Here is a 59,552-nt window from a genome sequence, read left to right on the forward strand (position 1 = left end):
GAATAATGTAATATCCCATTTTGATTGCATTATACTACTAAAATAAAATATTTTATTATGAATATCTATAAAATAGATAATTCAATGTATATGGTATATTAATATAGTCATATTAAAAGGTACTACAATAATATTACACACATATATTTTAAAGCTATTATACTATGTTTCTATCACCAAACTGTACCTAAGAGATTTTAACATCGTTCAACTACCCAAACCGAAGGTGATTCAACCATAAGAGGTATCACTACACATGTATCTTCATCTGCTACTAATAAGGTGATCATTGTAAACAAGAATAAATAACACAGAGAAAAGAACACAAAAGAGGGATAAACTAACTGATAAATTATACAAAATCACTTTAAAACATTTCATATTCACTTCTAAACTCAATATTATAAACCAAACTTTCTAGACTCAATATTATCCGAATATGTGCACTTATGTCAGACTAGTGAAGCCATGCATAACCTGCTCTATCGAGCTACCACACATGGTTAATCCCTTTCACGATCATAAGAATAATGGAACCATCCTTATGACAGGACTTCCTGCTACTTTTACCACCTAACCATTCTTCTTTACATGAGTATGAATAGCTAGTAGAGTTTAGGATAACTTCATAAAAGATGGAACAATAGTGACCGTCAAGGCACACTCTAATGGAACACATCACCAATGAAATTTCCTTCCCGAGAAATACCTTACAACAGTTCACCACATACCTTTTTTTATATTATAAACCAATCATATACATCCTTAATCACATTTTCATATTCACATATAAATAATTCCATCTTAATCAATTACAATGTCAAACATATACATATATAAAGTACATCAAAACAGTGAAAATCATTTATGTAACCACATATTTAAAAACAAAGATCCCACTAGTCAAAATAAAGATTCACGTGTCTAGGATCAGCTGTTGAAATTTCAGCTCAATCCAACGATTAACGAAGCAGTAATCTTCATTTTACCAAGAGAACGTAGCCAAAACATAGATTGGCGCCCGACGTTGGAAAAATGGCGCCCAACCCATAGAAATCACTGAATTATGGTGCCCGATAATCCAAAAGTGGCACCCAACGACACCTAGTTAGTGACTTGGCACCCAACGACATCGTAATGGCGTTCGTCGCTATATCAAAAATAACAATTTGCCCTTTTTTTGGTTTTTTAAGTGATCTGGACCTGTTTTCACAGTTCAAATTTATACTCTTGTTTAAGGTTGATACTAAACCGTTTTTATAGTATAGTAATTGTTACCAATGTGACCTATGACTCATATTCCAAGTTCTCTTAATTACCACAATATTCATCAACAACATACAACAAAAAATACAAATTTGAATTTAAACAAGATCAACTAACAAGAATCATACTAATTCGGACTTTATCAATCTAAGCAATTACACAAATAAAAAACACTCATTTAGACACATGTTTAAGGTTAGCTTCCCATAACCATCCCAAAGCTCTAAGATAACAACCACACCTCCAACTTATATAATGCTCTATTTACATATAGAAACATCATAAGAATAATCAGAACATGCATTTATGATCACTGATCAACAGAGAAACATATTGATGACTCAAACGACACATGCAACTAAAAGAAAGACTATATGCAAGCCAAAACAAAGAAGACCCATAGGAAAACAAGCAGAAGTTCAACTTACACAGTTAAATAAACTAATTAGACAAAAAGAAAAAATTCACTAAAAGAATCATCCTAGCGATTGGTTTTCGATCTTCAAACAGACGAACATATAAAAATAACTTAGAGAGAAGTCAAAAAATTAGAAAATTGATTTTTAAAAAAATAATGTGTTTTAAAATAATAAAATTTATTTATAAAAATTCTATTTATATTAAACTCTTTTAATATTAAAATAATCAAGTCTCACATTTTTAAATTCCTGACACTTTTAAAAACACAAATTTTTTAAGTTTTACACATCATCCATTAAATGAGTAATTAGAACATTTACATCTAACCTACTTTATATAAAAAGAAAGTTGGTATCTTGTATAAACCTATATTTATAGCGGATTTACTCCAACATAATCATGCAGTTTTTTTCTTCTGTATTTTCAATTAAAATAAAAGTTTAATTTGGATTATTCACATGATCTTCTAATACAAAATTTTATGCTAATTATAAAATCAAATTAAAAATTCTAATTGAATAATAACATTTTAAAATTTATAATATCAATGCTAACAATATATCATGCCACTAATCTATCCTCCTAAAACTTTTGTTACACACATAAACCGCTAACAAGAATCATAATAACGTACATAAAAGTAATAGTTTTCCGATTTCTAAAAAAGAATAAAAATATTTGATGAAAGAAAATATAAACTCACAGTTTAGCCATGCTAGAAACATGTTTTTAATCTAAAAAAAAACAATTTCGTAACTATAAATGATTGACAGAACTATATTTTTTTGGACTAAATATTTTTATGGTTTTTAAATTTGAGCATGAAATTAAAATATATATTTATTTCAACTTTCGATATATTTTAATCTCAAATTATAAAAATAATAATTATAATTTTTTTAATCAGATTTATTTTACTTAATAAATGACATTTCAATCTATTATTTAAAATGTAACATGACAAATTATATAAATAATGAAACTACATTAAAATAAATATATTTATTTATTTTTAAATTTTAAGAACCAAAATTAATAAAAAAAAGTTTAATTTTGAGTAAAGATATTAAAATGTCTAACATTGGAAGTGAAAAAGAAAAAGATAAACCCAGACCGTCAATTCCCCCTTGGTAAACGCACTTCGCCTCTTCCCTCTTCCATCTTCTTTCTACGGTATTAAGAACCCATGCTCCGTTCTCACCTCTAACCATTCAACACTCTCTCTCTCTCTCTCTCTCTCTCTCTCTCTCTCTCTCTCTCTCTCTCTCTCTCTCTCTCTCTCTCTCTCCTTACCCGTTTCCTCAACTTATCAATTCTTCTCCCTCTCTCGTTCCTTCTCTCTGGGTATGTCTTTTCATCTTACACTTTTTCTCCATGTGTGTGCGCTTTCACAATTTCTTCGATCTGTTTTCTGTTTTTCTTGTTTATATCGATCGATGGATCGATCGCAAGAACAGTTCCCCTCGTTCGCCACCTTCACTTCCTCACTCTTGCTTCATTATTGGGGTTTTGATTCTTGATTTATGAATGCTGGTGCGCTGTGAAAAACTTTATGTTTCCCCTGATTGTGTGTGGATGAAATGATATAAATAAATATCATCTTTTTTATACCCCTTTTACTCTCTTCTCCTTTCTCTGGATGACTCTGCTTTGTATTTCAGTTCTGTATCGGGTAATTTAGGATCTGGTTTTATTTATGTCCTTTATGGATGATTAATTGCGTTTGATTTCTGACCGATACTCAATACTTTAAGTGATATGGTTCTCTCTGTTTTTTCTCTTCTGGTGTTTTTTTTTTTCTTTCTCATGCTTTTTAAGGCAATATGCATATGCTGAGGTCTCAAATTGTTTCTACTTTAATTTAATTTCCTCCTGTTTGCTCTTAACTGCTGATTAACGTCTACCTATTGTGAAATGGATTGGGGCGATTAAAGAGGCAACAAAATCGAAAGGTAGTAAGTAATGTGATACAAACAAAGAGAGGAATGAAAAGAAAGTAAGGTGGCTGGAAGTGAGTTAGAAAAAAGAGAGTAGATCAGGGAACAATTTTTTTTTTTTTTTTTATCTAGTGTGGTTCTTTTATGTTTCAAATCACGAATCTTGTTATGCGTAACGGTATAACCACAAATTTGAAAAATACTTGAACCAAAAACATTAAAATAAGACGAAATAAGGAGTTAATATATGTTGTTAATGTGTAAAATCCAATGATCACAATATCATGTTATGATTTTCACCATTGTAAAAGAGTAACTTCAAACTTATCACGATCCTGTTATGACATTTCTTTAATTTTGTGTATTAAATCGGTTTGGTGATGGATTGATCTCTTGTGCACTCAGATCAGGGCTAGATAAGGACTGGCAACCAAAGTTCGGAGAAGGGTTCTTTAATGGCCTTTGAGCACTGCGTTTCGCAGCAATGGAAAAGCATCCCAAGCTCCGTGACTGTGACAGAAAATTTTGATGGGTGTTTTGATTGCAACATCTGCTTAGATTTTGCGCATGAACCAATTGTTACCCTTTGTGGGCACCTATACTGCTGGCCTTGCATCTACAAATGGCTCCATGTCCAAAGTGCTTCTCTTGCACCCGATGAGCACCCACAATGCCCTGTTTGCAAGGAAGATATATGCCACACCACAATGGTTCCTCTCTATGGCCGTGGCCAGGCCATAGCTCATAGTGACCGTGATGTGAAGGCTTCCTATAGAGGTGTTTTCATTCCACCAAGACCACCTGCTTTGGGTACTCAATCTCTCATGCCAACATCCTCTCAAAGTGGCCAGCAACTTCCATATCGCAATCCCTATCAGACTCAGCATTTCAACCCTCCTTTATACCAAGAAGAAGATGAATCATCATCGCAAATGCTTCTCAGTCCTGGTGCCATGGCACCAGGGTTCCCCCACCTTGTGGTTGGGATGTTTGGAGAGATGTTTTATACCCGAGTCTTTGGGAATTCAGAAAATGTATACACTTACCCAAATTCTTATCACCTGGCAGGAAGTAACAGCCCCAGGTTGAGAAGGCAAGAGATGCAGGCAGACAAATCACTGAACAGAATTTCAATTTTTCTCTTCTGTTGCTTCCTTCTGTGTCTCATCGTCTTCTAAGCAAGTAATTGGGTTGTTCTGTATTTCTCCGTTGTATAATTTGTAAAGAAGAACGGGTTCAGACTCAAGAACGAGATAGATTGAGTAATTGTATTTTAGGTTAAAAGAACTGATGTTCTTCAATATTTACTACAATATATTAGAGCTCCATTTTAAGGAAAGTCATTCTGTATGACTGTTGAGAAGTATTATTGTACTCAATTCTATTTCATACTGCAGTTTTAAAGTTGAAATTTCACATGTCTAGTTCAAAGTTTTGAGCAATTATTGGTTAAAGAGAACATATCAATCCGACCAATACGATTGAACATAGACCGAGACATGTGGTTTGTCTAGTTTGTAGAAATTAAAGGTCTCATGCTGGTTGAATTATTGTCTTTGTTTTGTTGATATGCTGGTTGTATTACTGTCATAATAGCAGTTACAAACAGATTTTTTCAGACCTTGATCTCAGATGGAATGAGATAGCTATTTCCTGTCTGAAGATATCAGGGGCTGAGAAGAGGAGGAACGATTTTTCAACTCTGACAAAATCAAGAATGTAAGAGGTTTCACAAGATTTAATTAACCTGTTTGAATAATTTACCTAATAATATTTCAATACATTTTTAAATAATCGAAACAGTTAAAATGATAAAATTACTTATTTTTAAAATAAAGACATTATTAGTTAGACAAACATATAAAAAACAAAAATGTCCTTATTTTAATTGAATAATCACTCTTCTTTTAAAAAATTTATACGCAAGTCAAAATACTGTAACAGGTTGATCCAATAAACCTAAGAAATGAATATAAAAAATTCTTCTGACAACATTGATAATTGTAATGGATAAGATTTGTGTGGTGAAGCAATGAGTTGTCCAGGATCCGCCATTATCAACCAACAAACGTCCAAAATTCATGTGAAACTTGAGATGTCTGAGTTCTGTTTTCTGGGAAAAACTACAAAACGACGAATCTAGTTTCCGAAGAAAAGAACGTTTAAGTCCAGCTTTATTTTCTCTGATGATGCTGGTGGTCCTTTTGGGCTCCACATGTTTAAGTTTCAATATGTTAGTAAAATTAGAAAGTGGTAAAATTAGTAAAATCTGAAAATTTAGATTAAATAGAAAGTGGTAACATAGTAAATAAGGACATAATCAATTGTTGAATCACATTATAATATTTGATAATTATGTATTTTCAATAGTTATAAAATTATTTTTAATTTCTTTTAATTTTTGTATAATCTGAATTCTTTAATAACAATAAATTTTAAGTAATATTTGTGTAAATATTCATTATTATTCAAAATAATTATCATTTTTCAATATAAAAGTAAAATAATTGAATAATTAACAAGTATAACACTGAACCAATAAAAAAAGAGAGTAAAAATTAACTTAAAAATGCATAAAACACAGTTATATGCATATTCAAATATTACGGTTTCCTTTTACTATTTTAAGAGATAAAATAGGAAAAATATAAGATTCATTTACATAAATTATTTTAATACGTATGTCAGGCTAAAAGTTATTAGAATAAAGTTAACTTATTAAACACATAAAAAAAATCTTAACTACAATAGGTAAAAAATTTCGCTAAATTAATTAAAAAATAATTCATACCAACATTGACAAAAAAAAAACTTTATCAACATTACATTCAAAAAAAAAAAATTAACAATAGCGATCAAATTAATAATATTTTAATTGAATATAAGTAAATACAAAAAAATTAAATTTCCTGTATATAGTGTGATATTATTATATTTATAATATTGTGTTACACAAAAATATTATAAATTAAATACAAGTTTTTTATTACAAAATTGTTAAAAACTGTTCTTTGAAAAGAATCTTAAGACATTAAATCAAGTTGGGATATTTCAAAACATAACATAAACCTATCTTAAAAAAATGCATAAAGTATAATTTCAAAACCTAAATTGATCTAGATCAACTTTATACTGAGTTGAGTAAGTGGATGATGTTATAAAGGCAATATAAGCCCATTATTGATATTAGTTTCTTTTGGGCCTTTTCTAATGTTGTATTTTCTACCTACACCCCTACTATTAGTAATTGGACCCCATACTAAAAAAAAGATTAATATACCTTCTTTCATTGCACTACGCGACCACTGTTTCCGTCATCATTATAACTGTACTTCCGTTCTTGACTGCACTCTAAGAGGAAGAAGAAGAGAGAAAGCTTGTTTTAGAAAAAAAAACAAAACTCATTTTTGAAGCTATTATATATATTTTGGAAAGCTTGTTCCAAAAGTTATGCTTTGGAAAGCTCATTTTAAAACATATTTCATGTATTCATAAAAGTTTATTTTTGAAAATTCATTTCAGAAAACGCATTCTCATTTTGAAAGTATCATATACGTTTCAAAAAGTTTGTTCAAAAAATTTTCTTCCAAAAAACTCGATCCATAATGTATTTCAAGTATTTTGAAAAGCATGTTCCAGAAATCATGTTATAAAAATCCTATTGCAAAGTTCATGTTCAAAAAAAATTTAAAAATTTCTTAAACAAATAATTTGAAAAACACTTTTATAAAAGGTAATGTTTCGGGTATAAGGACCTAGTATCTATTTATAACACTAAATTCACTTTTTGTTTTCTTCTCGTGGTAGTTTCTCTCGTGCGGTCTCCCTTCTTTTCTCTCCCATTCAGTTATCTAGACGATCAGGGTATTTGTCGATAAAGTTCCGATGCTTAAGTAAGTTCAAGTCCGTTCGGGTGAATGCAGTTAATGTTATGATAAATGTGAAGTAAAAGTTTTTACCAACTTACGTTGGGTTCCTATTTATAATGTTTGACATGGGCCCATAATTAGGATTTTTTTAATCACGATCCAATTGCTTTTTAAACTTGATTACTAACTTGTTTTACTTTAATTTGCAATTATTTGATTCTAATGCGCCCGTCTGACCAATGGATCCGTGTGTGCTGTCAAAGGCCACATATTTATGTTATTGCGACAAAGTTCCACTGTCATGGATGGACCATGATCGCTCGGGTTGTGAGTTTCCTAAAAAGTACTTCAGAAAAATTGACACATCAACAACCCACGGGATTATCCGCATGTAGCAGGAGACCTTCGACTACTTTTCTTTGGATCATTTGACCGAGGGGTTGATAGGTCATAAATATTATCAGTCATATTATGGGATGTAGAAAGAGAGAAGCTCTACTATGTTTTCCCATCCCAGAGATAACATTTTCTTCCTGCAACCCCATGATTTATTGGTGTATCCCATATTTTACCTTTTATAAAAGTAACTACCAAGTTACTTGTTCTGGAAATTTTTCGAAACAGGCTTTCCACAATTTCTTCAAAAGAATTTTCAAGACAAGATTTTCATAACACAATTTTCGTAAATCGTTAAATGCATTTCATAATAAAATTTTTGGTCATATATTATATCTTTCAAAAAAAGTTTTATAGAATAAACGTTTTAAAACAAAATTTTCAAAACACATAAAATATGTTACTGAGTTTTTTCTTGCAATCCATTTTCTTCTTTTAGTTTTCTCTATGTCTTTTCTTTTTCTTCTTCTACAAGGATCGTAGCAATGATGACATAATGCACGAAGAGGATATTTTAATATTTCTCTCTAGAATGGTCTTTCAATTTTGACTAATAGTTAGCTAAAAAAAATTAATCACCGTCTCTTTTTAATACATCACCAACCTGCACCCTTCACACTAAAACTAATAAAACAGTAAAAATTAATAATTAACTTAAAAGTAATTGTAAATAAAACATGTTTAAGGAAGTAACGAATTTCGAAATTCTGTTTAGGTACCAAATTCTGAAATCCGATTAAGGAAATTACTAAATATCAAGATCGGGTTAAAGAAATTATCATTGAAATCCGGTTCAAATACTCACAGGCCAACATGCCAACCCTCAACGCAAATATTTGATTTGTAAAAATTGGCGTTTAGCGTCAGCATGCCAACGCTCAAAGCCATGAAGATAAAATACTCTCAGGCCTGCAATGGTCATTGGCGCTCAACGCTACCTAGCCCACACTCAACTAATCTGCTTGTAAAAATTGACGCTCAGCGGCACTATTATGGGACTCAATGCTATATAAAAAAATCAGAAATTTTGAGTTTTGATTAAGGGAAATTTGATCTATTCAGTTGATCAATTTGGTACTCCTCTTTTAGTACTTTGAGTCAAAACAATTTTACATAAGATATAGCTTGTACCAAATTGCTCTATTGTTTGATAAGTGTCAAAAATAAGTAAATTTTTCATATGAAATTGACATTTATCATGTATCAAATGGTGCTATTTGTATATAGAACAAATCTCCTTAAGCTTAAGATACAAAATGAGGTATTAAGGAACAAAGTTTTATGATATGTAATGATATTTTGTTGTTTTGCAATAAATATAAAAGAAAATATAAGTATGCAGCTGAGCCACAGTACTTGAGTTGAGTCATGAAAGTAAAAAAGATAGGACAACATATTCTGACTTTTTGGCTGAGCACAACAAATGGAGTTGGGTCTTATGAGGAAACCTTATTTGCAAGGAAACCTGGAGCACAAATCCATGAGGCTAAGCAGCCAAGAAAAGCCTCCCAAGAGGGAAAGGTCACGTGCTAAGCACCAAGACAAGATGCTGAGTTGAGAAGGAAACCCACCTGTGAAGGAACCCTTATGGCTGAGCACCAAAAGTTAGGTTGAGCACCGTCCAAAAATTCCTATAAATAAAGACCTCATGTCTTCATTCTAAGCATTGAGTGGAGGCTCCAAAATGTAGCAGTATGATAGAATAGGGTCTGTAAGGCACGAGGAATATGCTCTTAGTGTAGATCTTATGTGTAGATGCTGCTGGAATTACATTTTAATATTTTACAAGTAATTGAACTCCCACGTGTCCAGGTTTGATATAATCAATTATGATTCTATTCATTTCTACTTCTTGGGTATTTATCTTTGCTTTCATTCAATTGTTTGTGGTTTGATTTATGCTTGATGAGAACTTTGTCAGTCAACTATTTAATTGGTTTGGATTGAGTTTGGAAGCCAGTCTCAAACTGTGGTCCAATCAAATCATCATAATGGTACTGATACCTATTTAAGTAGCCAAAGGGATGTTGGATTAAAGGGTCCTGCACATGGTACAAATTCATTCAATGAGTCTTTCACATTAAAGTAAGGATTCATTCTACTAGGAGTTGAGGAATCACACTAAGTTTGAAGTCCTTAGGTTCTAGTGTATCAGTGATGAATCTAGATCTACATAGAAAGAGTGCTCCTAGGATATTAAATAATTTGCATAGTACGTAAGCAAGATGATAATGGTGTAGTGATGAGATGAAATCAATTCATAGCCCCTACTCCACTCAATCTATCTAATTAATACTATCTAATTTTACTTGTACTCTTTATCACAAACCAAAAACTAAAAAATCAAACTACTAATATACTTACTAAATCTTTATGGATATGACATTTGTTGATATTGGGAAACGGTTGTTGAGAAATAATCATCATTGCTCAAATTTCATATTATCTCACTCACACACCAAAACAATCACAAAAACACTCAATATTCAATTATCATCCAAACTATACAATATCACAATAACCATACATACCAAATCATATTCATCAAAACCATCCACATTTTATCCCTTAAACGTAAAAGAGCAACAACATGCAAAACATCAATTTGATAAAACTCACACAATACAAGTCGAGACTAACTTCTCTTACATGGTGAAAAAGCTCAAATGGCTATAACAACACCAAAACTCTCATAAGCTACAAAGTACTCTATCTACACACAAATACCACATAGATGGTTAGATCATGTCTTCATGATCATTAATCAACAAATAACCAAATATAAAACTGAAAGGATACATGCAACCTTAATGAGAGACACATGTAAGAATAGAAAAAAGAAATAGACGAAAGGAAGAGTTGGAAACCAACTTACTCAAATGAAGAAATCAATTAATTAGACCTGAAGATCTCGCCGGGATGATCACACAAGCGATTTTCGATTTTCAAACAGATGATTAAGAAATAAGATAATTTAGAGAGAGAAGAGAGCTCTTAGAATTTTTTTTAAAGAGATTAAATATTTTTAAGTAATGGAATCTCATTATTTTAAAACACTACGGTATTGAAATACTAGTTTCTACATCTTCACAAGATTAATTATAAATAGTACTTATTTGTTTTACCTACCTACTAGAAAGTCAAAATGCCATTTTAATTTTTTTTTTTTAAATTTGAGGTACCAAGAAAAGCTTGGAAGTGGAGGAAGAAATCTAAACATGTTTTGGACATCTTATTATGACCTATATTGGACCTAGTGAACTTCTACTTATGTTTTAATATACAAATGTACTTTCACTAGTGCAGGAAGGCCTTTTGGCAGCGGTTATTTTTCATATTCTGCACCGGTTCCCGGACCGAGGCATATTGGGACGAGGCCAAAAGAGGATAGCCTTTGGCCTCGGTTGTAAACTGAAGCCATAGAGTCCCTCTTCTGCCTCGGTTGTTAGGTCTAACCGAAGCCATATGTGCTCACGTTTTTACATTTTTAAAAAATTCGCTCATGTTTTGGCCTCGGTTTTAGTATGACCCGAGGCCATATGTCCCTTTTTGGCTTCGGTTTACGTAGTACCCGAGGCCATATGTCACCATTCTCAACCGCATTCCATGGCACCCACAAATCTGCATCCCTCCCCAAAGCCCTATCCCAATCCCCCACCACCACGGTTCCCAAATTCGCTTCCCACGCCTTCCTCAACATCTCCGAAAAATCCGAATCATCTGAAACCAAAAACAGCCAATCAATCCCTCTACTCATCGAATGCACCATCTGCCTCTTCAACGCCCAATCCGCCGCCTGCGACTTATCTTGCACTATCTTAACAAACACCCCTGCCCGCCGCAGCTCCGCCGCCAGCCTGTACCCCACCTTCGGAACCAGCAGCGTCGTCGCCGCGGGACCTCCTCCTCCGGAACAGATGGTGAGAGGACCTCCAGCTCCGCCTCGCCCTGGTATGCCTGCGCCTCCTCCACCTCGCCCCGGCATGCCGCCACCACCTGGCAGCGGTGTTCCGGTGTTTGGTCCTCCTCGACCTGGCATGCCACCTCCCCCAAACCCTCCAAACCAGCAACAACAGTAACGAGAGAATGGATTGGTAGGTTGTATCTGAGGGTGTGACCACACCCTTCCGTTCGAGGATGTCGAGGTTCCTGCGTTCCCGGCGCTCTTCTAGGACCCACTGGGGGAGGTGGACGAAGGCGTGGCGGTTGGCGTTGGCGGAGAAGTCAGTCACCTCGCCGAAGTGGGAGGCAAGGGTTTTTAGCGAAACAGCGGCGTCGTATGGAGGCCCGCATGGGGAGAAAAAGTGAATATTTGCAGAGAGAAATGGAGGATAGCAGCGCGCGCGAGGAAGAAATGGGGTTCAGTTTTGAGCCCTAATTAAACTATATGGCCTCGGTTCAATTTAGAACCGAGGCATATAACCCCTTTTGGCCCCGGTTCCCTAACACCCGAGGCCTAACATCCCTTTTGGCACCGGCTTTTTCCCAACCGAAGCCTATAAGTCAAAACGAGAATGACATTTTTGAAATTTTTGGCAACCTTTTTGGCTTCGGGCCTTCTTAACCGAGGCCTAACACCCCTTTTGGCACCGGGTTTTTTGTAACCGAAGCCTATAACTGCTTTTGGCTTCGGGTTTTAGGTGAACCGAGGCATAAAAGTTGCTTCTAATTGCAAAATTGCCACCGCACCATTATAGGCTTCGGTTTCTTGCCAACCGAGGTCTATAAGGCGAGGTAAAAATACAATTTTGCACTAGTGTTTATTGATAATCTTTATTAATTTTTTAATCTTTTCTCATATTCACATTCTTGTATTATGCAAAAGATATAATTAAAATTTAGGCAGTTTAATAATTCTTCAATTTTATCTCTCATACAATTATTAATTATATACTTTCATATTACAAATGTAATTGAAAATTTTACCTCTACCACATAATAGCCACTTCAATTTTACAAATTCCTATAAATAGTCTTTATTTCACACAACACTTTAAATTGAAGTACCACTATAAAGTTACGATATTCTTTTAGTGTAATATATGTATATAGAATTGTATTTTTAAACTTTTTTGTAATAAAAAAACAATTAGTTGTTAAAAGTTGGTCTGATTCCATTTAATTTAAAAACATTAGTAAAATGCATACAAATCCATCTTGAAAGCAATAACAATTTTTATTTTAAAATAATGATAAATAATAAAAGTATTTTAATTAAATAAAAAAATTAAACAAGATAATTAAAAAGACACTAAGAAAAGTTAAAGTGATATATGTTTATATAATGATATATTATAAAAAGTTATATTGTAAAAAGGAGTGTGCGAAATAAAAATAGTTATATCATAAAAATTGTTTGTACAAGTATACATATATGCTCGATGTGTCGACATTTGTGAAATAATAATAAAGTTATATGAAGAATGTACAAAAAATAAAAAGAGTATTTTTAGAACAGAAAGATAGATTATTTGGCAAAAGAAGAATTTGTATTGAAAGTAAATTGTAAGAAAATTCATTGCTTAACTTGCAAGTTTATTTTTTATGGTAAGGTCAAAGAAAGAAGAGAAACACCGAGGAACGTTTGGCATAACATTTCATAGCATAGCGTAGCTGTTTGTGGCATCGCTCTCCCGCGCCATTCCCATTACGGTTTGATCTGCAGGTGCAACAAGAGCGGAGCAAGATCCGCGTGAAGATAAAAATTGCGAGTATGTTCGGTTCATCGTCTTCCACTCCGTTCAAGATGAGAGTCACCAACACGCCCTCCACCGACCTCGCTCTCACCAACCTCGCCTACTGTTCCCCCTCCGATCTTCGCAACTTCGCCGTCCCCGGCCACAAAAACCTCTACCTCGCCACCGTCGCCGATTCCTTCGTCCTGTCTCTCGCATATCCTTTTTCTGCAATCTATTGCACTTTATTTTTTTCTCTTTAATTTAATTTAATTGTTGTGTTCCACGGTTGCGTTGAGTTGAATTGGTTACTTGTTAATTTTCTGTTATTAATTATGCCAATGGCGAATGGTGGATGTTATTTCGTGGATTAACTGGATTGATGATTCTTTTGTGGCCTTAACCGAGAGATACTGCTCATGACAACATAGGCAGCGACCAGATTGGGTTGAACTCCATTCAACGGCGGTGTGCCAAAGTTTCTTCTGGTGATTCCGTACAATTGACCCGGTTAGTTTGCTTTAATTTGTGTTTTTCAGATTGGTGTTTAAGTATTGACGATTATTGACTTTCCTTTTCTATTAGTTTCTTCTGATTTGATTTTTTTCGCCGTTGCTTAAGATTTGTGCCTCCCGAGGACTTCAACCTCGCACTGCTTACCATTGATTTGGAATTTGTTAAAAAGGCGAATAAGAGTGAGCAGGTATGTTGATTTTAAAAAGTGCTCGTTTTGTTGTCATCAATTTGTTGCTGATTAGGGTGGTGTGGTATTGAAATGGTTGCTGTTTCTTTGTCTTGTAGATTGATGCTGTTCTTCTGGCTAAGCAACTTCGGAAGAGATTTTTAAACCAGGTAGGGTCTTTGCATGGTTATCTGCGCCTTTAATTTGGTTAATAATGTTGGTGTTTTAGTTATCATTGATTTGTTACTTTTTTATGTTAGCATGCTTGATATCTTTTCTGATTATGGCATTTGAACACGCACGTTATGGTTGCTAGATGCTAACGATACTAATTGCAGAGTTTTATTTAAAAAAATTATTGTCTAGATCGATTACTGTTGGACAGCGGAAAGGGAAGTGTTTTCTGGTTGTTGAATGGCTTTTTTCTTGTTATTATTTACATAAATAAGTGTTTATCATTTCCCAGAAAATTAAAGTATATAATACTTAGTTGTATTATCTTGCATAGCTACCAGTATCCTATTTTTATTTGATTTTTGCAATGACTTTGAAATTCAACTTCTTCACTATAACGAAGCCTTTCCTTTATTAGTAATGGTGGATCTTGCTTTTGTTTATTGTTTTTTTTTTTAATGGGGAAATAGTTTTCTACTAATGAAGGTAGGGGCAGGGGAGAGGTATTAGGGAAAGGAGGGTGTTCTGTCGTTGTAATTTCCTATGCATATACTTTAGAATATAATCAGCTGTTACAAAATTCTAAGAAATCAACCGTTACATAATCTCAAAAATTAATATGATTGATTCCTAATGATTAGGTGTCTTTATTGTAATTGATTTTGTTCAATAGTATACATACAATATTGTGTGGTCTGCATTAGACACACAATACATTCAGAACATATAAATTCTATATATACTTATAGTGTATAGTTGGCTGAAAATTGACACTTTTTCTAAAGCCCATCAGCTTGCCCATATCTTTTTGTTTGATATCTCGTGCATGTTATTCTGGTTGTAAGCTTTCTCGTATCTCAAACTATTTCCACAGCTTATTAAATTGTTTTCTAATTCTTAGGAAGCTTGGGAACATTCTTTATCCTGGGTCTCTATATTCTCTCTTTCTTGAACATTCCTTTTGTTTGATGTTCTATACTCTGGTTTAATTTGTTAATCTGCATTATTTTGTACAGGTTATGACTGTGGGGCAAAAAGTGTTATTTGAGTACCATGGAAATAACTATAGCTTTACTGTCAGTCAAGCTGCTGTTGAAGGCCAACAAAAGTCCAATTCCCTTGAGAGAGGGATGATTTCTGAGGACACGTACATTGTTTTTGAAACATCACGTGATAGTGGAATTAAGGCAAGTTTCCCATTTTGCTTTTGACATCTATATACATTGTTTTTGTCATAATAGATTTGGTATATTTAGAGAAAATGAACAAAAATGAAATGCTTATTATTCCTAAGAAAAAGTGAAGAGTACATATTTATGGTGCCAAGACTTTGAGAAACGCCTTGAGGAAGCTATCTACAGTCCTAACTCAACACTGATGTGACTTGTAACTAAAATTGTAACAAATTGAGATGCAGTTACAGTGTAGGAAATCACCTACTACTAAGACTACAACTAATATTGAATACTCACTAATCGTATACACTTAGCTATCCTTTGATGCTTGACTGACTAGTGCTCAGGTCAGTAAAGAAGTTAGCAAACCTTTAACCTCAAATGTAAATCATAATGATGGAACAAAAATCTCATTTCAAATAAGTTTCATGTAAATTACTCAACATAGCTAATTAAGTACCTTAAATTCTAACCTCAAATAAATATCAAGATCTATGCTTCCCAAGACCAAAATGCAGTATCAGAAATGTAGTGGTGCCGTACAAAGAGATTCTGTTGAAGAACTGCCTTAATGAGATCACATCTCAAGCCTATCAAAGCTCACTCCTGTCTGTCCATTTTTTTAGATGCCTCACCATAAAAATCTGAGAACAGCGACGGATTTAGCAGCCAATCAGTTTTGACAAGACAAAGTTATCAGATTTGCTTATCTACAAGAAAATTGTAAAAGCTATGAAGATGCAAATATTTCTTCATTGTATAGTTACATAGATTTCACTGATTGGGATTTACTGAATGTTCAGCTAATCTTGATGTTAATTCTGAGTATTGACTTGATCTTTTTGTAATATCTTCTGTACGTCATTTAGAAAGCTAATCTCTTACTTCGTATTGGTTATTATTTTATATAATCTAGGTAAGATAACAGCCAATACATTGCTAAGCAAAATAATGATATTGCATGAGGACTCTTAACGTGCTCTACTGGTTGTAATTATCCTTATATTTACTGATTTTTGGTGGTGCTTTGCAGATTGTCAACCAACGGGAGGGGGCAACTAGCAACATTTTCAAGCAGAAAGAATTTAACCTTCAGTCACTGGGTATTGGTGGCTTGAGTGCAGAATTTGCAGATATATTTCGAAGAGCTTTTGCCTCTCGTGTTTTCCCTCCCCATGTGACATCTAAGTAATACTTAATATACTGTGGTTCATTAATGTGTTGTTTATGTGGTATATCAGTTGAAAGTCTTTGAAATTTCAGATTAGGAATCAAGCATGTGAAGGGCATGCTTCTTTATGGGCCTCCTGGAACTGGAAAGACACTTATGGCACGTCAAATTGGAAAAATTTTGAATGGGAAGGAACCAAAGGTTTGGAAATTACTCCTTATTCTTGTGGTGAATTTGAACAAGTACATCTGTATAAAACTATTATGTATGCAATCAGCAACAGTATATAGATCTTATAATTGTAATTTCTTTGAATTAATTAGTATTATTTAGTCTCCTAATTATTGTCAACAGTGGGCTAGAAATTGTCTAGGAATATGGTTTATTTTTTGGTTCTACTATCTTCTTTTTTCTTAAAATTATACAAAATGGTTGTTTTCATGTGTTATCATTGATAAGGAATCTGGACTTGATTTGGCAGTATTGAGTTTGAATCTCACTACTGGTTCTCTAATCTCCTCTATTCTTATGGATGTAACTTGTAACTTGTCACTTGTAACATTTTTACTGTCCTGTGATCAATTCTTTAACTAATTGACTTAATTGAATGGCTTCAAAATCTGAGTGTGATATTTTTAGGTTGATAATTATATTTTGCTGTCCTAATTTTTCTTTTCTATGACTTGTATTAGATCGTAAATGGCCCTGAAGTTTTGAGCAAATTTGTTGGGGAAACTGAAAAGAATGTGAGAGACCTTTTTGCTGATGCTGAACAGGATCAGAGGACCCGAGGTGATGGATCTATAAACCCATTGTATATTTCTTAAGTTAATTTTTCAAATAATTCACTTTAATTGTTTGCCGTTTTCCAGGGGATGAAAGTGAATTACATGTTATAATCTTTGATGAAATTGATGCTATTTGCAAGGTATAGGGTTTTTCAACTTTAGTTCAACATCAATCATCTATTACATTGCTATTGCGAGTTTATCAATTACAGTTAATTGGCAACCACTGAGTTTGTGATAACTGGTGGAATATCTTTATTCTGTACCTTAAACTAACTTGATTGTGGTCACTGAAATGTTAGCTTTATTTATATTCATTTTGTCTTGGTGTACTTAACTAGTGGAAAATGTGTGTTAATCTTGGTTTATATGACAAAGTGCACAAGTATGATTAAAGGGGAACATGATAACATTTAAACCTGGGGGTTGCATGCAGTTTCTTGAGTAATTATGCTCATGAGCATTGTATGTTGTGATTGAATTGTGTGGTACTATAATCATTCTATTTCTCTTCATGTCTTGTGCAGTCAAGGGGTTCAACTCGGGATGGTACTGGAGTTCATGACAGCATTGTAAATCAGCTTCTCACCAAGGTCAGTAAAGGTTTTGAATGCTTTTATTGATAGAAGAGACGCTGTTTCTATAGTACTCATATCAGAAAGTCTAAGTCTATCTGCTTGGTTTACAGATAGATGGTGTGGAGTCACTCAATAATGTTTTGCTTATTGGAATGACTAACAGAAAGGACATGCTTGATGAAGCTCTCTTAAGGTCTTCATATCTTCTTCCCCTATTATGATCTTTGAATTTACTTCCCAAGGAAAATATAAATGTTGACAGTCAAAACGATATATCATAGTTGTGATCCAATCAACTGCCACTCTGATTGCTTATAGAATTTGAAGAGTTTACACACGAATATAGTTATATTAGTTATGATATTAATTAGAAGAGGAATAATGTCCTAAATTAAGGGTAATCAGCAGCAGTAAACTTTGGGCCAGTATTAGCTAATATTGCTTTCTATACTTGTGATTAATACAATCACTTGATGCTAAGCTAACATTCCCCCTCAAGTTGAAGGATGTATGTCATATGTACTAAAGTCAAACTAATACCTTGTAAGATATTCAATAAGTATAACAGCTAACTAGTTGTTGGAGTTTACAAATTTAGTAATCAACTCGCCTTTTAAAAGAATAGTTTGACAAAATATAGTTGTCACGCATCAGTTTCATTACCGTAATGTTGCACAAAGTTGAGCTGTTAAAGCTATAGCTTTAACCCCAAGTTTACTGGTTTCTGCTTCCTTGTGTGATGATACTTTATATTTGTATTGACTAGCAGCTCTGTTTTATTTCTAGCTACTATCATTAATAACAAATAATACTACCTGCCTATTCATGTGCTCATTTGTAATGCTTAATCTTGACTCCTGTAATTGGTTTCTATGGTAGTTATCTGCATAAGTGGTTCTTATCTTTTAGTCATTTCTCATTTACTTGTGTCATGTAGACCAGGGAGATTGGAAGTCCAGGTTGAGATAAGCCTTCCTGATGAAAATGGTCGATTACAAATTCTTCAAATTCACACTAACAAAATGAAAGAGAATTCTTTTCTAGCTCCTGATGTGAACCTTCAAGAGCTTGGTATGTGTTCTGTGATGCCTAGTCTTGTCTTACACATGTATAAGTTTACTTTTTGGATGAAATGAAAGTAATAAAATGTGCTTATTGTGCTTGTTTGCATTAGCACATATTTTATTTATTATAGGATATTATTCATGATTTACAATAAATCCTTTTATTTGGTAGTTTTATCATATGAAACTTGAAGGGGAGTCTGGCAAATTGAAAAACTATTTCACGTCTGTTTTAGTTCCAAGCAGTTGGTTAAGTTATTTGTTTGGATTGGTTTTGAAGTCCAACTAAACATGGACAAGATGAACGCAGCACTAACACTGACCTACACATTATATTTGAGGATTGTGACAACAATGTGAGGTGTACATTTACTTTTTACATCTTTAGTCATGTGTCTAACATGAGGACGATCACTGTCTCAAAGTGTCTGTTCACAGAAATCAAAACTAGTTTTTTCAAAATTTGATTTTATACTAATTTTTACCAAATGTCAAACTTAGTTTGTTAATTTTTTTTAAATTGAAAAAAGTAAGGCAGTTTATTTTTTCAAGCATAAAGTGAAAGAGTGTGAACTGACTAATCAGTTTCTTTGTTAAAATAATTTTTTTAGTTAAATAATCAGGAGACAAGAATTGATTTTATAATATTGAATCATTATTAATCTTAAAAATACTCTAGAACCAATTCTCTTATATCTAATTAGCTATTTTGGTTTTTGGAGTATAACAAACATCTTCTCAAGAGGCAAAGAAATTTACAGAATAAAAATACATTCTTTTTTGGTTAATGGTTTCAGTTTGTAACATGATATGATTAATGATTGAAGTGTGCATAAGATATTGAGAAAGATATTTTTAGTAGTCCGTTATTTTCGTCATGCCAATGTAGAATTTGCAAATACTGATGGCAAGATTATTTTATTTTTAACAAAAATTGGAAAAATAAAATTATCTAAATCCACATGGATTGAATTCTTTGGTGGGATGCTTACTCTGAGTCTACTTTTCTTGTCTTGTGCAGCCGCTCGAACAAAAAACTACAGTGGTGCAGAACTTGAAGGTGTTGTGAAAAGTGCCGTGTCATATGCTTTAAATAGACAATTAAGTCTAGAGGATCTCACTAAGCAAGTGGAGGAAGAGAACATTAAGGTTACAATGGAAGACTTTTTGAATGCACTCCAAGAAGTTATTCCGGCATTTGGTGCTTCAACTGATGATCTTGAAAGATGCAGGTACTACTTCTACTCACGAGGATGAAAAGTTTGTTGGGCATAAGTCAAGCATTTTCATTTTATTTACTCTTAGGTCATTATCATTTTATAAATTTACATAAAATTTATGCAGTCTGGTTGAATACTTCATGCTGCATCACATAAAGAGCAAGTGATATGCTATAATAGCCTACATCCTAGAATTTCAAAGGAACTCCTATTCTGACTAACTCTGTAGGAATAATTATATATAATTCTAATTGCATGGTTACCGGAAGATCCTAGAATAGGCCTGTTAGAAGTGAGTTTCTTTAAGGCTAACTCAATCTCACAAAACCGACTTGTAAGTTGAGGATTGCACCCACTTATATATTGTGAATTGGTCTTCTCTAGTCAATGTGGGACTTCCAACACACCCCTCACGTCGAGGTATATTCATCTCGTGTGTGGGACAAGAAATTAGTGGGTGGTCCGTTAGAGACCCGATATTGGGTGGAATAGAATATCCAAGAAAGTTTGCTAGGATAGACTTTAACTTGGCTCTGATACCATTTTAGAAGTGAGCTTTAAGCCTAATTGAACCTCACAAAACTGGCTTTGGTACCTATGACTAAAAAAGCCAAGATGCAATACCTCTGAATATCTAACACTCTTGTGCAAGAGTATACCAATCACATGCATCAAGCTTACACATATATCAATTTGAGGGTCCCTCATGCACTATGTGAAGATGCCAGTCAATTGATTATTGGAATTGATAAAATTAATGATATCTTCTGATAAAATCTTCTCTTTGATGATGTGACTGTGACAATACCCCAATGTGCTTAGTCGTCTCTCAGAACACCAAATTTGAAGCAATATGTTAGGCATGACTTGATTGTTACAAATGAGCATCATTTGCATAGCCTCCCCAAACTTTGGTTCTTTGACTAATGACCAGTTGTTTAGACCCAAAAAAGGTCCATAAGTGGTTGAAGTCATAGCTTGATGCTCCACTTCTGTACAGGGCCGTGCAACAATGTTCTATTAATTATTTTCCTGGAACCATCTTATTCCCAATAAAAATATATTATCCGAAGGTGGATCATTATTAGCCAGATAGCCAATCTAATATGCTTTTGAATATTTCATAACCCAAGTTTACACTTTGTATTCGTAAATAGACCTTTTCCTAGAACTCCTTTGATATATTTTAGAAAACGTATGAATGAATGCATCCTAGTCTTCTGCACAAGGAGAGTTATGAAATTGACTTATCTCACTGATTTTAAAGAAGATATCCGGTTGGGTGACAATGAGGCAATTTGGCTTCTCAACTAGTTGCTTGTGCTTCTCTATGTCTAGAAGTGGCTCCTCTAACCTGGTAGAAGTTTGGAAGTGTGAACAGGCTTAGCATTAATCAGTCTTGTTTCCTCTAAAATTGCATCTATCTTTAGGAGATGACAATATCCCTCTTTGACTGTGTAGCTTAAGTCCCCAGGAAATAACATAATCTTCCAAGATCTTTTGTTTGAAAGTGTTGACATAGGTGTTCCATTAATTTGTGATGCCATGGTGATCTACCTGTAACAAGTTATAGCATTGCTATAAACATAATATACCACGAAGTAGATACATCCCACAATGGAATGACACTAGAAGACTGAATGGTCAGCATTCTTAGTCATGATAAATTGTTGAACCATGGTACTGAATTTACCAAACCATGCCCTGGTGGAATGCTTGAGGCCATACATAAATTTGTAAAGATGACATACTATTAATAATCGTAGAGAATCACATGAGCAATAAAGCAAAGAGGTTGCTTTATATAACTACAGTGAGATCATATTATGTCATAAATGTATATATATATATATATATATATATTATAACTTGATCATTTTTTTAGTTGATGTGAGATCTCTAATTGGTACTATAATGAATAACATCAATAGACAAAAACAACCTGAGAAAAGACATTTTTGCTAAAGGGGAAAAATGTCGATATAATCGACTCCAAATTCCTGTATATAACCTTTGGCTACTAAATGGACCTTTAGGGGGTCAATTGTTGTCATCGGTGGGCCTACATTAATAGTGAAAACCAGTCTACAGCCAACCAAGGGTCTTTTTCTAAAGGTCGGAACAAGGTCCAAGTACCACTGCTCTAGGGTGCACAAATGTCATCAGACATTGCTTGCTTCCAACTAAGGTGATTGAAAACTTCACCTATAATTCTAGGAATAGGCACAAAAGACAAAGCAAAAAGAACTATATGATGAGAAGGGTACAAACGATTATAAAAGTTTCATATAGGGTTGAAGGATTACAAGTTGAGCCGACACCATTTTGTAAAGGATTTAGAAAATTAATCTCTGATGGAAGGGCAAAGAGGTCAAGAATTGGAGCTAAAGGTGAGTCAAAAGTGTTCTAACATTAAGTGGTGTTGCCAAAGCAGGACAAGAATGCAACCAATGGTGTTACACTTGTAAGGAATATATGAGAGGTGGATCAAACATCTTTGGTGGGGTTAGGGATGACAATGGGTGCTGCGGGCATGTTTAGTAGCTATTTGGTACCTATTCCGTTTTAAAAAAATCTGTCCATTACCCGTCTGGTTTTTGTTTGAAAAATACTTGTGGATGTAATGAAGTCTATCGTTATACAATAAAATACAGGAATAATTATAGATATCCTAATTATTTGATAACTGTAGTTGTGTGTATCCTAGAATAGAAATGCCAAAGATACAATATCTAACCGTAAGCAACAAGTACACCAGACACTAACATATTCTATAGTTGATTTGGGCACTAACACTCAGTTACATGGTTATATATAACATTCATTCTTTTGCCTCCATTAATATAGCAAAAAGACTATCTATCCTCTTACCCACCTGAAATAAATTGAAGCATCAAAAAGGCTATGTCCCTTGATAAATGTAAGTATTTGGGAGAACATATGAAAATAGCTATAGATATGAGCAAAAGTTGTTTTACAGTATCTTTGGATTGACATCATAAATGTACGTTCCTTTATTTTTCTGCATCAAATCCGCTAAAAAGGTAGAAGTGGCTCTAACACAGATGCGGATCTAATTTTAGGAATCCAACATACACTTAAACTTATTTCAATAAGCTCTCCAGGATAGCTAGTGAAATCAGTTTATAACTTTAAATGAAATCACTTTAATCCTATTTGCTCTTCGACCATGAATACAACTTGTATGTGAGTGATTACACGATAAGAACTTATTTAAGCACTTAATTTAGCCATATACGTAAATTAATGCAGATTTTGTGAGGTCCCTTTTGGATAATTATTCAGAAATATTTTTCTAAATCTGCTGATTTATAATGTTTTACTTGTTTTCAAAAGTACTTATTTAGCTTTATGAAGAATGTGGCATAGTTGAAATCTAAGTGTATCGGAAGTATTGTGGAAACCAACAAATTTGCAGTGTTATTGTTAACATATTTTTATGATATTTGATTTATAGACTCCATGGCATGGTGGACTGTGGTGATCGACATAAACACATTTACCAAAGAGCAATGCTACTTGTGGAGCAAGTTAAAGTGAGTAAAGGAAGCCCACTTGTCACTTGTCTCCTGGAAGGATCCCGTGGCAGGTAAGTAATATTATCATTATTCATCTTAAGCTGATCTTTATTATACAACGTTTCTAACTTACTTGTTCTCACAGTGGTAAAACTGCACTAGCAGCTACTGTTGGTATTGACAGCGATTTCCCGTATGTCAAGATAGTAAGTTCATTTATCTTTAGATATTTCCCTCAAGAAATCGGCATTGTATTTTGACTATAATTATGGCCATCTATAATTCATCTTCTGTGATTGAGTAGGTTTCAGCTGAAACAATGATTGGTCTACAGGAGAGCACCAAATGTGCACAGATTATCAAGGTTTGTCATAACTAATACTTTTTGAGCCTTTTGAATCTACTGAGTTGATAGTGTATACAGTTTCTGTTGTCATTATCTTCCCTGCATAAACAACATTGATATAATAGTCTTTTCTGTATCTCCGTAGTTAGTTGCCTGTATCACGGAAATTCTATGGTCTAAAGTTTTTTTGTTTTATAATATTTCCTACAGGTTTTTGAGGATGCATACAGGTCACCCTTGAGTGTCATAGTTCTTGATGACATTGAGAGGTAACATTGTGATTTTATTTGATCATCCTTTCCAGGAATTCTTCCTGAATGAATAAAATTGATTGTTTCCTTGTTCATTGATCCAGATTATTAGAGTATGTAGCCATTGGTCCTCGTTTTTCAAACTTGATTTCTCAGACACTATTGGTTCTGCTCAAACGGCTTCCTCCAAAGGTTTCTGTTCATCCTTTTCTTTCAGTTTCTTTCTGAAGCATATCTATTAGGAGGGTCAAAAGAAAAACTGACAGGACTAGATCTGGATTCAGTGGATGGTTGAAGATATACTGCCGTTCTACTTTACTTGCCACTGGGCTAACCAAAATCTATCAACTCATATCCAAAATGTCACATGACAAGTTTGATAATAATATTTTACACCTTGAAGCAATATAAAGATTGACAATCTCTTTCTTGTCAAATTTCTTTCTTGCTGCCGGAAGCTAGTAATTAAGTCAAACTGTTTGTGCTAGCTAAGGACTTGATTTTCAATCTTCAACACCTTGGGTATCTGGATGTTTTAATGTTTGTAATTTTTTTTCTGCAATTGTGGCTAGATATATGTTTCGTTTAAATTCTGAGAGTTCACCTTCACATGGTCAATATGGCCAATGATAAGTTTGAAATGTTAGTAATTACTAATTAATAATTTTGATGCTGCATAAATTTTACTGTAGCTAATGTTCATTCCTACTCATTGACAGGGGAAAAAACTCATGGTTGTTGGCACAACAAGTGAACTTGGTTTCTTGGACTCAATTGGATTTTGTGATACCTTCTCTGTTACTTACCACGTTCCTACCTTGAACACAAAGGATGCAAAGAAGGTAAACATATTTCTTCTTTACATAGTGGTGTATTATCTGGCTAATGGGCTAATTGAATGCTATTGACTTGTGTCTCGTGAACGTTTCCTTTTATTTTCCATGATCTTTTGTACTCTTGAATCTTAATATCAAATAAGTTGTTTCATCTGATGAAATTTAAGTAATTGTATCACTTGATACAGTTTAATTTGTGCCTCTTGTAAATTTTGCAGTTCAACTTGAATGTTAAGCTTTTCCTTTTCATTTTTAAAACCACAGGTCCTTGAACAGTTGAATGTGTTCTCTGAGGACGATATTGATTCTGCTGCAGAGGCATTGAATGATGTACGTATAATCACTCTTTTATGTGCTTCATTTGTTTAATTGTCATATATCAATTTTGCCTAATTTGTCTAAAACAAGGGAACGGAATCAGTTTTGTTTGGAAGGAACTTCCTTTTTAGAATAGCTGTTGCTCGCATTTCTGATAATATTTTCTCCTTTTATAAACTAAGTTTTATTTATTTTATTTTTAACTTTGGGCGTCTCTTTAAAATTGAAGATATTGATGGTTATTATTAATTTAATTTATACAATATTTTTGTATTGGAATTTATTCTGATTGTTGTTTTATGTTGAATTTCCATTATCAGATGCCTATCAGGAAGCTATACATGTTGATTGAAATGGCAGCGCAAGGGGAGCAAGGTGGATCTGCGGAGGCCATCTATTCTGGCAAAGAGAAGATTAATATCTCTCATTTCTATGATTGCCTCCAGGATGTTGTTAGATTATAAGTTGTTGTCTTAAGCACTTTCTCTCCAATCTCATTTTTTTTATAATTCATTCCTACATGGCTTCTTATTGTTTATTTTCTCAGAGGTTTTTCCGATTAGTGTTGCTTGGTTGCCCTGGTGGTAATTTTGAGGCGGAGGAAGGGTTTCAGAGTCTTTCAATATTTAGGTTATAACTTGTTTGGAATTGAGTTGCACTCTAACTGTCATCATCCATTATTTGGGATTCACCATTATCTAAGTGTTATATTGAACTATCTCCTACTCCTTTCTTTGGACATAAGGTAATTATTTTTTCAGAAATCAATTATCCGAGTAAGAACATTTTCAGCCACAAATAGAAGAACACCGATATGAACAATTAAAAATTACTTAAATTTATTATTTTTATTGGATATAAAGTAGTAAACACATATCTTTTGCATATGTATATTCGCATTTTAATGATTTTAAACAATATAATTTAATAATTTTTCTAATTTTATTATGACTAATGAAATAAAAACTATAAAAATAATACAATTTAATATATATATATATATATATATATATATATATATATACTCACACGCACATTTAAAATTTTATAAAAACAATATTAAAAAAATATGTGGTAGTTATTGTTGAACAAAAGTTATTTAATTATTTAAAATAAGAAGAATCATTTATTTATATACTTTATTAAATAAATAAATGATTCTTATTTATTAGAGTATAAAATTGTAAAATTATATAGTAACACAAAAAAGTTATCAAATGATATATTTTTTAACATAATGGTATAGATGCATAATATGGTTAAAAATATTATTCGAAAAATGTTGATTACCTCTAGTGAAAAATAATTATCCGTTTTTATCTAGGAGGGTAGTGTAATTTTATTTATGTCATATGATAAATATGATAAATTCAATATGTTAATTGGTTTAAGGTAAGTATTAATAGTGCAATTAGGGGTTATCTTGGTCAAGTTGTTTGTAGTACTAGTATTTTTACAAAAGTTTTGGGTGAATATATCAGTAATTTTTTTTTTCAGTTTTTTTAGGATGCAGATTTTTATTTATGTTAAGTTGAGGTGGTCATTAATACTTTGGAACATTTGTGACTTTTGGTGGCTTTGGAGAATAATTCTATTTTAGTTTGTGATGATAAGGGATAACAAGGAATTGATATAAGTATTGCCTTCTGCTCCCGTTATGCCTGAAAAATTTGCCTTGTTACTTCTCATGTTACTCGTCCTTTCCATCATCATGTCTCCATGAAAATATATCCGTAGTTATCCATAGATTCTGAATAAAATATTAATATAAATGAATGTGGTCTTTCTAAAAAGTAAATTTAAATGAATTGCGTGAAGATATAATTTTAAAAACTTAATCTTGTACAAGATAAATTTAATTTCATAGATCTAAATAAAAAATAGAAATATTTGAAATCAATTTTTAAATGATTATTTCATAATTAATATATTTTTCATTAATAATTATTAGCGGGATATGTGCTTGTCAAATATTATGATACTTGTACACATCCCATCAACAAATGGATAATTAAATATCTAAATCTATTATCCACTAATAGCCAATTAAAGTATTCGTTTAATATTCGATACAGATTTTATTCTGTGGATATATGTAAGTACAAATTTTTTGCCATCGCTAGTCATGGTTTCCTGGATTAATGAGTGGTTTTTTAGAATCTTAAATGAAAATAACATTGATATTTGAAATTTTGTAAACATATGTAGTTTAAAGTTTTTTATGTTATTTTGTGAGGGAAATCGTTACGCAGGCAAGTTAGTTAATTTGACTTTTATTTATACAATATAAGTGATTTAATATTTTAGTAAAATTTTATGTGATGCAAATGATCGATGAATTTTGAAATGTCAGCATAGTCAAAATGTGAAATTTCATATTTGGAAGGTAATAGATTAAACGTGATTTATTTTTCTTGAAAAAATAAGTTTGCTTTTTGAATTTAAAAATTTGTTATAACTTAAGATCATGTTTCAATAATTTTTCTTTTCTTTTCGGCCACAAACACTCTTCCAAATTTAGAAGCTAATTTTTTTCATCGGCTCAAAATTAATTACCTTAAAATTTCTTTTTAACTATTTTTCTTTTGAAAGAAAAAATCATTTTCTCCATCAATTTTAAATATGAAAAGTTCTTCCAACGTGGTTTTTTATTTGTAGATTGCCAAAGAAGTTTCTGCAGTTTTAAAGAAAGACAATAAAAAGCAATCTTCACTAGAGTTAGTATTAACAAAAGAGAAAATTCTATTAAAAATGAAATAATTAATCCAAATCATGAATGGTGGTGTAAGAAACAAGGTTTTAAAGGAATCGTATATCTTTTTTCCTGAAAACCAATCTAAAGATTCATAAATACTTTAACACGATATCTAATGGAATATAGACAATAACCAAGTTCACATTTACAGTAAAAACAATCGATACTCTATGGTTTGAATGATGTGTATGAATATAAAGGAATGAACAAAAAAAAAAGAAGAAAAAAGAAAAAGGAAAGAGAGATAAATGAATATGAATGTAGTCTAAAACAATGAAAAGAAAGTATTTTTATCATACTATTATTTTATTTATTTATTTATTATCCATACATTGTTATTATTTGATTAATTTCTTTTATTTTAAATAATTGAAAATAAAAAAAATAACCACATGATTAATTATAGCATAATCTATTCTAAATTTTTTAACATGAATTTTAATGAGAGTTGCAGTGAAAAAAATAAAGCACAGTATTCCCCTTTCTTTGTTTGTCTTGCAACCCCACATTTGGGATCAAAGGAAGTGCTAATTTTCTCCAAGAATATTATTTTTCTGACAGTTATTGGGGAATACTAAACCAACAAAGAATCCATATTAAAGATGTTCACACATGAATATAACAAGAACTAGAAAGTTATACTTTTAAGCTTCATACTTAAGCTAGTACAGAAAATTCCGAATTTGAACAATAAAAATGAAAAATAACGATATTTACAATTGAAAATATTAAATTATTTTAATAATTATTAAAATAATAATGCAATTTTCAAATATAAAATAGTATTCAAATAAAAATCTCATAAGCATAATTAAAAAGATAGTGTTATATAAAGAAATGTTTTCAGTTCACACCATACATAACTCCCATAATAATAATAAGTGAACTAAAATACATTTTATGAAATTAGTTCCATCTTATTTATTTTAGTATCTCCAATTTTTTTTTGTGATATATTCTATTATCAAGAATTATTTTCCTCTAATCTTGATATTTTTTATTTATTTACTTTTCACTATTTAATTATATATATTTGAGCAACACTTCTAAAATTATACATTTTTCATTTATAATGAAACCTGGATTAAATTTACATCTGAGATTTGATATCAACTTAATTCCAAAATCTAGGATAATGAATTTATGATACTTCTTATTTGAAATTTATGATTCCTAACAAATAAATAATAAAGTTAAAAGAAATAGGGTAGAAACATTTGAAATTCAGATCAGATATGTAGCCTAAGCCTATAAATAAGAGGCACCAAAATAAGTGCTCCACACATTAACAACCATTATACAAAGCAAACATATTCGTGTTGCAGAAAATAAAAAGCTTCTGCAAATTTTAACCATGGTTCTTCCGTTAATACTTGCAGGACTTTTAGCAGCATCAAATGTTGCTGTAGGTACTGCAGGAATTGTGGGTCTTGTACAGGACCACAACAAGAAACAAAACGAGTAAGTCTTTGTATTCTTAGAAATCTACATCGACCAGAAATAAGATATAATTTAGATTATTAAGAAGTGTTATATTGTTGGAAGTTCAATATTGACTACCAATAATGTCAATTTAGATTATATAAATGAATGTAAATTTCATTTTAAAAATTAATTTTGTAGGATTGAGTTAAATTTAAAGTTCACTTCTTAACATTTACTTACGATCTTTTTACCTTATATGTGCGGTATGTTATATGTATTATACTAATATACGTAACCTTCATGTTTGCGTTTCCTATGTGCAGGAAGGAAAAGCAGAAGAAGTAATAGAGTTATATATAAAGGATTGTGTGGTAACTACAAAGCACATGGAAGTTATTGATCAATAAAACATGTATTACCTTTTGTAACTCTCCAGTGTTATTAATGAAATAATTGTCCCTGTTGAATAATCTTTTTTGCATTTCAACTTTTTTATGTATATAAATAATATAGTATAATATAATATAATACAAGTTGAAGTTGTAACACAGTATATAATGTACTGGTATTTTTTTTTCTTTTGATTAAAGAAAAAGAATGGAAGCACATAGATACATATATACGTATAGATGATAGAGATTGTTATAGAATGATATGTATTAAATTCTATAAGCAAATAAATATTGTTGGTTATGTGATGTATACAATGATTTTCATTTGTCTCTGATTTCTGAGTGTTGTTAGCATACATGTTAAATATTTGAGAAATCGTTCCAATAGTTACAATCATTTTTCAGAGTTAATGATAACCGTTTCTTATATATAGTCATCTTCGGTAAAATGCATTAATGTTGGTTGTTGATTATTAATGTTGTTTGAAATCAAAGTTTACTAAGTTTTTTCTTTTTTAATTTACAATATATATAGAGCACAATATTCTAGAATTACATATTTACTGTATTAAATATTTAATATTTTTTATTTACAAATTAAATATGTTAAGATTGAAAACAAATTGAAGACGTAAATAGAAATTGAAAAACGAAATTTAAGAAGATGAAATGGAAATTCATAAATTCAAGGTCCACACAATTTTTCTTGTTATATTTATCAAAAGATTAAATTTAAACTTTGATCAATTATCCAATTCAAATAATCAATTTAATCGAATTAATGTTATTAAACAAGAAAATACGAATTAGATCAAAATATCAGTTAATATAATTTGTATATGATTTTGAAATTAACATTCAATTGATTTTTAATTTAATTTAAAAAATTCAAATGAAAATTAAAGTCATAAAATCCAAATCTAAAATTAAAATAAAGAACAAACTCGAAAAGTTAAGGAATCAATAAAAACTTAATTAAAATTGTATGCTAGTTACCTCAGGAATTAGTTCTACAAAATTTACATTCTAGATTCTAAGGAAATTTTACGTTCCAAAATGCAAATCCTGAATTGTAAACATTTTAACCTTCTTATAGTCTTCTACCCACCGCAATTTTTTTTTTTACTTGCCCAAGTTCTTCTTATAATCTTCTTTGCTTATTTCGTTGGTCAATACTTTAGCCATGACACCACTCACATTCAAGTCTCTTTTCGCCATTGGTGAAAGGAGTGAACTCTAGAGTTATCAATTTGGTCCAGCTCATAGGATTTAGTCATGGTTTACATGATTTTAGTGGGTCAAAAAGTTCACAAGATTAAAAAGCATAAATAAGTCCTATGGATCAAAGTCAGTCCATAAGTTTCCTTTTTAAACATATAAAATATATTATTTTTAAATATATTATTGAAATTTCTATTTTTAAATATATTATTAAACTTTCGATTTAGGTTGGTATGTCTCAACAATCGACCCTGACCCATTTATCTCAACTATCGGCCTAACCCGGCCAGTCCCTACTTATACTATGGGCTCGCCCGTCTCAACCTTCAGCCCAAACTAGTCCGTCTCGACTTTCAGCTTAGGCATGCCATCTCGGCCTTTGTCGGCTTTCGACCCAAACTTGCTCATCTCAGAAGCAAGCTCGACCCGACCTATCTTGGCCATAGGCACGATTCGACCTGTCTCAACCTTGGGCACGGGTCAGATAGTCTCGTTAGTCAGCCTAAAACAAACTGCCTCGGCTGTTCGCTCGGGCAGGTTCGTCTCAATCATAGGGAAGGGCCAACCCATCTCAACTGTCGATCTAGGCCGACCCATCTCGGTCTTCGATCCGAGTCAACCTGTCCCGACTGTCAGCCCGAGCCAACCCATCGTGTTCGTCAACCCTTATTAGCCTTTGACCGTCTCGATTACCTGAGCAGGCCCATCTCAATCATGGGCTCGAGTTAGTCTTTCTCAATGTGGGCTCGATTTGACCCGACTCAACCATGGGCCTAGGCCATCCTGTCCCGTCATCAACCAGAAAGAGTTTGTCTTTGTCGCTAGTCTAATTCAACCCATCTGATCTCGCGCTGTTCCATCTCGAATTTTGGCCTGGGATCGGGCCGTCCCATATCGATCGTTGGCTCAGGTCGACCCGTCTCGGCGTCCTGGTTTGGCCCATCTTGGTCGTCATCCCTTCTTGATCGTCAGCCCGACAGGCCCGTCTCAGTCTTCTAATCGGCTAGTCTCGTCTCAATTGTCAGGCCTGTTCGGATCGTTGTGTCGCTCCGACCCATCTTGAATGTCGGGCCTGTTTGACCCTTCTAGATCATTGGCAGTCTGAGACAGGTTGACCACAATCCAAGACGGGTTGACCACAGTCTAACCCATTTCAACCATTGGGTCGACTTCGGCTCGACCTGGCCTCTCTCAGTCGTTGGCCCGACTTGTCTCGACCGTTGGCCTAGACTGGCCCGTCTCATCCGTCAGCCCGACCTGGTCTGTCTTTGCCGTCTGTCCTGACTTTTCCATCTCGTCTCGACTGTCGACCTCGGACAACCCATTTTGGCCTTTGGCCTGACCATCTAGTTTCGATCTTCGGTTTGGGACACTCTTAAACGATTCAACTCAATATTTGAATCAAACCCGAAATATTATTTTTAACAATTAATTAAAGTAGTTTAGTAGGCCAAACCCACCTTGATTCTGACCCTAATACACTTAAGAAAGTATTTTGGGTGTTGAGATTTTTTTTTTCCTCGTTTGAGACCTCAAAATCAACTTGGTTAAGAATAACCAATGAATCATTTGCCAAATTGACACCTCTAGTGAACTACTTTAGCACCACTTGCCCCTTCTTCAACAATTAAACACAACCCCATGGCTACGATACTACTCAACCCTTTTTCTACTTTCTGCATTTAATTTGACGTCTCAGGTGCCGCTAACAGAAAAGAAGGAGGTGGGAGAAAGAAATAGGGTAAAACAGTAATTCGTTATACATATGGGTGCAGTATGAAAACATGGGTGCAAGAAGCATTGACCTAATTTTTGACTGGATTAGATTTAGTCTTTAAATATGTTCTCTTCACACAAGGATCTAACTAAGTTTTAGTTAGAAAATCATAATGTTAATTATAAAATTTAATATGCGGAAAACAAGAAAAATTGATGAAAAACTTATTTTACAGCTTAAGCTTAAACGTAGACGGAATGAATTAAGTTAATTTTCAATTCATTACAAAATTAACTAAATTCAACAACCATCCAAATTGGTCAACTTACAAGTTTTGCATTGCTTAATTATATCAGTAAAAGACATTGAAGATTTCATAACCACGCCCTAATCCTTTAATATAGCGCCGCCAGAGATTTTTTTGTTTTTTTTTTTTGTGTGGCTTAAATGTAAGTGTAAACTTAATCAAGTTGTTTAACTAAAACATATGATTAATGTATTGTGAGCCCAAATAATTTAGTATTGAGTAATTTTAACAAAAATTTCTAATTAGACTTTACTTCCATCTTAATTGACTTGGATTAGTTTAACACTAAATCTAAGAAGAATTACAGATGATGTGAATGAAAAGAAAAATATAAGAGAAACATAAACAAAAGTTTTAGTGGGTACCACCAAATTGAAAAGGCATAATAAAACAATTACATCATCAAATGGAAATTAATTGGAAGAAATAGAGCACAAGTGGGAGACGAGTTTGCTATGTTCTTCCAAGTGAGTCAGATTTTGCGGCACTTCATGCCAATTTCGGTAGCTATAAACTTTTGCCACACTTTTAAAAGAAAACAATATAAAAAAAATTAATAGAAGATAGAATTAGTTTTTTACAAATTAAAATTTTAAAAATATTAAAGAAGCTTTCGAGAGATTTTCAATTAATTAACTCATATATAAATTAATTTTGATATATAAAAAATAATTTCATCTTTGTTTTAATTTTTCTCTTCCAGAAGTATTTATGGGAGGAGGATAAAGTGAAATTTTTTTGACATTTCCATTGACTTGTTTCTCAGCTTCGTAACTTTATCTTGTCTCGAAGTGAAGTATGTTACTGAGAAGTTCTTTAAATTTTTCTGCATTTCCATAGAATGTTAAAGTCCGTTTTTCAGTGTGCACAGGGTTTTTGTTTTGACTTCTAGTTTATGTAGTTTTATGTATTCAAATAGATTTGGTTTTTGAATGATGCTGTGGGTTGCACTTGTTGGGTTATATTTTTTTATAAATGAGTAATGGTTATTTGAGAGACTGTGATTTTATATGATTATATGACATTAGTCTTAAACATATATAAAACATTTGCCACCACTTTTATCTAAAAACCTTAAGGTGATGGTATTATGCGTCTTTATTCTTATGTAATGTTTAACTATTTTATTCAATGTAAAACTTTGACTTGGACTATTTCCAACAGCAGCTCCTATTATTTATTGATTTTTGTCAACGAATTCCCAATCAAAGTAATGGTTAATATGAATTTCTAAATTAATCATCTTAAAAAATCTGACAAAATTATTATTATTTTTCTAAAGGAAATAAAAAAAACAATTAATTTTCCGCTGGGATTCCAGAACTATGTTCTGAAAATATATATAAATTTAGAGAAGTTGTTGAAATGTTTTATATATGAAAGAAATTCAATAACCATTGCTTGTAACTTTTATTCAAACATGTGATATTAGCAGTGAAGCATAAAATAAAAGGAAATCCATGACAAAGAAACCAAACCGTTGAACAATATTTTGTTTTATTAGTATTGGGCGTTATGTTGGCATCACCATCACATGGGTAAAGTCAAAAAAGTTCCTCTGACTAACCCAAAAAAGTGACATCACCAACCTTCCAAGTTAACAGATAGAGAAAATGGTGACTAGAAAAAAGGTGTTGATTTGAATATTATTTGGGTCACGTGCGAGAGAAAGTAAAAGAAAAGAGGAGAAAAAGAGGGTTTTTTGTAGCTACCAAGTGGTAGGTGTAGAAGGTATAAAAAGAGGAGTGTGTAGAATATGAAGGTGTTTAGGCAACTCAAATGAATAGGTAAACATAGGTTTGTGTTGTGCAACAATGGTTGATAAGAGTGTGGTAGAACTGAACCTTGGTTTAGGTAAAAACAACGACAACGTTGTTGGTGGTGGTCATGCACATGCAGGGCAGTCACCGAGGCAAAGGTGTCCAGCGCCATTTTTGTTGAAGACTTACGATCTGTTGGAAGAAGGTGAGAGTGAAGATATCACAAAAATTGTGTCGTGGAATGAAGAAGGAACTTCCTTTGTTGTGTGGTCTCCTGCAGAATTCTCTGAGCACACCTTGCCTAGATATTTCAAGCACAACAACTTCTCTAGCTTCATTCGCCAATTGAACACTTATGTAAGTTCTTAATCTCTTTTGGAACATGTCTTCATCTCAAGATGTAAAAAAAAGTTATTAAAATTTCATTGTCTTTCTCGTAATTATAACACACTTGTGATCATATTTTTACGATGATACTTCAGTATAAATAGATTTCCATTTTGTATTTAAGTCATATATCAATTTTTATCATATTGTTTTTGTTGGAAGTTCGAAAACAACTAGAAATAAGGTCAATTTAGTATATAAATGGATACAAATCTCATTTTACAAGTCATTTTTGTAGAGTTGAATTAGACTTAAAGTTCATTTGTAATAAAACATATGCATATCAAGCATGAAACTGGATATTAACGAGTGATTAAATAACTGGAAAAAAAAAAGTTGAGTTATGGATATTGTTTAGTTTAATTTTTGTTTTTCATTCTCTAGCTTTATGTTTTCTTTGTTCAAAATTGGGACGCTAGGATCATAGTTTTCTTCTTCTTTTTTATTACGAGGAAGTATCGTAGTTAAACAAAACAATCAAACCACATGCATTCATTCAAATGAACTTGAAGTCAATGAATATATATTTATATAGAATGATGGTCAAATCAATTATTTTTAACTAAAAGTCAAAATAGTCATACCAAACATACTTTACTGCTACTACACTTGGATAATATAGCACACTTAATTTGAACATCAACAAATACGTTGCTTATTGTGAACGACTAAAAGTTATACGTTGGATTAAAGAATTTTCAGAATCTTTGACCATTACGAACATTAACCTGATTGACATGGAAATAATATTTTTATGTTCCAACGCATGCTGCTTCTACGTAACCTCGTACCACTTTACTTCAACATTCATAAGAAGAGACAAAGTTGTTGATGTATTAATTAGGTGGTTGTGTGAATTTTGAAAACAGGGATTTAAGAAAATGTCATCGAAAAGATGGGAATTCAAGCACGAGAAATTTCAGAGGGGTTGCAGGCACATGCTGGGTGAAATCACAAGAAAAAAGTGCGAGCCAAGTGTTTTTCCTGCATACCTTAAGTCTTCTTCTGAGGAAAACGCCACGAGTTCCACAGAAGAAAACAATGAGCAAGTACTTATGGAGGAGAACAAGAACCTGAAGAAGGAGAGATTAGAGCTTCAAATGCAGATTGATGAGTGCAAAGAACTTGAAATGAAGTTGTTGGCATGCCTCTCTCAGTTTATGGACACCCAACAAAGTAAAATTAGGAGACTGTGTTAGTTCATGCTTATTAATTTATAGGTGTTTCATCTTATCATGGATTACTAATATTTGTTTCGGTTTACCTCTCTCTTTTCAACAACAACATTAATTACTTTCCATTCTTTTGGGAATGCTGAGACATCTATTGAACTGTAGTGACAACTTCAAAGACAACTGATACAAAATAATACAATCAACATAAACATAGTCGACCAACACAAAATATATACGTATAAAGCTGATGACAGCATAGATGGGATAGAACATATGTGATTGATTTCGAAATACATTGACGATGAAATGATCGCATGACATTGATAATATACATCTTCTGCACGAAACTGCAAGTTACAGATATGTTACAATCATTAGTTTGAGGAAAAAGAATGACTTCATTGGAGGGTGGAATAATTGTGAATCTTCGTTGTTGTATGAACTCTTCTATTACTATTACATGTACTCTCCACTTTCTTCATCTTCTTCTTTGATTTCTTCGTCTTGGTCGCTCAAAACACGACCATAATGATTGTTGGAGTCAAGGAAAATCTTGCCACTCATGTTTGCAGTTTCAGGATTCAAACTTATGTGTGGGAGTTTTTCTTCTCTTGGTATAATGGTTGTCTTACCAAGCAACTTCTCTAAATTGATTGATGATATTTTTGTTTGATTTCCTTTTCAGTTTCTGAGAACAGGATTACACGGATAAATGCAACAATGATAATGGAGATGTCCAACAATAATGTGACATGAGTCCAATTCACACATAAAATCTTAAGACAATGTGTTTAAGGGTTTTTATCTTATATTGTTTAACTTCTTCATTTTTATTCAATAGAAGACTTGAACTAACAATTTGGGTTCTCAAGAACTAATTATTTTATAATAATTGTCTATTATTACAAGAAAAATATTTTTTTAACACCACTTTTAGAGGTATTTTGGTTAATAAAAAAAATAATTTTTGTATTTACAAAGAAAAAGAAAGATTGAAAAGTAAAATAATAAATGTATGTGTGAAAAAATTTGTTGGATGTCAACTAATAAATACTTGTTTCTTGTTCCTATCAAATTCAAAAATCATTTTTATAGGGACAACCAATAACAGAATTTAAATATACCCCTTCTAATTTTGTTCGATTTTGTCTAGTACTTCGTGAAAATAAACGAGACGTGAATACAGTAGATAATTTTCTCTTTTTTTTACTATTTAAACTAATATTCAATCAAATTAAGAAAAGAGACCTTTAAAAAAAATATATAGGTATATTACCTAGTAATGAATGCTACAAAGTAAATTATTTCTTTTATCTTAGGGAAGTTTTTAACTAATAATTTTGCTATCCGAACAAAATCTTGGTAATTTCCCAGTTGGCACGTGAGAATATTTGTCAAAGATTAGTTATGAACATTCAAAACCTTAAAGTGTAAAGTGATGATTGCATGCGTATTCAAAATCTAATTTACTACTGCAATGCAATGATGATTGAATGAATCCAGAAATGAAATGATTTGTGGTTCTTAATTGAAAAAGATAGAGGAAAATAATATTATTTGAATTGAAAGTCAAAGTATGGTAATCACTGATCCATGCCAATACAAATTTATAACTTTTTCTTTGTACATAAAGTACATACCCTAACAACATACGAATTAGTCATTGGTGGTGGATACAGGATAACGACAACTATGGCTAACATCAAACTTAACCATTCAAATGTTTCAACTTACGAAGAATGAGTTTGTGAATGTTGGAAATACATAAGGATAAATATGTGTATAATAATACGTGTGAGCAAGTATATTACAGATGAAAAAAATTTGTCATTTCAAAATTAAGGATCTGGAAAAAAATTCAAGAAAGAGCATTTTTTATTATTGTATATTTGAGTTGTGTAAATGTTAGTGTGGTTGTTGTAGTCCATGCTTAGTGAAATCCAAAAAGATTGGTGAGTGAAGGACACAAGAGAAGCCTAGTTTCTTTAAAATGAATTGCCTATAATATAGTTTACTATACTCAAAGGTTAAGGTATTACTTGCACTTTATCAGGTTCGATGAAACACCTTTATTAGATACAAAAAGATCGAACTAAAATACACAACTTTTGGAAACACAAAAAGCAAGCACACTAAATAGTTTGGCAACAATTCTAAAATTAATCATGAGTCAAGTAATCAAATAAAAGAAAAGTTGTAAACAAGAAAATCTTGAAAATACTAAAACTAAAAGTACCAAAAAGGGAAGAAAATAAAAAGAAAAGCAAAGTTTATTTCCTATGTTGTTTAAATTTTTAATTTTGATAGTCTTACTCTCTTAGATTGAGATATTTTCACCTTAAATGAATTAACTTTTAATATTTCTATAATTTTCATTCATTTGATTTATAATATTGATGAGTCTTGCAATCATTTGTTAACAGTGATCAAGCTTACACTAAAACTTTTAGGAATGATTATGATATCGTTTTAAATTGTCATCTTTCGATCTATATTTTTTTTTTAAGTTTTTAAATTGCTACATTTTTTTTATTCAATTGAGTTCATAATATTTTATATAAATTTCTTTTAAATTTGAAATGAGAGCAAATGTAATAAAAAAAACACATTAAATCATTTTACAAAACAAAAACTCAATTCAATTAAATCAGAAACAAATATAAAAATCAAAACAAATCAAAAATTAAAACTTAATTAAGTAAAAAACAAATATAAAAATCAAAATAAATCAAAGAATTAAAAACAAATTTTTAATCAAACTTTCTTTTTCAATTTAATCTCAACTAAATTTTAACTTTAAATAAACGTCAAAAATAAAGACAATTGTATATTTAACTTCTTGACTAGATCTTATGTGTTAAATAAATACTATCTTCTAATCAAATTTTGTTGTGTAGGTTACTGTCCCATAAGTGCCAAAACGACAAAATAAATTATTTCTTGCCTGTGATTTTCCAAAGTGTCCAGCTACAATTGCTAAGGATATGATTTCTTAGTTTAAATATAACAGGCAAGTAACTTACTGAGTTTGCATCTTCGCCAGCATCAAATTGAGGTTTACAACAGTTAGTATGCAATTAGAACTCCAATGGATTAAAATTTTCCACCGGAGATAAAACTAGCATTCAGAATCACTGTCAAAAGTATATAAAAGGCTTAAAATTTTCACAGGGCAGAAAACTAGCATTCATAATCACTGACGACGTATATAAAAGTAACCATCTAGATTGTTACAACGTTATCAAACACACTCCTGACACCAGGATCAAAATCGCCATGTATGATTGTCAATCACACTTGTTCTGAATACCCATACACAACCAGAATGGAATCATAATAATCCTACTCAGATAAGGTCGACTTCAGCTCCCCATTATTTTTCAGCTCCATCACAATGTCGTGACCACCAATCAGCTCACTTTTGTAGTAGAGCTGAGGATAGGTTGGCCAATTTGAGTATACCTTCAATCCCTGTCTCACATCCTCATCACTCAATATATCAAAAAACCCAAAACTCAGGCCCTCCTGTCGAAGGGCTTCAACAACTCTGGAACTAAAACCACATTTTGGTTCATCTGGGGTACCCTTTATGAAGAGCATCACAGGGGATGAGGCAATCAATTTCTTCACTCGATCTTGAATGGTCTCTGCAGGAATAATCCCTTTCTCGTGTAACGTTTTCTTAAGTTCTCCGCTTTTATGCATCTCCAACACAATGTCTGATCCCCCAATAAGCTCTCCTTTGATATACAGCTGAGGATAACTGGACCAGTTTGAATAAATCTTAAGCCCTTGACGAACTTCCTCATCAGTAAGAATGTCAAAACTGTCAAAGGGTACGCTCTCTTGCCGGAGAATTTCAACTACCTTCCTGCTGAAACCACACTTTGGCTCATCTGGTTGTCCTTTCATAAACAGCATAACTGCATTAGAATTTATCAGACTTTCCAGTCTAGATGATAAGCCAGCACTCAAATTAGTAGATTTAGATATCCCGCCTTTGGCATCTCCTGATTCTTTTTCTTTACCAATGGTATCAATTCCGTGATCTTTAAAAGCTTCTCGCAATTCCCCATTCTCATGCATAGCAACTGCTATGTCACACCCACCAAGAAGCTCCCCTTTACAGTACAGCTGAGGAAATGTTGGCCAATTTGAAAACTTCTTCAAGCCTTCACGAAGCTCTGAATCCGACATGACATCAAAACTTCCAAACTTGACTTTTTCTTCCTTCAACACTTCAATAACTTTCCTGCTAAATTTACACTTTGGCTCTTCAGGGGTTCCTTTCATGAAAAGGAAAACAGGATGAGAGTCAACAAGTTGCTGCAATCGCTTCTTAAGAGGACCACTAAGCCCTGGTTCAACTACAGTTTTCTCCTTTAATGCATCTTCTTTAGCTAAATCTTTCACGGCTTCAAGAACGGCAGATCCAGCAGCCATCCCAAGACTGGCAGGAGAAGCAGCTTCTCCAGGGTTAATTGAGCCTGCAAGTTTAGCAACCTTATTGGCTAAGCTTGACGGATCAGCACCCTCCAATGTATCAAAGGTCTTGCCATCCTGACAAAAAAGAACTTCCAAGCAACTATTAAAATCAAGCAAAGAAGGTAAGAATGATTTCAAATCCCAAAAAACAGATTGAATATTAAAATTGAAATAAAACAAAGGTACTCATTACATTTGTCCACATGGTGACATATTCAAACTGGATCTTAATAACAAACCTGAAAAGAACTATATACAACACAGATCTCTAATAAGTTATAAATTGAATTTTAGTTTAGCATTTAAATGCAATCATCTAAACTGTACAGAGTTTCGTTAAGATATATTAGTAAACCAGAAACTAAATGTAAAAACTCCATCATGTCAGAGTATCCATACTCTGGTTATTTAAATCACAAAACAATTAGCTTAAGGAAAAACTTATTTCATCTTTCCCTATGACATCAAACTTCACCCTTTAGATACTAAATGCACCTTACCACAAAAAAACAGCATCATAATCTATCAATTCAAATAGCATAATTTCCATCAAGCCACGTTTATCGAGAATCAATACCAACTAAGCCCAAAGAATTTATCAGGAAGGCAGACACTAGATAGCATCACAAATAACAATTAAAACAAAACAATCCAACAAAAAAGTAGTACTAAACCATGAACACATTTTCCGAGTGAAAGAAGACATGATAACTAGTAACATTACCTTACAAAAGACAAAGAAAGGAACGGCAGAGACGGAGTACGCCTCGGATATCTCAGGTTGCTCTTCGGCTTCAACCTGTAAAACATGGTATAGATGTAAAGAAAGCGAAACCAAAGTGGAAAAGAAGAGAATTTGAGAATGAAAGGTAACCCTTAAGAAATGGGCTTTGGGGAAATCAGTGGACAAGTGAGTGAAGAGTTGATCCATGTGCTTAGAAGCTTCGCACCACGACGCCCAAAAGTGTAGGACAACCGGAGAGCCACCACCGACCACCGCATCGACCTCCGCCTTGGACTTCACGTCCTTTACCGATCCACCCATTCTGATTCGATCGCGCAAACCCTACAAACCCTAATCGTAGCCCTGTTTGCAGATCAACACAATGCAGTGTTCTGCGTGTCAAAATTATAAATTACTAAATAAGATAAACCACCCTCTACCTTTTCTGGATTCTCGGACACGTGACTGTGTGCTAGTGACGCGTCTGAAAAAGTAATGGAATTTTGAATTCCAGACAGCCCAGTCCCTCAGGCCCAAAAAAACGGCCCAGTATGTTCTCATATTTATCCCATACTTTTTCTAATCAGATGAGGCTATTCCTTCCTACACCTCCTCCATAATTACTGAATGCATCTTCATAATAACATAAAAAGTTTATTTAGTAATTGATTACTATATTTAGATTTATAATTTATTTTTATATTTTAATGAATCATTTAGTTTTTATATTTAGGTTTATAATTTATTTATTTTTTACATTTTTTTATTAAGTATTTATATTTTTAAATAAAATTAATATGTTCTTATGTTAAATCAGCATTACAATATTGGTAATTAGGGGTAGTAAAACGGGTCAGCTTGACTGTTTTGGCCCGGTCTGTTTGTAGTCTGTCAAAAACGAGTCGGGTCGGACTGGCCCGTCAAACAGAAACATGTCAGTAATCATAACCCGTCTTGTACAAGATACCTTAGTCTATCAGTTTTTTTTTTTCCTTTTTTTCTTTAATCTTTTAAACTTCTTTTAATTTGTTTTCAAATTTTTTTATTTTTAAAATTTGTTTAAACATGCATATAAATTAATATTAAAAGTATATTTAATCAAATAAAATCTTTTTTAAAACTTTTAATTGATTAATTAATGTTTTTAATTAGATTAATTAAAATAATTATTATATTTACATATTAAATTACTCGATTATAACTAATAATCGAGATTTAATTTATAGGTACTAATGATTTAAATTATAATACTGTTATATATTTAGACATTTAAAAAATATAATATAAAAAATTAATCTTTTTAATTATTATTTTTTATTTTAGTTTTAAAAAATGGGCTAACAAGTCTGGACCACAGACTGGACGTGACAGACCAAAATGAGTTGACGGGTTGAAATCTTTAACCCACTCCGTCCCTTTTAACACGGGTTAACGAGCTGCCTGTTGGGTCCAACCCGATTTGTGACCCCTATAGGTAATCAAGTGTCACCCAAAACCTTATTTTACCTCTCTAATTCCTTTTTCTCGGACAACATAATACCATTATCTACTCTCCTCCCTCCCTCTCATTGCTAGCACAGTTAATCATTAAATCCTACATTGAAGAACGTGGAAATTGTGAAGCACTTCGATACGTGTTTCCAATATTTTCATTCTAGAAATCATATTTTAAAAGTTTTGAAAGATTTATTTAAAAAATTCCAAAATAGATAAAGTAAAAATAACTTTTATGAAATGATCACAAAATATATTAAAAAAATGGTTAAATATGTTTTTAGTTTCTAAACTTTGATACAAAATTTTAATGTGTGTCAAGCGACATTTCAAAACTACATTTGAGTTATTTACACCATTCAAAACATCTAAGGTCAAATGTGAGTCTAAAACACCAATTAACACATTAAAAAATGTGTATAGCATAATCCTTTCTCTCTTCTAAGTTGCATTTTAGCAAAGGATATTCTTTGGACATTGTCGATTTGGTTATTGTTTGGGTTAGGGTTAGGTAGTAAAGGAGTAAGGCTAATGGTTTTGAGAGTTTGGGTAGTGTGGGTGGCTGAGATGTGTGAATGTATCCTGAATTAGAGGGTTCAAATGTGGACTTGTATTTTCCTTTAAACAATTTAGCTATAGATATTTAACAAATTAAGGTTGTAAGAGCTTGGACAATCACATACCTACATATATCTAATTTCAAACCTTCTACGAAGCAATCTAGTAGTGCATCAGATGAATATCATGAACTCTATTAGCAAGCATAAGAAATTGGACATAATATTCATGAACGCCGGATGCTTGAGTACGCTTAAACAAATGCGAGTTTGGACATTCATAGGGAGAGGAATCAAATTCCAACTCTAAGGCACGAGTAAATCCAAGCCAAGATGGAAAGGGATTATTACGGGACATCATTTGGAACCAGGGAACTACCTATTTATCCAAATGAAAATCGTCGTTATGGTCAAATGTTGGTCATCCGATATGTTGTAATAATTAAAATATTGCTCTGCTTTGAATATCCATTGCAAAACATCGATGCCATCAAAACAAGGGAAAACCAACTTAACGATTCGAACTTGAAAGGGTTACCCTAAACCAACAAAACACGTATCAGCTTCATCAATGTATCCAAAGCAGATTTGATCGTCTCAAATCTCATATGATACTCCTTTTCTCAATTCTTGAATACCTCAAGAATGTGTTTCATGTCACTAGAGAGCTCTAGAGAGCTCCTTCAAGCAGGTGTTCTCAGCCATGGCCAATGAAAGCACAAATTGTAACAAAAATAAGTAATGAAATTCGAAAGGAAAGTGAAATTTCTCTTAGATTTGTTGTATTTTTTTAGTAGTAAGGAAAGAAGATTTCAAAAAAAACAAAACAAAATAAGAGAGGAACAAATATCATAAATTCACTACCCATACTATATATTCTATTTTTTTGGTGCACACAAAATTCCTCAAATATGTGTTGGTTAACCTAATATTTACGTTTTTTCTCTCTTGCTCATTGCATGACTCAAGTGCCAAATATTGTGTTATCTCCGAAAAAGCATTTTCATGATCACTCCTTTGTTACACATTCACATTCCATAAGTCTTTGAATTAAAATAAAATTATAACTACCCTAATTAGTTTGACGATCAAAGTCACATTACATTAACTTAACCAAAAGAGTTTTACAACTTTCACATAAATGCAATGCAAAGCTGAGGAGTATATTTTCCAATAACAGGGACAAACAGTTGAATTAAGCAAAATCCTAAAAATTTCATAACAGCAATAAGTTAAATTGATTAAAAAATAACATTGGTTCAAAAAATATATATATATATATATATATATATATATATATATATTTTACAACTAGTTTTTTATTTTATAAAAAAGTTAAATAATACGTGACACACCGTTTGTTATTTTTAACGTCGTTCATAAATATAAACAAAAAACAATAATTTTAAAAGTCTAGATACCAAACAATGACAAAATCTTGACCGAAGACCATTTCTAAATTGAGCTCAAACTTCAAAGATAAAAAATATATTTTTCCCATAAAAAGATTTCAAGATAGAAAGATGATCTAGATTTTAAGACATAAGAGTTACAAAGAGTTCCAAGGTCAATTTAATAAAAAAAAAATCAAATTAACTCTATTTAACAAATATTAAAAGTTAATTAATTAACAATAAAATATAAGAATCATATTCTTAAATATATAAAAATCAAATCTACTAATTATTTTTCTACATTGAAGTTATTTTTAGTAAAAGATCACTTTCCATACAACAAGCAACTTGGATAGAGCACTACCTCTTAAAATCACCTTCAAAATTAGGAAATGAAACTAAAAATTAGCATAAGATAGATTGTTTGGAATCTTATAAATTGGTGGAAACCAACACAAAAGTACATAATTAAGAAAATGTAACATCATTAGATGAAAAAATAAAAACAAAGATGATCAATTTGTGTGTCCTGCATGAATCCCAATTTGAAGTTATCCCACAATGATCCCGGAGAAAAAGTAATATGTCTAATTTCATTTGAAATTAGTTTCACACAAATTTAACGGTTCAATTTTGAAAAAAAAAAAATCTCGAGAGAGTATCACTTACTAAAAATATTTTATTAATTAACTCTATTTATAAATTCTAAAACATTTTATTAATTATGGCAAAAATAGACGATAGGAAATTCCACACGAATAGATGAAATGGTAAACGACGCCGTTGAGTGTCTACGTTATCTAGGAATACCATACATATATTATAGCAACGTGGGAACGTGGAACCCAATCCAGAAGAAAACCAAAGGGCAGTGAGTGAGTCACCGATGCAACTCGGCAGCAACGTGTTGGTTCCGTTGATTAAACCCCCAAAATCCTACTTCAATTTCAAACTCCGGTCCTGTTCCAATCCCAACTCTAACTCGCCCGAGTCCAACTCACTCCAAGCCGACACCCTCAAGACGCTGGAATGGAGCTCCGTGTGCAAGCAGCTCTCGCCGTTCACCTCCACCTCTATGGGCTCCGCCGCCGCCCTCAACGCTCGCTTGCCCGTCGGCCGCACCCCCCGCCAGAGCCAGAAGCTTCTCGATCAGACCTCCGCGGCCAGACTCCTCGCCCAGCCGCTCGACTTCTCCGGCATCCACGACTTGACGGAGATTCTCCGCGTCGCCACTTCTGGCCACTTGCTAACCATCCGAGAGCTTTGCACCGTCCGCCGCACGCTCGTCGCTGCCAGGGACTTATTCGATAGTTTGAAACGCTTCGCTTCCGCATCTAATCATCCACAAAGGTATACGTGAATCTTTCGTTTTTTTTTTTTGGCTTGATTGCATTTCTAAGTGCCTCGGGTATGGCGATTGTGCAATTTACCGTCTCTCATCATGTTTTCTTATCACGCTTGAATGCGACATTTGGGTTTTTCGAGTTTTCTTATATTTACTCTAAGGTTCCTAGGTCCTAGTTCATCCGATGTTTAAGTCGTTAATTTGCTCAAAAAAATGATGATGAAATTTTCTTTGTCGTTTATTGTTGTCATAAAAACATAAATTTACTTCAAGCACTGTCAACATGACAATTAAGTTAATATAGGCCCTATTTTTGTGAAATGGAAATAAAAATGTAAAAAGTATTGAGTTTCTCATCTAAGTAATGAATTTATGCACCTTAACTGCTGGAGAAGTTAGACGAGAAAACTTTAAGAGTGAAGAACAGAAGTTGGTTTTAGCTTATGATTGAAACTCATTTCATTCTAACTTCTCATTTTCCTATTCTGTGAGTGTGGGAGAAGTTTATTTAATCAGGGCTTTAGTCAAATACCATGTATGTTATTTATTTCAAATATTCTATGTTTTGTAGTTAGTATAGTACTCTATTTACTCTCCCATGTCATGTCTAGTCATGTTAGCTAATTATGTTAATTAACTTGTGGGGAATCCAGTTAATGCTATTGGAATTTGAATGACCAAAATTGCACAGTCGCAATACCTAGGGAACTAATAATGCAATGAAGTCTTTTTCTCTTTCTTTGCCTTTCTGTTATTTTTACTGGAATTGTTTGGTTGAACTACAAGAAACATACACTGAATTGGAGCCAAAATTTTGGTAATTTAACAGTTTAACGAGTTAGCACATAATTAAAAAATGAATTAATTGTAATAGTTAGACTTCTGTGATAATTTAGCGATTTGTGATAACATGACAATGTGGAGAAGTTTTATGTAAAAAGTAAAGCAAGATTATAATATGTCAATCATAACTTGAATTGGAATTCTAGAAGATGACTCTCATCTTGTGGTATCTATTTTTTAGCCAGTCAAAGGGATGGTAGAAAGTCGTAAAAAATAGTATTTCCCAGCATTCAAGGGTATTTTTTTAGTCTGATTCAGTTTACAAGCAACTTCTTTTATGCATTTTGGCTAGGTGTTGTATTTTTCTTGACAAAGTTTGGAGCATAGATCATATGGTAATGGATTCACATGTCTCAATAAGGCCTTAAATGAAAGTTTATCTCAAAAGGTAATGACAGACATGCAAAGTGTAATACCTAATTGCACTCGTTCTTTTGGGCATAATTGCTGCCTTCCAGAAATTCCAAGATAATCATCAGAACTGTTAACTTTATCGATGCCATTGTTTCCCATCAGGTACTTACCCCTACTCGAAATACTGCAAAATTGTAATTTCCAAGTGGGTTTGGAGAGTAAAATAGAATTTTGCATAGATTGCAAACTTTCCATAATTCTCGATAGAGCAAGTGAAGACCTGGAGATTATCAGATCAGAAAGAAAGAGGAACATAGAAATTTTGGATTCTATGTTGAAGGAAGTATCCTCCCAAATTTTTCAGGCTGGGGGAATTGACAGACCATTAATAACTAAGCGTCGATCAAGAATGTGTGTGGGCATCAGGGCATCCCATAGATATTTGCTTCCAGGTGGTGTAGTTCTGAATGTCAGCAGCTCTGGAGCAACTTACTTTATGGAACCCAAAGATGCAATAGATCTGAACAACTTGGAAGTTAGACTTTCAAGCTCCGAGAAGGCTGAGGAAAGTGCAATTTTAAGTATGCTTTCATCTGACATAGCAAATTCAGAATCAGATATAAATAATTTATTGGATAAAATTCTTGAGATTGATCTTGCTTTTGCAAGAGCTGCATATGCTCAATGGATGAATGGGGTATGTCCCATTTTCAAACTTGATAGTTTTGAAGGTTGTGATTCCAATGATGAAGACAATGGTATTTTGGACCAGCAAGAGGATGACAGCTTAAATGTTAACATTGTTGGTATACAACATCCATTACTCCTAGAGTCCTCTCTTGAGATCATTTCAGATAATCTTGCACTAAGATCTGGAAATGCTGCTAAGTTTGGTGATGGAAATGGAGCAATGACTACTAAATATACGTCACATAGCATATCTGACTTCCCTGTGCCAGTTGACTTTAAAATTGGACATGGAACTAGAGTGGTTGTAATCTCAGGCCCTAACACTGGAGGGAAAACTGCTTCCATGAAAACATTGGGCCTGGCATCACTTATGTCAAAAGCTGGAATGCATTTGCCTGCCAAGAACAATCCAAAACTTCCTTGGTTTGACCTTATCCTTGCCGATATTGGAGATCATCAGGTAATATGTTAACTTTATTATGGACAATAAAAATAAAAGACTTTTTGTTGATCATACATTTGTTTCATATGTTGTCTGATCTTTATCTTTTCCTCCAAATTGAAGTCCCTTGAACAAAATCTCTCAACTTTTAGTGGACATATATCACGTATCTGTAAGATTTTGGAAGTGGCCACGACACAATCACTTGTTCTCATTGATGAAATCGGTGGTGGGACTGATCCTTCAGAAGGGGTTGCACTTTCTGCCAGTATCTTACAATATTTGAAGGATCGTGTAAACCTGGCTGTTGTAACCACTCATTATGCTGATTTAAGTAGTCTCAAGGAAAAGGATACCTGTTTTGACAATGCAGCAATGGAATTTTCACTTGAAACATTACAACCAACTTATAGAATTCTCTGGGGGTGTACTGGTGATTCGAATGCATTAAGCATAGCACAATCTATTGGCTTTGATAGAAATATAATTGATAGGGCACAAAACTGGGTAGAGAAGTTTAAACCAGAACAGCAGCAAGAGCGTAGAGGATTGCTTTATCAGTCCTTACAGGAGGAAAGAAATCGATTAAAGGCCCAGGCTGGAAAGGCTGCATCCATTCATGCTGAAGTTATGAGCGTGTACAATGAGGTACAATCGATGTTTTACTGGGAAGAGATTAGCTGCTTCTTGATTATAATTTGTTTTCCTTGGTTGACACAGCATTGAAATAAATAGTGTTCCTTTTCAAATTTATCTGAAATTTGCATCCTTGATAAGTTAGTAAGCAGTAAATTGACCTGAAAATTAAAGGGTGATGAGATGTTGTACAAAATATGTGGTGACTTGTGAGTTGTAACGTTAATTTCAATATTTTTGAGGGAGTTACTTATGGAATATGACTTTCTGGTTGACTATGTGCACCAATTTTAATATAAAATTAGTACGTAAATTCATATTGCAGTTAGTGCTGGAAATTATTTTGTTCAGCAAAAGAAAGCCTGAGCATTTGCATCGGGCTTTAATTGAATACCATTGTATTTGAAATTGCTTTTTCTTTCTTTCTTATCCTCTTTCTTTATTGCCTGATTTTTTTTTTCATTAAATGTTGCGAAGATCCAAGGGGAGGCAGAAAACCTCGATAGACGTGAAATGGAACTTATGGCAAAGGAAACCCAACAGGTTCAACAAGAGCTTGTGGATGCAAAATCTCAGATGGAAACTTTGATACAGAAATTTGAGAAGCAGCTCAAAAGTTCTGGTCGTGATAAACTCAATTCACTTATTAAAGAAACTGAATCTGCCATTGCCTCCATTGTAAAAGCTCACACTCCTGCTGATCATTTTAATGAAGCTGATCAAACATCATATACCCCACAAATTGGAGAGCAAGTCCATGTCAAGGGATTGGGGGGTAAATTGGCCACAGTGGTAGAATCACTTGGGGATGATGAAACAATCCTGGTACAGTATGGTAAAGTGAAAGCCCGTGTAAAGAAAAGTAACATCGTAGCTCTTCCATCTAATGCAAAGAATGCTGTAACTAGTTCTTCCGTACACCAGGGGAGACAGGTACGTATGAATAAAACTCTAGATCATATATATTCTTGTTAAATAGGCTTCTTTGTTTTTATTTTTAATTCACATCTTTCCATCACTTGGATTTTTCGCACATTCTGCTGGGTTAAGTAATTTCTCACCCAGAAATTGTTTATATTAGAAGATTGCTTGCTAATCCATTCTTTGTTTAAAAGAATGCAATAAAGTTTGTTATTTTCATTTTTCTATTTATAATGCCATTGTATAACTTGTCTGTACGGTAATACTTTGATAAAATTATTTATGGTGACAATGTCACGGCTTCACATTGCTGAAAAAGATTGGGGAAGTTATAACATTGGTGAGGAATCAAAAATGGCAAGTTATAACATTTTGATTTAATATTGTAGAGTCGGCGGAATGCAGAATACAGGGTTAATGTAGACGTCAAAAGCGATGATGATGTCTCCTATGGTCCAGTGGTGCGAACATCTAAGAATACAGTTGATCTAAGAGGTATGAGAGTAGAAGAAGCTTCTATACACCTTGAGATGGCAATTAATGCCAGTCGACCATATTCGGTTCTGTTTGTCATACATGGGACCGGAACTGGTGCTGTTAAGGAGCGTGCACTTGAGATTCTGCAAAATCACCCACGTATCACTAATCATGAACCAGAAAGTCCAATGAATTATGGTTGTACCATTGCTTATGTCAAGTGATACATGGTGGCCCTGCTGCAATAGACTACGTCAGGTTGAATCCTCGTTTTTTGAAGTTATATCATACTCCCTACTAACCTCACCAAACAAATGACTATTTTGTATGTACATAAACACATTTGGTGTAAAGTACTGAAAGTTTGTAAAATTCTGCACTTTTAATTTATTCGTCTCAGTGTGTATCTTGGTTTAGAAAATAGAGAAGGTAAATATTTTCTATAAACTTTTCAAGAATAACAAAGAAAAGATACAAAAGTTTGGAAGAACAAAGCATGTTGATTGGAGCTTGCTAGTAGTGTTAAACGAGCAAAGAGAGCGCGTAGATCGAAGTTGTAGCGTTGTTGAAATTGGAAGAGGAAGAAAGTAGAGAGCAAAATAGTTGAGGAAGAAAGAAGAAAAGGGAACGGACGAAGGAAGAAGAATAGACTGAAGAAAGGTAAATTGTGTTTTATTGAATAATTTAATATTTTGAGTTTTAATTTCGAGGATCCCTACCCAATGCTCTTCACCAATCACCGTTTGACACCTTGACGATGTTCTCTTTGTTTCTTCTTTCATCAAAATAATAACTCAATTTAATGAAAAAAAAAATCCAAAGTTTTTTATTAATATAGTGCGATGAACTAGATTTTATTAACTGATAATTGGTGGATAAAGGTTTATTATAAAGGTTGATTATATCAAGCATCATTATTTCAAAACATAGGTTTTAAGCTATTTTTACAATGAAAAATGATAAACTTATTTCATATTCCGATTCCTTTTTTGACTTTATGAGGTGGCATGTATAGGTGGATTTTATTTTTTAAATTAAAATTAATTTTATAAAACCATTTTACATTTAGACGTGGCTTTTACTTGAGGATTTGAGGAAAATCTCTTTTCTCTCGTGCACTCACTCGAAGAGAAACTTCTCACCCCTTTCTCTCCGCACAGTCGTCGTTTGTCTTCTCACCGGTAAGGAGTGGTTTGTCTGGCGAAGGGTTTTTTACTCGAAAATTTGAAGAGTTTTTTCTTTCTCCCCCGCACTCCGTCGTAGTTTCTCTTCTCACCCCCTTCTCTTCGCGCAGTCGTAGTTTCTCTTGTCACTGGCAACGACAACGATTTTGGTTCGTCTGGCGAAGGAAGATAGCAAAAGACGTTGAGCGCAGAAGATAGCACAGTGTGGCGGAATCTCTCTCGCGACTAAACCTTGAAAGGCTTAGGGTTTGCGGACGACGGGCTTTATTGACGACGGGATTTGTTCACGACGGAGTTTTATTGACGACGGGCGTTTGCTGTGAAAGGGAGTTGTGACAAAGCGTCTCCTCAATTGGGTTTTGGTTGTTCAACCATTGTTTTCGAAGGTTGCAGTTCTACAAACGACGGTGGTTATACGAGATTGGAGGTATGACGATTTTTTTTCTCTATTTGTTGTCTTAGGGTTTGTTGTAGTGTTTAACAAACCCAAAGTTTTGATTTTTTTTGCATTTGAAGTTGATGATTGTTCATTGTTGGGTTTACTTTGGATGTGAAATTAGTCTAAGTTGAAGTAAAAATAGCTTTCTAATCAACCAATACTAGTTTTCTGAATAGGTTGATTAAAACTGTCTTATTTTTTTTGTGATGACTTCTGTGCACCCAAGTGATGACCTGTGCTGCATTTTTTGCAATCATGTGGTATGACTCAATTTTTTGAACTCTCATACTATAGCAGTCAATACGTGTTTTTGGGGTGATTCATTTTGGATAATCTGTGTTGATTTGTAATTATTCCCTTCATGTGGTTTCATCCACAAGTGGATTAAACATGTCTGATTTGTTGGTGATGACTTGTGCTGCATTTTTAGCAATCATGTTCTATCACTCAATTTTTTGAACTTCCATATTATATCAGTCAATAATTGATTATGGGGTGATTCACTTTGGATAATCTGAGTTGATTTGTAATTATCTCTTTGACGTGGTTTCATAGCCAAGTTGATTAGACTTCTATGATGTATGAGTGATGACCTGTTTGCTCACAAGTGATGATCTGTGTTGAATTTTTTGGAAGCATGTGGTTTGACTCAATTTTTTTATCTTTCATGTCATACCAGCCAATAGTTGATTATGGGGTGATTAAGTATGGGTAATATGTGTTGATTTGTAATTATTTCTTTCATGTGGTTTCATAGCCAAGTTGATTACACTTGTATGATTTATTGGTGATGACCTGTTTGCTCACAAGTGATAACCTGTGTTGAATTTTTTGGAAGCATGTGGTATGACTCAATTTTTTGATCTTTCATGTCATACTAGTCAATAGTTGATTATGGGGTAATTCACTTTGGATAATCTTTGTTGATTTGTAATCATCTCTTTGATGTGGTTTCATACCCAAGTTGATTACACTTGTATGATTTATGGGTGATGACCTGTTTGCTCACAAGTGATGATCTGTGTTGAATTTTTTGGAAGCATGTGGTATGACTCAAAATTTTTATCTTGGGATGATTAGCTTTGGGTAAACTGTGTTAATTTGTAATAATGTCTATCATGTGGTTTCATACTCAGGTTGATTAAACTTGTTTGATTTTTTGGTTACGACTTGTGACCACATAAGTGATTACCTCTGTTGTATTTTTGCAAGCATGTTATCAATCAATTTTTTTTATCTTTCTTGTTATACTAGTCAATACTTGTTTATGAGGTGATTAACTTTGATGCATCTGATCAAGTTACAATTATATGTGTTCCTTAGTAGATATGTGTTTGATAAATTTCAATGAACTTGGTATGTTATTAGGAATTTGAAGTAAGATGTCTAGTAAACGTCAACACAAATGTAGTCCGGAAGCAGACAATAAAGGGAAGAAGATGAAGGTGGTGAAAAATGCTAGAACGGTGCAATGCCAACACTACTTTTATCACTGGCCCTGCTGGACATGCCCAGACTGTTCTGGATAAAAGTTAGTGATATATTATCCAGAACAAAAGTTAGTGATATATTATCCAGAACAGTCTGGGCATGTCCAATAGGGCCAGGGATGAAAGTAGTGTTGGCATTGCATCCTTCCAGCATTTTTCACCACCTTCATCTTCTTCCCTTTATTGCCTGCTTCCGGACTACATTTGCGTTGACGTTTACTAGACATCTTACTTCAAATTTCTAATAACATACCAAGTTCATAGAAATTCATCAAACACATATCTACAAAGGAACACATATAACTGTAACTTGATCAGATGCATCAAAGTTAATCACCTCATAAACAAGAATTGATTAGTATAACAAGAAAGATAAAAAAAATTGATTGATAACATGCTTGCAAAAATACAACAGAGGTCATCACTAGTGTGGACACAAGTCTTCACCAAAAAATCAAACAAGTTTAATCAACCTGAGTATGAAACCACATGATAGACATTATTACAAATCAACACAGTTTACCCAAAGCTAATCATCCCAAGATAAAAAAATTGAGTCATACCACATGCTTCCAAAAAATTCAACACAAATCATCACTTGTGAGCAAACAGGTCATCACCAACAAATCAGACAAGTTTAATTCACTTGGGTATGAAGCCACATGAAAGAAATAATTACAAAGCAACACATATTACCCATACTTAATCACCCCATAATCAACTATTGACTGGTATGACATGAAAGATCAAAAAATTGAGTCAAACCACATGCTTCCAAAAAATTCAACACAGATCATCACTTGTGAACAAACAGGTCATCACTCATACATCATAGAAGTCTAATCAACTTGGCTATGAAACCACATCAAAGATATAATTACAAATCAACTCAGATTATCCAAAGTGAATCACCCCATAATCAATTATTGACTGGTATAATATGGAAGTTTAAAAAATTGAGTGGTACCACATGATTGCAAAAAATGTAGCATAGGTCATCACTTGGGTGCACACAAGTCATCACCAACAAATCAGACATATTTAATCCACTTGTGGATGACCACATGAAGGAAATAATTACGAATCAACAGAGATTATCCAAAGTGAATCACCTTAAAAACACGTATTGACTGCTATAGTATGAGAGTTCAAAAAATTGAGTCATACCACATGATTGCAAAAAATGCAGCACAGGTCATCACTTATTTGCACACAGGTCATCAAAAAAAAAAAATAAGACACTTTTAATCAACCTATTCAGAAAACTAGTATTCATGCACCTATCAAAGCACCAAAGTCACAGAAATGAAAAAATAACCCAAACTTACCAACCACCGCCTGATTCGAATAACGAAAAACACTAAAAACCCTAACTTCGCAAGGTTTGTCTTTTCCCTTTTTCTTCTTCGATTACAATGTTGTGGTCATTCACCTGTACAAGATAGATCTTAAATTTGCCTTTAAAGAATGACTCGGTCGACTATGCCAGCAAAAACAAAACAAAATCTCAGTTCCTTAACCAAAAAACCCACAACGACGATTTCAAAAAAAAAACCACAAAACTGTTGGTGAACCACAAAACCGCAAAAAAAAAAAAAAAAACCAGACCTACAAACCACGATGCTGAATCGAACAATGGAAAACACCAAAAACCCTAACTCTGCGAGGTTTGTCTTCTCCCTTCTTCTTCTTCGATTTCACTACAACGCACCTCTTCTCCCTTCTTCTTCTTCGATTTCACTACAACGCACGTCTTCTCCCTTTTGCTCCTTTCTTCCTTTCTCCTTTCTTCCATTTTCCTTTCTTTCTTTCTTTTCCCTTTCTTCGTTTTTGCTTGCTCCGCGCAAAGAAAACCTACTTTCTCACCCTTTCAATTTTCACGTCCACACCTACTCTCCATAACGTCTTTCTACAAAAGAAGTTTTAATAAAAAAATATAAAAGCCACGTCTGAATGGAAAATGGTTTTATAAAATTAATTTTAATTTAAAAAATAAAATCTACATATGCATGCCACCTCATGGAGTCAAAAAAGGGGTCAGAATATGGAGTCAGTTTATCATTTTCCTTTTACAATTATGTTATTTTTGTTGTGAAAGGAATTGAAGTATCTATTTTATTATTATTTGAAGAAAAAAAGATGACATGTAAAGATGGGAGATTTAGTTTGTCTATAATAGTTTTTGTATTCTTTCAGAAAATTCATCAAAATACAAGAGAAAACTAAATTATGAATAAGATGACTCTTTATGAGATGACAATGAAATTTTTTAGATTTGTCTTATCTATTGATGAATCATAATTAAAAGTTTCATTTTTCAATAAAGATAAACAAATATAAGAGTCAAACATTATGATTTACATAATTTTTTTTGTTAGACATTTTTTTTTATAAATGTTTCTCTTAATTTTAATAGAAGAATATGTATCTCTTATTTCACTCATCACTTCCTTAGGTTCAGTTTCTCTACTGGGAGAAATAGTGATGTGCCCCCTACTGTTCTCCCAAAACGTTTTGGTGCCATCCCACTTAATTAATAAAATATAATTTTTAGTTTTAATGATTACACAAAACGAACTGTTTTATTTATGTACTGATATGAGATTTCTAATTGGGGCAGTGCAATATTCTAATTACGAACGTTTCATTTTACTTTAATAAAAACCCTTAAATGGATGAAACAATATTGTTGCAGTGCAGTGCTTTCGTCTTCAAAAACTATCAGGTAACTTCTTAATATTGTAATTTGTATCTTCCTTTTTTCTTCGATATACATTTAACTGTAAAAATATATATTATATATCATTGTCTTTATATACTGATTTTCCTTAAGAATATTCATGTCTCTATTTTTTATAATTAGGTTAATAAATTATTTTTGTTTTATTCATGTTTTTTAGGAGTAATTCATGAATACAAGTTTGAATTTTAAAGTTAGTCTTGAATTTGATAATCTAAAAGATGCATGGAAGTTTAGGGTTAACTATGGTGGTAACAAATGTTTTGGAGTTAGAAAACACTGTCATACCAAGAGTAAGAAAGATGAGTCTATTACTTCTTACATATATGTTTGTTGTAAGGAAGGTATATCAAAAGTAGATAAAATGGACTTTAAGACCATTAATCCTCGACCGGAGACAAGAACAGGATGTGCTGCAAGAATGAAAGTTAAAAGAGTCAATGAAAGATATAGACTAATTGATTTTATTGATGATCATAATCACCCCCTTCATCTTTCATCAAATTTAGTATTAACTCTCTTTGATCTACCATTATCAGGATTTTCATGTAGTTTGAATCGACTTATCGTCTTTTTCCGTATTAGAATTTTTCCTTTTGTCAAATTGTCAAACATATTAACCCATTTAGAAATTACTTTCAATTCTTCTGCAAAATAAGACTCTTTAGACATCAAAAATTTAGAAATTACCAGTGAATTACTATGAGTTGATCATGCAAACTATTTATAATGGAAGTGACATCTTTAAAAAAAAAAAAAAAGGGGTATATCAATCAAAAACGAAATGTTTATTAACTATTTAAAGTCAATATTACAGTTAATAAAAGTGAGTTACACGTTGATGTGATATTTTCATTTGTATTCTCAACGTATGAAATGGTCATATTATTATATTTGAATTTGTATGAGATGTATTATACGTAATGAACATTAGCTAAACATTTGATAAAAAAAAAAATACGATGTTTATTTATTTAATTTCAAATGCTTGCATTGTAATATTTATTATTTAATTTGCAAAACGGAACTCAAGTTATCAGTGTTGTATTTTATACAAATTTAAATATCAAAGTACAGTGATTTATAATTTATTTTTGTATTATTAGTATATATATATATATATATATATATATATATATATATATTATATTGTATTGTATGAATTTGCATAGTCTTTTAATTGTGTGAATAAGGTGCATACTTGAACTTACATGAGTTCCTTCCTCTAACCAACATTAATATAACAAGGCATATTGAAATAGCAAACTATTTATGGCTCTCTCCATAAATAGCCTAAATCTTATATTCTTTCAAATCATAAACTCACCTCTACCTTTTCATTTCTATTTTTATTCATCTTAATTAATTCTCCTTTTTCTTTCCTTATAATCATATTTATTATTTATTTATTTTTCTTTCAATTTTAGAATTAATTTCAGGTGGATAATCAACTTGCCGTCAAAGTTCTCACAATGCGCTACGCCGCCGTCTCCAGGGACTGCACCAGCGTCCGCACCGTTGAGGAAACCGTCAAGAGCTTCATTGGTCCAATATACGAAAAGTTCCACCTGGTTCCCGACGAGCTCCTCCGCATTGCCGATTGCTCCGTCTCCCCCGTACAGCATCCTCCAGCGCCTTCCCGGACCACGGCCTCCGACATCGCCGGAGCCGTCTACTCCAAGTGCAAACCGGTGGCGATGGAGGCATACGATAGGTTCGGGGCGAAGGTGGAGCACTGCGCGGAGACGGCAAGGCAGCGGCTGTTCCCTCCGGCGCCGAAGACGTCGTGTTGGACGGAGAAGTACAACGAAAAAATTGTGACGGCGGCAAAGAAGAGTTGTAGGGTTCCGGCATTGGTTCCACCGGAGAGGATAGCGAGGATGCTTAGCGATAAACGAGTACCTCAAATCCCCTTCCATAGTTAATATTATTGCACAAGAGGTTTTATTTGTTTTGAATTTTAACAGTTTTGCTATATTTTTATTTTGAAAATATATTTTAGAGGAAGTTTAATATAAGAACCACAAGTATAGCCTCTTCAACCATAAGAGAGTTTTGCTTTTCATAGATAAAATCATCACGTTAGAAATGTCATTGTTTTTCATTTTGTTGGTCCCATCACGATTATCTTCTTAAAACAATCAAAGGGTGATTGATTATAAATTATATCAACTTCAATTCCAAGAGAGAGGAGAATATATATATATATATATATATATATATATATATATATATATATATATATATATATATAATTTATTGACATGTTTTATATACCAAGCATACATATTTTTACTTTTATTATTTGAATGTTAGATTTAATTATTAATTTGTATTATAACTCTCTTCTTTAGCATATGATAACTCAAATGTTACTTTTTATCTAAAGTGATCTTTGAAATAATAAAAATCTATAAGTTATTTCTAAAGTATTAAATATCTATCAGTTCAGTTTATATATTAAAAATGTTTAAAAGTCAATTTAAAATACTT

General features: G+C 32.8%; 6 protein-coding genes, 1 long non-coding RNA gene and 1 pseudogene across 10 annotated transcripts; 6 read left to right on the top strand and 2 right to left on the bottom strand.

Moving 5' to 3' along the window:
* Nucleotides 1-2,813: 2,813 nt before the first annotated feature.
* On the top strand, nt 2,814-5,039 carry LOC114175088 (E3 ubiquitin-protein ligase RMA1H1-like). Of its 2 annotated transcripts, none has more exons than XM_028059847.1 (2): nt 2,814-3,030; nt 4,034-5,039. In XM_028059847.1, exon 2 carries the CDS (start codon nt 4,079-4,081, stop codon nt 4,799-4,801), a length of 723 nt encoding a protein of 240 aa, XP_027915648.1. In that variant the 5' UTR covers nt 2,814-3,030; nt 4,034-4,078; the 3' UTR covers nt 4,802-5,039. The 2 variants fall into 2 exon arrangements, with proteins under 2 accessions (XP_027915648.1, XP_027915647.1); XM_028059846.1 differs by having other exon boundaries at nt 2,816-3,030; nt 4,029-5,039.
* A 5,511-nt stretch (nt 5,040-10,550) lies between these two features.
* On the bottom strand, nt 10,551-12,180 carry LOC114178881 (annotated as a pseudogene).
* A 1,264-nt stretch (nt 12,181-13,444) lies between these two features.
* LOC114178901 (vesicle-fusing ATPase) lies at nt 13,445-26,443 on the top strand. Its single transcript, XM_028065050.1, has 21 exons — nt 13,445-13,780; nt 13,978-14,073; nt 14,185-14,266; nt 14,365-14,415; nt 15,436-15,606; nt 16,628-16,782; nt 16,858-16,966; nt 17,458-17,557; nt 17,638-17,693; nt 18,081-18,146; nt 18,242-18,324; nt 19,069-19,202; nt 20,217-20,427; nt 23,894-24,025; nt 24,100-24,160; nt 24,259-24,318; nt 24,511-24,569; nt 24,656-24,743; nt 25,271-25,393; nt 25,652-25,717; nt 26,026-26,443. Exons 1-21 carry the CDS (start codon nt 13,602-13,604, stop codon nt 26,167-26,169), a joined length of 2,226 nt encoding a protein of 741 aa, XP_027920851.1. The 5' UTR covers nt 13,445-13,601; the 3' UTR covers nt 26,170-26,443.
* A 3,288-nt stretch (nt 26,444-29,731) lies between these two features.
* LOC114174916 lies at nt 29,732-30,355 on the top strand. The gene is made up of 2 exons (XR_003602769.1): nt 29,732-29,921; nt 30,209-30,355. It is a non-coding gene; the product is annotated as an uncharacterized LOC114174916 (long non-coding RNA).
* Nucleotides 30,356-35,274: 4,919 nt separating this feature from the next.
* LOC114179336 (heat stress transcription factor B-2a-like) lies at nt 35,275-36,981 on the top strand. Its single transcript, XM_028065652.1, has 2 exons — nt 35,275-35,639; nt 36,539-36,981. The coding sequence occupies exons 1-2, from the start codon at nt 35,337-35,339 to the stop codon at nt 36,866-36,868; spliced, it is 633 nt and encodes a 210-aa protein (XP_027921453.1). The 5' UTR covers nt 35,275-35,336; the 3' UTR covers nt 36,869-36,981.
* Nucleotides 36,982-39,968: 2,987 nt separating this feature from the next.
* Nucleotides 39,969-42,502, bottom strand: LOC114177957 (monothiol glutaredoxin-S17). 2 transcript variants are annotated; one of them, XM_028063577.1, is made up of 3 exons: nt 42,204-42,502; nt 42,054-42,128; nt 39,969-41,404 (listed from the first exon to the last, which is right to left on the bottom strand). In XM_028063577.1, exons 1-3 carry the CDS (start codon nt 42,372-42,374, stop codon nt 40,187-40,189), a joined length of 1,464 nt encoding a protein of 487 aa, XP_027919378.1. In that variant the 5' UTR covers nt 42,375-42,502; the 3' UTR covers nt 39,969-40,186. The 2 variants fall into 2 exon arrangements, with proteins under 2 accessions (XP_027919378.1, XP_027919379.1); XM_028063578.1 differs by lacking the exons at nt 42,054-42,128; nt 42,204-42,502 and adding an exon at nt 41,523-42,037 and having other exon boundaries at nt 39,969-41,429.
* Nucleotides 42,503-46,342: 3,840 nt separating this feature from the next.
* Nucleotides 46,343-51,598, top strand: LOC114178739 (endonuclease MutS2). 2 transcript variants are annotated; one of them, XM_028064800.1, is made up of 6 exons: nt 46,741-46,848; nt 47,979-48,074; nt 48,203-49,190; nt 49,296-49,820; nt 50,286-50,741; nt 51,119-51,598. In XM_028064800.1, the coding sequence occupies exons 2-6, from the start codon at nt 48,055-48,057 to the stop codon at nt 51,428-51,430; spliced, it is 2,301 nt and encodes a 766-aa protein (XP_027920601.1). In that variant the 5' UTR covers nt 46,741-46,848; nt 47,979-48,054; the 3' UTR covers nt 51,431-51,598. The 2 variants fall into 2 exon arrangements, with proteins under 2 accessions (XP_027920600.1, XP_027920601.1); XM_028064799.1 differs by lacking the exon at nt 47,979-48,074 and having other exon boundaries at nt 46,343-46,848.
* A 6,933-nt stretch (nt 51,599-58,531) lies between these two features.
* Nucleotides 58,532-58,984, top strand: LOC114178888 (stress-related protein-like). Its single transcript, XM_028065024.1, has one exon. The coding sequence runs from the start codon at nt 58,532-58,534 to the stop codon at nt 58,982-58,984; it is 453 nt and encodes a 150-aa protein (XP_027920825.1).
* Nucleotides 58,985-59,552: the final 568 nt, after the last annotated feature.

The sequence above is a fragment of the Vigna unguiculata genome, chromosome 3 (assembly GCF_004118075.2).
Source record: "Vigna unguiculata cultivar IT97K-499-35 chromosome 3, ASM411807v1, whole genome shotgun sequence".
Taxonomy (NCBI): domain Eukaryota; kingdom Viridiplantae; phylum Streptophyta; class Magnoliopsida; order Fabales; family Fabaceae; genus Vigna; species Vigna unguiculata.

What these genes read in the sequence shown, in the direction of transcription:
- LOC114175088 (XM_028059847.1), top strand. Translation starts at nt 4,079, where the DNA reads ATGGCCTTTGAGCACTGCGTTTCGCAGCAATGGAAAAGCATCCCAAGC.
- LOC114178901 (XM_028065050.1), top strand. Translation starts at nt 13,602, where the DNA reads ATGTTCGGTTCATCGTCTTCCACTCCGTTCAAGATGAGAGTCACCAAC. An exon ending in ATTTCCCGTATGTCAAGATA is followed by an intron (nt 24,161 to 24,258) that starts GTAAGTTCATTT and finishes GTGATTGAGTAG; the next exon opens with GTTTCAGCTGAAACAATGAT. An exon ending in ACACAAAGGATGCAAAGAAG is followed by an intron (nt 25,394 to 25,651) that starts GTAAACATATTT and finishes TTAAAACCACAG; the next exon opens with GTCCTTGAACAGTTGAATGT.
- LOC114179336 (XM_028065652.1), top strand. Translation starts at nt 35,337, where the DNA reads ATGGTTGATAAGAGTGTGGTAGAACTGAACCTTGGTTTAGGTAAAAAC. An exon ending in TTCGCCAATTGAACACTTAT is followed by an intron (nt 35,640 to 36,538) that starts GTAAGTTCTTAA and finishes TTTTGAAAACAG; the next exon opens with GGATTTAAGAAAATGTCATC.
- LOC114177957 (XM_028063577.1), bottom strand. Translation starts at nt 42,374, where the DNA reads ATGGGTGGATCGGTAAAGGACGTGAAGTCCAAGGCGGAGGTCGATGCG. An exon ending in CCAAAGCCCATTTCTTAAGG is followed by an intron (nt 42,129 to 42,203) that starts GTTACCTTTCAT and finishes CATGTTTTACAG; the next exon opens with GTTGAAGCCGAAGAGCAACC. An exon ending in CTTTCTTTGTCTTTTGTAAG is followed by an intron (nt 41,405 to 42,053) that starts GTAATGTTACTA and finishes CTTTTTTGTCAG; the next exon opens with GATGGCAAGACCTTTGATAC.
- LOC114178739 (XM_028064799.1), top strand. Translation starts at nt 46,385, where the DNA reads ATGCAACTCGGCAGCAACGTGTTGGTTCCGTTGATTAAACCCCCAAAA. An exon ending in GCATCTAATCATCCACAAAG is followed by an intron (nt 46,849 to 48,202) that starts GTATACGTGAAT and finishes GTTTCCCATCAG; the next exon opens with GTACTTACCCCTACTCGAAA. An exon ending in CCGATATTGGAGATCATCAG is followed by an intron (nt 49,191 to 49,295) that starts GTAATATGTTAA and finishes TCCAAATTGAAG; the next exon opens with TCCCTTGAACAAAATCTCTC.
- LOC114178888 (XM_028065024.1), top strand. Translation starts at nt 58,532, where the DNA reads ATGCGCTACGCCGCCGTCTCCAGGGACTGCACCAGCGTCCGCACCGTT.